We start from the raw sequence: 66,059 nt of genomic DNA, 5'->3' as shown, positions 1-66,059 counted from the left end.
GGGATCTCAAAGTCCCTCCTTGAGGGCCGCAATCCAGTCGGGTTTTCAGGATTTCCCCAATGAATATGCATTGAAAGCAGTGCATGCACATAGATCTCATGCATATTCATTGGGGAAAACCTGATTGGATTGCGGCCCTCAAGGAGGGACTTTGAGACCCCTGGTCTAGCCACAAACATCTAAATTATACCCTGGACATTTTCTAAAATGTCCAAATTATAAGCCTGCCCTAGTCCTGTCTAAACTACACCTCTAACACGCCCCCTTGAGATGTAGATGCACTGCGGTCAAACACCATAGAAATCCATTTCAAAAATAGCAAATTGGAAGGGTTTGGCAAGAAAAATGTTCATCTGTCCCTTTATGCCATATTTTGGACATTCTTCTTTTTTGAAAATGAGCCCCATAGTAACATAGTAGATGACAGGAGATAAAGACCCATCCAGTCCATCCTGTCTGACAAACAAGATAAATTCATAAAGTGTGAAGTGATATTACATATGCACACTTAATTTGTCTTTGCTATTTACAGGGCCCCACTGCTAAAGTTGCTATCAAAGCTAGCTTCAGCCCACCCTGATCTGTCTTGTTATATATGGGTCACAGACCGTAGAAGTTTAGAAACATAGAAACAAGAAGGCATATAAAAGCCACGTGGCCCATTCAGTTTGCCCAGCATTGGCCCATCTGTTCAGCCACAATTGGGGCACAGACCATAGAAATCTACCCAGCACTAGCTTTGCTTCTCATTTACTAGCATTACCATCGAATCGTTGCTAAGCTTGTTTGGTTCCATGGCTTGCATATGCAGTATGTAGCTGCAGGGAAACAATTTACTGCAGATCTGTGAAGCTGCTGTGGGGAATGACTACACATCTTAGCCACATCTACGAGGTGAAAGAAAACCATAATACGATGACTCAGCAGGAGCAGCCCAACCCTGATGCAGACAACCAAAACACTGGTTCTGTGCACTGGTGGCTGAGTGCGGCAATGCAGGACTCCAGGTAGGAATCCAATTGGCGGTCTGAGCTGAGATTGTGTGGACCTGGGCAGTTCGGCCTTGTGTGTAAGAGCAGTGAAATATCCGTCAAGATGTCTAAGATTGACTATCAACCATCTCAATCATGGACATTGGACAGTTTGTAGAATATGATTTGAAATGGTTCTGTTGTTCTGAAAGAAAATGCAGAAGGCAAAGCCGAATGTTGGAAACGTTCAGATTGCTTGAAACCGCAAATGAGCAGATTTTTGACTGGGCGGCCTTTGTGAATTTTTCGAGTTGTCTACTGTTTAAGTCCAAGGTCAGACAAAGCATCGATGAAACAGTATGGGACAAAAAAAATATGACACATCAAATTAAGTCATGTGCTGTCACAGATTAGGCAGGCAATGCTGATTGATTGGTTTGTGAGAAAGATTCCTGGTACAAATATTTCACCGGGGGAAGAGCTGCTGTGAAGAGTGCTGAACTGCATCTAGTTGTTGAGGCCGGACTATTGTTTTCTGTTGTTGAGAGTTCAGGTTTGAAATTGTATGCCCAGCATATGATTTTAATCGGCAGCAATTATGGAAACATGGGTGTTGATAATGTATTGTATGGACACCGAACAGTAAGAGAAGTGGTCTTCAAAAAAAAAAAATGAAGCAATGCTGCGAGGAGATCAGGAAACAAGTTATGACTAGTTCTGTCCATAAAGCTGTGTCATTCTGCACAGATATGATGACTTCACTGTGTTTTGGGTGAATAGCTGTGTCCTGCATCATGCAATGTATAAATGTGAGTATTTCCAGAGAAACACACAGCAAAGAACATAGAGAACTTCACTGATACTACTCTCATAGAACTTGGACTGAATGTGGATGATACACCATGCACAACCAACAAAGAATGAAATATTGTGGCTGCAACTGCTGTAAAAGCTCATGTAGACTGCTTGTGTCACTGGCTAAATACTTCCATTGACACAGCCTGGAAGAAAGTCATGTCCATGAATCCTGACGTATACCAGCAGGACAACTATTCCCACGAGTTGGTCAAATATGTAAACCAAGTATCGGGCACATAGTCCAACTTGCCAAAAAGCCTTAACATTCAGAGAGAAACGAGGCCATGGCGTGTCTTGCGCAACATATTTTCATCAGTTTTGGAATCCGTGATGTTCTGATTCTGCTGCCGAGAGACAGAAAAAAGGAACACTTGATTTCCCAAATTAGTATTGACCTTTTAAAGGATGTGGTGTGCCTCATGGACATTTCTCCACTGTTATTCGATATTCTTGAATATGCCAATATTCCCACTTTGCAAGATTCATTGCCAGCTTATTATACTCTTCACGCAGCTTGGCAACTGTTCTGACAATGACGTGATTAATCTGATGAAAGAAGATTTTTTTAGCAGCAATAACTGCTGCACTTTGTGGCAACATATCTTGATCCAGCTTTGCGAGGCTTTATTTTTGGGACAAACCTTAAGGATTGCCAAAGGTTCTTCGAAAAAGGGAAGTCCTCCCTTCACATGCTAGCCATTGAATCGAATGATTCAACTGCCAATTATGTTACTGAAGCAAACTGGTATAGGATGGGCTGGGGAGGACATCAATAGGAACTCCAATAACTTGGAATATGAGGATGTTACTGGCCAGACTTTATAGTAGGTGTCTTGCAAGTAACAAGATGATTAGATAGGCTGGAGTGAGCTTGGACAGCAACTCCAGCAGTTGAAACCTAGGACAGTACCAGAAATATCAAAGAAAAAAGACAAGGGAATTTAACCATGGATTTATAATGTGTATAACTAATGGGCAGACTGGATAAACTGTTCAGGTCTTTATCTGCTGTTATTTACTATGGGGCTCATAATTAAAAAAAAAAAAGTCTAAAAAGTGGCCTAAATAGATACTTGGACGATCAAAAAGCCTGATCGTCCAACTACCCATAACCAAAGATGGTTTTAGATGTATCTAAAATCAGCTTAGGCCTTTCCCCTGCCTCTAAACACATAGAGCGAAAAGAGGCATTTTTAGAGGAGGGTAAAGGGAGGGAGGTGGGCCAACCTAGACATAGGCGCACAGAAGGTATAACCAAAAGTTTAGGCAGGTTGCCTAGTCGGCACTTATATGTTTTGATTTAGACCAAGTGAAAACAGGTATAAGTGCCGAAAAAGGGGCCACTGCCGCAATCAGCTCAGCGGCCCGGCAACCTACCCACCCCCCACTGCAACCATCGCAGCAGGAGATATGTCTCATCTCCACTACCACAATAAGGATGCCACCAAGTGCTGCCAAACGTGGCACTTGGGATCGCTAAAGCAGCAGATGACCTATCTCTCCTGCAGCGATCCACCCCTCCCCCGACACGATACTGGCAGGAGGGAGCCCAAGCCCTCCTGCCCCAGCGACCCCCCGGTGCCCGACAGCGAATGTGCCAGGAGGGAGCCCATGCCCTCCTGGCCCAGAGACCCCCCAGTGCCCGACAGCGATCAGGCTAAGAGGCCTGGGCTCCTTCCTGACCCGATCGCTGTTGGGCACTGGGGGGGGTCACTGGGCCAGGAGGGCTAGGGCTCCTTCCTGGCCCAATCGCTGTCAGGCACCGGGGGGTCGCTGGGGCAGGAGGGCTTGGGCTCCCTCCTGCCCGGATCGTTGTTGGAGGTGGGGGGAGGAGTGGATCGCAGCAGGAGAGATGGCTCATCTCTCCTACTGCGATGATGATCGCCCCCCGAACCGCAGCACTTCGGGGTGAGGATCACCGGCAGGGGAGATGCCCTGCCACGATTCTCACCCCGAAGTGCCGTGGTTCGGGGGGTGGGCGATCACCATTGTGGCTGGGGAGATAAGCCACCTCTCTTGCCGTAATAGTTGCTGGGGGGGAGGGGGTGGATTCTGTAACGTGTTGTTTTTGACAGACACCAGTTACAGAATCCAGCTTTTAGGCGAAGAACTGTTTCCTCCTTCGCCTAAAAGGCCTGGCTTTGGGCGTTTGGAACTTAGGCTTTTTTGGGGTTCATTATATGTGGTAAGTGTAGACATAGTGGTGGTCTGGGCGTTTAAACAGCTGAACATAGAGGCAGGCCATTATTTTTTAAAAAACCTCCTTTTGGACGTTTTTTTTTTTTTTGTTACTTTATATTTATTGAGTTTAAGTTTTATGATAACAACAATCATAATGAAATAAAACAGTGTCCACCATACAGTAAATCACATAAAGCAATATAGGAAAATGAAACATTCTTTCTACTGTTAATTAGTCCACAATCATTGAGGGAGGAGTATCACAAATTGGAGACTATTTAATCCAACATTATTATAAGAAACATTTTAAGCAGGCTGAAATTGACCTAATTTACTAACTAGGAACATTATCTTGGTTACAAATGGGAGTACTTGCAGTTATCACCTCCTTATCCAATATAAACCTCGATAGCTGTGCAGATTCAAAAAAAGTATATTTAGCTCCCCTAAAATTAGCTAAACATTTACATGGGTAAAGCAATATAAATATAGCTCCAATTTTTAACACTTGTGGTCTCAAGAGCAAAAACTGCTTCCTTTTTTTCTGAGTTATCCTAGAAACATCTGGATACATTCTTATTTTTTTGATTCAGAAACAAAACATCTTTATATTTAAAAAAAAACCAACTTCAAAAGCCATTCTTTATCTGAATCTAATGCTAATTGAACAAAAAAGTGTAGCAACTGTTAATTCCTCTGATTCTGACTTCTCTAATAGATTTGTTAAGTCCAATACGTTTCAAGTTTATTAGGTTTTTATATACCGCCTATCAAGGTTATCTAAGCAGTTTTTACAATCAAGGTACTCAAGCATTTTCCTTATCTGTCCCGGTGGGCTCACAATCTATCTAACGTACCTGGGGCTATGGAGGATTAAGTGACTTGACCAGGGTCACAGGGAGAGCGCAGGGTTTAAACCCACAACCCCACGGTGCTGAGGCTGTAGCTCCAACCACTGCACCACACACTCCACCTCCTCCTCTATTACTGGTTCTTGATTATCCTCCGGGGTCTTCTTCTTTCCCCAGGAAATATAATAAATTTTTGAAATTGGTGGAAAAAGAACTTTGTGGGACTTTTAGAATCTCTGAAAGTTACTGTTTAAACATATCAAGAGCTGTAGTGGAAATTAATTTAGGAAAGTTGTTCAGTCTCAGATTTTGTCTCCTCGTTACATTCTCAAGAACCTCCATTTTAAAGTTAATATTATCATTATCCCTCATAAGGAGCTGATTTTGTGCTCCCAATATTTCCAATTTTTTTTCCTGCTCAACTGATTTTTTTTTCTCAACATTCACAATAGCTTCCAATTTCCAGAGGGAAAGTCTGTTAAATTTTAAAAAATGCATTCCTAGAGCTCACCTTGAGAAAGCCATGGGTTCCAATCAGCAGAATAAGAAGTATTGCAGCAAAACCGGCACCTTTTTAGAGTCAGGAAGTATATCCAAGCAGGGACAAAGATCAGAGCTGCAGCAAGCAGTTGACCTACTCCAGGAGACATCCGGGGATCTTCTGGCTGTTGCTAAACAACATCCAGGTGTATTTATAAGGTATGGGAGGGGCTTAAGGGATTATAACTACATACGTAGGTTATGTAAGTCACGTGACTGGAAGACCACTGTAATAGTAATTGTTGGGTTTGCAGGTTGTTCTAATGAATTTTCCTCCAATTTGCCCACTTTTTTTTGCAATATTAAAGTCTCAGAAAGTATCCCTGCACAGTGAGTAGAGAGAGTTTGCAATTGATTTCCCAGGGAAGACTGTAATATTGAAATTGCTTCCCAAATAGAGTTTAAATCCACCACTGAAGGTTTTTCTAGAGGAGCTAGGCATTTAGGCCCTGATTCTGAAAAGTGCCGTCCCGATTTTAGGCAGCCATAGGCTCCTACAACTGTCTAATCAACCAATCGGGATGCATGTTTTTTAAAAAAATGCTCCCCAGGCAGGCCGCCTATATTGAAGGTGCCTCCGGGAGCCTAGGGAGGCCCGCAAGACGCCTAAGCTCGCCTAAGGGCCTTAGGCGAACCTAGCGGCCCTAAACGTCTCCCTAGTAGAGGAAGAGACGCTTAAAATGTAGGCTAGCAAAATGCTGGCCTACATTGTAAGTAGACGCGGCTGCTATGCTTATTGAGGCAAGGGATCTCCCTGCTGCAATAAGTATAGCGGCTGCGGCTGCCTGTCCAATCAACAGCAGGAGGGTGCCGAACCCCTCCTGCCAGAACACCCGTCCCACCAAACTCCCAATCGCCGGCAGGAGGGTGCCGAACTCCTCCTGCCGGAAAGCTGGACCCCCTATGGACCCCCCATGCTAATGACCTCCCCCCATGAGTCCCCTAACCTCCCCCCTAACTAACATCTCCCCCCAACTAACCTTTAAATGTTGGTCGGCTGGACGGGTCTTGCTGACGTCCAGCCGACAGGCCCGCCTCATCGAAATGAGGTAGGCCCGCCCCTTCCCGGTCCAGCCCCGCTAAGTCATTTTGACTTTTCCTGCCATCATGTTCTGTTTAATTTTCAAAGGGAAACAATGTAAGTTGTTTCTCTTTAGAAATTTGCATAATATATTTTAGTTTAATGTAATTTATTAAATCTATTTATTGACCACTTATCTGTGTGTGTATGTTTGGGGGGGGGGGGGGTTAGTTAATTTTTTTAACATATTTGTATAGCACTGTTGAATGGTACCAGCAAATTTGGATTTGGATACCAGATTTAATTCCTCATGTTACGAAATCCAAGTTCAAAGTGAGTTATAAATTAAGGTACATAGCATAAGAGCCATCTCCAATATTGAGCAAGCTCCTCCACTGTGTCTAGGGAAGGATAATATTTACTGTGTTTAGCAGAACCAATCAGTTTGAAATGCGGGCTCCCTTGAGAGTTCAAGGCAAGGTACAGGTTCAGGTTAAAGGTAAGAGCTTATGGAAATAGATTCAGCCAACTGGATGAGATCTGCATTGTGATCCCATATTCCAGGAGACAGGAAGTGGGGTTTGACCAGGTTCTGTTCTCTCTAGTACAGGGGTGTCAAATTCTGGCCTGTGGACCCAATTTGGCCCGCGAGTGAATACACTAATTTGACCTGCGTTGGCCTGTGAGAGAATACCCTGCTGCTTGCTCTCTTTGCTTAGCAGTGTCAGAGGGAAGCAACCACCAGCTATTAGGTCAGAAACAGGAAAGAAAGGACCAGCCATGAGACACCGAGGAGAAGCACGCAAGAGGGCAAGGGGAAGGGGATGGTGAAATGGAGGCTCCGGGCTCAGGAAGAGCACCCCGTGAGCTGTACCTGTGGAGATGCAGTTAGCGTGTGACAGCTAAGAGGTGAATTTCCCTCTCACTGCGTCCTCAGATTCCAATACCGGCAAGGGCTGATCGTCAATACCTTCGGGCTTTCTAAAGTGACAACAGCAACGGCGGTATCTGGCAAGCAGAGGCAGCACTCTGAACAGGCTTCTCCTGGCCTGCCCCACTGGGGTTAGCGTACCTTAATAAAAGGCCCCCCTAAGTATCTTAATAAAAAATTTGGCCCGTGACTTAGCCTATGTTTTAGATTTCTGCACCTTATGTGATTGAGTTTGACACTCGAGTCTAATTGGTGTTGGTCAGGTTATCTTACGGCACCTTCCGAAAAGAAATTAAGACAGTATTATTTGATAAATTTATCTCTTAATTCGATGTTTTTATTCTTAATAATAATTTTACTGTTTTTTTTCAGTTCAAAGATTTTATTGATTTTAATATACAGCAAGAACATGAAATGTTAACAAGGCATGATCAGTTACTGTGCTAGTCTATAATTACCAATATTTGAACATATATATCATATTGTGGCTCATCTATCATTTCATTCCTATGGGGTAATTTTACTGTTTTGACTTATACTTTTATTGTCTTTTTAATTAATATGCTGCATTCTCTTTTTAATATTGTACTTCACTGATTGTCCAGTTTTACTCTCTTGTGTAAACCGCCTAGAATTCTCTTGATTGTGGCGGTTTACAAAAATAAAGTTATGTTATGTTATGCTTGCTTGCGTGCGAGAATGAAAAAATATCCCTTATAAGTTGCTATAGATTGGGGATCTGGATTAGGTATAATAAGGGTTTGCAGCTGCAGGATGTCATAACCACATTCAGGTATTACTTTCTCCAGAAACTCTTTGTCCAGGGACAAAGTGAAAAATTTTCTCTCGCCAAGCATATAATCAGTACAACCTAGTGCTCCCACCAATATCAAATAACCTCCTTGTTTCAGCATTGATGAGATATTATTCAAAGCACAGCAGAAAGTGTTCTTGTCCTTGCAAGCGAATTCCAAACACAGACATGTGATCAGGCAGTCTACTGCAGGCAGTACCAGCGGATCCAACGGGTTGTTCTGGGTGACATCGCTCTTGAGAACACACTTGACTTTTTTTCTCAGTTTGGCTTCTATCTCAGGTTCCGTGTCCCTATGAAGGAAAAGAATCTTTATCCAAAGCATCTTCACGTCATCGTAGTGGACCAATCAGAATAGCTAATACAGACAAATTGTAGGCAGGCAATGGGCAAATGCTAAAAATATTTTACTATATCCCTATAATAAAGGAAGTGGCCTTGGTAGTGTTTGTGCTGAGACATACTGCTGGTTGTTATTGTGGTGGGGCTTTGTACTGACGGTCATTGGAACTAGATCTGTGGATGCTTGAGCAAACTCATTGACTCTGTCTAGGGAAGGTAATTTCTATTGTGTTTAACACCCCTCCCCCCCCCAAACACTTTGGAAAGTTGGCTTCTATGGGGGGAGTATCTGCTGTGAGTGCGCTAATGCTGAGTTGTGATGCCTGTGGATGTGGTGATGGTGGTAGAATATTAAATTACTAGTAGGTGTGGTATGGAGAGAGAATGAATGTGTTGCCCTCCCAGTCTGCCCCGACCTCTTCCTAAATTGAAGGGTTGGCTACACCCCTGACTTGTATCCCTAGAGTCTTGAAATTTGTCTACATAACATTCTGATTTATTAACAGCGGCCTTGGGGCTCACTCAATGACCAATGCCAGTACTAATGCTATGGTCATAGATTATAATCCTTTATGATTATATGAGTATTCATAGAATCTATTATTATGAACAGTAATCCATTTACAATGAACAAAAGAAACCTTCCTATACTTCTCTTTTCCATATCTTTCCAATCTACACTTCTCTAAACACGTGCAAAGGCATAATAAAAAAAATACATCTAAGTCCGTTTTGGGCCTAGGGTACAAGTCACCCAAAGTCAGAAAAGTCCAAAGTCCATTCTCAAAAAATATGTCCCCCAATTTTTTTTTTTTTTTTTTTTTATTGTCTACTTCAATGTCCACCCGTTTGATCATTCAGGCTGCCAAGTTGTCTATCTTTATACCACATTCTCATCCAAAAAAATCATCCAAGTCTGAAACGCCTGCCCTAGAATAAGACTTTTTTGACTCAGGAGGGGTCAGCAAAGTGATGGACTGGCCACCCAGACATGGTAACAGATTAGTGGGGTACCTTACAGGGCACTGCTGTGAACTTCACAAAAAGGGTGCTACATGAACATCTCATCACAACTCCTGTTTGCCTGTTTTAATTAGACTGTAAGCTCTATTGAGCAGGGATTGTCTCTTACATGTTTAATGTACAGTACTGCGTATGTCTAGCAGTGCTCTAGAAATGATAAGTAGGAGTAGTATGTTTTGAAAATTATCCCAGGGAATTTATGTGCGCTCATGTATACCTGCTCTTTTGTAGGCAAAAATATTCTGAGCTGATTTATGTGTATACAGTACATATGTATTTGCAAAAACATGCAAATAAATGCAATTCCCTTACCAGTCCCAACAGCTGAAATGCTTCTGGATAAAGCTATACCTGAACAGTCAGTGCACACTTAACTTTATGTACATATTGTGGGTACAAGTATGTATGTGCTTATCTAATATAATAAAACAGTAAGCCGCGCATGCGCACTTCCTAAGCGTGCGTCCATTTTCCGTGAGCTGTAGCACACATAGGAAGTGCGCATGCGCGGCTTACGGTCTGGCCTCACAAGGAAAGACAAGTTGATGTTGGCCGCGGCGGCTGCTGGCCGCCCCAAGCTCTCTCTCTCTCTCTTCCTCCCCCCCCCCCCCAGGCGGATGTCGGCCACGGCGGCTACTGTCTGTGGCTGAAGGCCGTTAACATAAGTAGGCCATGGAGTTCAGCAGGAAGGTATGGGGGGAAGGAAAATACTGCACAGGGAAGTGGGATGGGAGGGAAATGATGCAACACACAGAAATGGAGGGGCAGAAAAGGGGTTGATGGACAGCGGAACAGGTGCTGAGGAACAGGGAGGGAGGCAGAAAAATGAAGACAGGGGGAACAGGAAGGAGGTAATGATGGACAGGGGGAGGTAAAACAAAGGGAGAAGGGCTTCTGCTGGATAATGTGCAGCAGTGATGGGGTGGTGGAGGACACAGGGGAGGTAAAAGGAAGGGAGAATGGACAGGGGGAGCAGGCAAGGGGTGGTAGTGGACAGCCAAGGAAAAAAAAAAAGACAGATAGAAATACAGAAAGCGGCTAAGGAGAGAGAGAAAAAAATAAAGACACACACACACACACACATATATTCTAGCACCCGTTAATGTAACGGGCTATAAGACTAGTTTCCAATATAAGATGAACAGGAGAGAGGGAGTCAGAAGCACAGGAAACCAAGCTAAGCAGAGAGCACAGTGGCCTCCAAGGATGGGTTTATTATAGGACCTGACATAGGCTGTGTTTTGGCAAAGTGCCTGCGTCGCTGTAAATATTTTGTTCCTTCAAAGATCAGTAAATTGTACCAACATAACAGTTAAAACAACATGGCAGCTTTTTTAGCTGTAAAGATTAGCCAAAACTGTCTAGCAAAAGACGGTTCATCTATCCTACTGAACAGTTCCCATACCTGTTGCCTTCCAGCTCACATATGAGCTTCATCGTTGCACTCCAGTCAAATGCCCCCTTCTCATTCTTCAGCCATAACTCTATCTCCTGCCGGTTCTGTTCCAGGAAATTTGTGGTGATGATTTCTTTGAAGGAATTACAGGCTGGGTATAGATGGTTCAGGATGGGAAAGATGCAAATATCTAGCAGGGTGTCCCCCTGTACACCATCTGGTTTAGAAAAATTAAAATACAAAGATCTGGAAAGAGTTCTTAATATGCTTCCTAAAGCCCTTTAGGTTCTGATCTCTGCAAGGTATTCTCCTGGAGGGAAGGAAAGTGATTTGAATTCTATCTCTCCTTAAAATGGATCCTATTTGCTTTGAAAATGAAAACCAAAGAGGATCGCAAAAGGATTGTGAAAAATTGCAAGAGGACCTTGAGAAACTGGGAGACTGAGCATCAAAATGGCAGACATTTAATGTAAGTGCAAAGTGGTGCATGTGGGAAAGAGGAACCCAAACTAAAGCTTTGTGATGCAGGGTTCCACATTAGGAGTACTGCCCAAGAAAAGGATGTAGATGTCATCGTTGAGGATTCATTGAAACCCTTAGTTCAGTGTGTGGTGGCGGCTAAGAAAGCAAATAGAATGTTAGGAATTATCAGGAAAGGAATGGAAAAAAAAGATGAAAATCTTATAATGCCCTTGTTTTGCTCTATGGTACAACCACACCTTGAATACTGTGTGCAATTCTGGTCCACCATATCTCAAAAAGATATAGCAGAATTCTAAAAAGGTACATAGAAGGGCAATGAAAATGTTAAAAGGGATGGAATGACTTCCCTATGAGAAAAGGCTATAGCGGCTAGGGCTTTTCAGCTTGGAGAAGAGATGACTCAGCGGTGATATGATAGAGGTCTATAAATTAATGAATGGCGTGGAAAGGGTAAATGTAAAGAATGACACGGAGACACAATTTTCCCCATCCCCGTGGGAACTCATATTCCCGTCTCGTCCCTGCAAGTTCTATTCTTGTCTATGCCCTATTGCTGCAAGCTCCAACCTCATCTGCATAAGCCTCAAAAACTTTAAAATCATAAGTGTTTGAGGCTTGTGTGGTTAAGGCAGAGCTTACTGGAATGGGGCAGGAATGGGGACAAATCTGTCCCCGTGTCATTCTCTAGGTAAATGTGAATCGCTTGTTTACTCTTTCCATAAATACTAGGACTAGGGTGCAAGCGAAGAAGCTACTAAATAGTAGATTTAAAACAAACCGGAGAAACGATTTCTTTACTCAATGTGTAATTAAAATTTATTTATTTGGTTTTGCATCCCGTCCTCCCAGGAGAACTCAGAATGGGTTACAAGTTTACATACATAACAAAGCCTGGTAAAATATAACATGACAAACATAGCACAATATGACACAGCATGACAAGTATTGCATGACAAACATAGGATGGCAGCTTAATATGGCAGTCATATGTACAAGCATAGCATAGTAACATAGTAGATGATGGCAGATAAAGACCCTAATGGTCCATTCAGTCTGCCCAACCTAATTCAATTTATTTTTTTTTCTTCTTAGCTATTTCTGAGCAAGAATCCAAAGCTCTGCCCGGTACCGTGCATAGGTTCCAACTACTGAAGTCTGTCAAAGCTCACTCCAGCCTATCTACACCCTCCTAGCCACTGAAGCCTTCCCCAGCCCATCCTCCATCAAACGGCCATATACAGACACAGACCATGCAAGTCTGCCCGGTACTGGCCTAAATATTTACTACTTACTTCAATATTTACTATTATTTTCTGATTCTAGATACCTCTGTATTCATCCTACGCTTTTTTGATTTCCATCACCATTTTTCTCTCCACTACCTCTCTCAGGAGTGCATTGAAGGTATCCACCACCCTCTCCATAAAGAAGAATTTCCTTACATTGCTCTTGAGTCTCCCACCCCTCAGCCTCAAATTATGCTCTCTGGTTTTACCTTTTTCCTTTCTCTTGAAAAGATTTTGTTCTACGTTAATACCTTTCAAGAACTTAAACATCTGGATCATATCTCCCCTGTCCCTGCTTTCCTCTAGGGCAGTGGTTCCCAAACCTGTCCTGGAGGACCCCAGGCCAGTCGGGTTTTCAAGCTAGCCCTAATGAATATGCATGGATCAGGTTTGCATGCCTGGCACCTCCATTATATGCAGATCTCTCTCATGCATATTCATTAGGGCTATCCTGAAAACTCGACTGGCCTCATTTGGAATACTGTGTGCAATTCTGGAGGCCACACTACCGAAAAGATGTGCTGAGAGTAGAGTGGGTGCAACGGATGGCCACCAGGATGGTCTCGGGGCTCAAGGATCTATCGTACGAGGAAAGGCTGAAAAATTTGCGGCTATACTCACTCGAGGAACATAGGGAGAGAGGAGACATGATCGAGACGTTTAAGTATATTACCGGCCGTATCGAGATGGAAGAAGAGATTCTCTTTCTCAAAGGACTCTCAGCCACAAGAGGGCATCCACTCAAACTCAGGGGCGGGAAATTTCATGGCAACACCAGGAAATATTTCTTCACCGAGAGAGTGGTTGATCCTTGGAACGAGCTCCCGGTGCAGGTGATCGAGGCAAATAGCGTGCAAGAATTTAAGAGTAAATGGGATGCCCATGTGGGATCCATTAGAGGGTTAAGCCAAGGGAACCTGTCACCAGGAGTGGGATCCCTAGGACAGTAGACTTGGGGGTGGGTCAGTAGAGTGGGCAGACCTGATGGGCTATGGCCCTTATCTGCCGTCATCTTCTATGTTTCTATGTTTCTATCATCCAACTCGCTCATTCATACATTTATTTGTTCAGTGGATCCCTGATGAAGCTGAGGAGAATGGATCCCTGACAAAGCTGAGGCGAAACATGTCGGGTCCAACCGCAAATCACCAAATCATGAAGAAGCGTGTACTATTATAAGACTGGGCCATCTCCTTAGACTTTTGGTTATACTTGCAGTACGACTAAGTCTAGGTCAATCCACCTCCCACCCTTTCCGCTCCTCTAAAAACGCCTCTTTTCGCTCTAGGTGTTTAGAGGCAGGGCAAAGGCCTACGGTGGTTTTAGATACATTTAAAACCAGCTTTGATTAACGGTACTTGGACGATCTGTCTTTTTGATCATCCAAGTACTGATTTAGGCCACTTTTGAACTTTTTTTTAATTATGAGCACCCTAGTATTAGAAATATTATGGCAATACTGAGACAGAACCAGAGTCAGATTTTTGTTCTGTACGATGAGTTCTCTGGGGTTATGTCCTTCTTCTGCTTGGAACTCATTGATAAGTGAAGAAGATTTCAGTGGATACAAAATATATGTTTGCTTTTATCACAGTTATGGTCCAGTGAGCGGAGTCAGGGGTCTCTATTTTTTTATATTGACTTGTGTAGCCTGGAAATCTAGCGGCAATATTTTATGCTGAAAATAACCAGCAATTGCATAGTTTTCATTTTTTCTAGTTTATAGTCTGGGAATAAATGTTACATTCTCTTTATCTTGGGGCAACTACCTGACCAGTGTTCTGAGTGAGGAAAGATCTACACCCTGCCCTCTGAACAAAGTTCTGAGGGAATCCTCCCTTTTAGGTGCTTTGGATGGGGAAAGGGATGCTTTCTCAATCCTTGCATCAGGCAGCAGACTACCTTGAGATACTTCTAAACAAGGGTAGAAGTTCTTGCATACAGTGGTATAATGCAAGAACCAACCTTTTGGGCAGAATTTGGAACTAGGTGACATCCCCAGCTAGATGTTCCTAAAAACCTTCCTGAATTCTTCAACCCTTGTCAGGAATTGGCAGAGGATGTTTTCATTAGCAAAACATTTCTCTAGGACCCACTTCAGCCCAGAATCTCTTACTAAATCAACAAGTCTAATTCTGCAAAGGGAAGAGAGAGTACCACCCACCTGAGGTGAATGCTTTATGCATATTCTCCATCACAAATTTAATGTAGCCATTGGTAAAGGCGATCCCATTTTCACAAAAGTAGGTGTTCAGAAAGAGTTTGGAGTCAAAACAATTCTGGTAAGTTTCATGGCTGGTGACTTCTGATTCCATTCTGTCCTTTCAGAGTCAGATTCCTTTCTGTCCTCTGCATCCCTCTGCTCTGCAGTCTACCTCTCTTTATAATGGGAAAATTTAAATATCCTTTAGCCCTTCAGTTATAGTTTAATCAAATCTGGAACATTCTGATATTTCAGGCTAATGCAAGCATGAATTGCAGGCATCTGACTTTCCTTGCGGGCTGTTGACTGAAGGCAATCATGAGACAGATGCCTCGGTTACCTCTGTCTCAGGTCAAAAATATAAGAACATAACAATAGTCATACTGAGTCAGACCCGTGGTCCATCTAGCCCAGTATCCTGTTTCCTCAATGAACAGTCCAGGTCACAAGTACCTGGCAAAAACCCAAATAATAACAACATTCCATGCAACTTATCCAAGGTAAGCAGAGGTTTCCCCCATATCTGTCTCAATAGCAGACTATAGATTTTTCCTTCAGGAACATGTCAAAATCTTTTTTAAATCCATTTATGTTAACTGCTGTTATAATACCCTCTGGCAACTAATTCCAGAGCTTAATTATTCTTTGAGTAAAACAATGCATTCTTCTATTGGTTTTAAAAGTATTTTCCTGACGACTCCCAGATCTACCTCTCTGTTCCAAATATCTCTATTGAAACCCAGACCAGAGTCTCAGCCTGCCTGTCCGACATTGCCACCTGGATGTCTCACCACCATCTAAAACTGAATATGGCTAAAACAGAGCTGCTCATCTTCCCACCTCTCCACTCCCCTCATTCTCCGTCTCTGTGGACAACACTCTCATCCTTCCTGTTTTGTATGCTTGTAATTTCAGGGTCATCTTTTTACTCCTCTTTCTCCTTCACCACCCAGATACAACATTTCGCTAAAATCTGCCGCTTCTTCCTCTATAATATTACCAAAATCCGACCCTTCCATCCTGAACACACTACCAAAACAATTATCCACGCCCTCATCACCTCACACTTAGACTACTGCAATTCGCTACTCTCAGGCCTTCCACTTTGTCACCTCGCTCCCCTCCAATCCATCCAGAATTCAGCTGCACGACTTATATTCTGGGAGAGCCGCCATACTCATGTTACCCCTCTCCTAAAGTCACTTCATTGGCTTCCCATCTGTTTCCAAATACAATTCAAACTCTTCTTTCTGACCTACAAATGCACTCACTTAGCTGCCCCTCACTATCTCTCTTCACATATCTCCTTCTATAATTCCCCCCCCCCCGTGAGCTTCGCTCAGCTCCCACATCTGTGCCCATAGAAAAAAAAATGAAAAAAACAGGCAGACCTGTCGTTAGCAGAGTCAGAGCATCAGTCGGATGACTAGTTTTAATATTAATGCCCTCATTTGGATGCCAGAATAGGAGAATGAGCGATCATATGGAAAACTGGTTTGCCGACTATCAATAAACAATCAGAGATTTTAGTGCATCAACCCCTGTGACACCTCATAGTGCACAACTGCAAGGGGAGCGTACATGGGAACAGAGCATGGATTGGTCCCACACTTATTTATGTAACTTATGGAATACTATAAGTTATGCGCCCAAGTGCAAATATATACTAATATTTACACTTGCTTTTTATATGGTGTAAGTCAGGGGTGCTCAAATAGTCGATTGCGATCGACCAGTAGATCGCAAAGACAACGCGAGTTGATCGTGTTGCCTTTGCGATCTTCTTCTTTCCTCCTCGAGCCAAGCCGGGCGCATATATGCGCGGACCCATAAGACTTTACCTCTGACGTCAATTTTACAACCATAACCAAATTCTGACGTCAGAGAGAAAGTTCTGGACCAGGCAATCGCTGCCTGGCTGGCCTGGAACTTTCCCTCTGACATCTGAATTGACGTCGGAGGTGAAGTCTTGTGGGCCCGGCGCTTGTACGCTCCAGGCCTGGCTCGGGGAGGAAGGAAGAAATCGGCATGGTGGCTTGGGGGGGTGGCAGGGAGAGAGAAAAAGAATTAGGGAAATGGAGAAATTGGCGTGATTAATTTGAGAACCATTGGCAGAGATGCAAATTTTCCAAAATTATGCAAATAAATACAATTGCAATCCTCTCCCCAGACCTTGTACTGGTAATCATCCTTTTCAAACTGCCTGAACAGGCCATACTATGTATTGAAGGCGCTAATTTATATGTCTTGATTTCTAACATAAAACACTGCTTCAGATGCAGCAAGGGCTTTTACAATTTTCTTTGTACTGGGTGTTCCTTGGGATATTAATGACTTATTTTGTACCTCATAATTATTCTTATGTGGTTATTCTTATTATTTTTATGTGCAGTGGTGTGGTCTTTCTGGAAGAATGTGGGCTGCGGTGAGAAGAGCGGATGTGTTTTTTTTGATTGAGGAGAGTGAGCCTTTGCCTGACCGTGCAGTTGGAGCCGATTGAAGAGTTGAGATACAGTGGGACTACTACCAGCTGGGATCGTGGCAGATCAGAGAGAGGTGTGATTCAGAAGACAAGATTGGACAGCTAAATATTTTGCTTATTTTTTGTAGAAAATTAATTTTGCATGGTGGTTATATTTTTGTATAATTTTTGGGGAGGGGGGTTTGCCTTATTCTTCTATTTTTCAACGATCTATGGGACCTGAACGTTAACAGCTGTGGATTATTTGTTTATCTTGGTCTGTACAGGACTCATCATTTTTCCACCATTATCGATAATATTTTGCCAAATGACTATATTGCCACACCATGTTATTTGAGAGTTGAGTTGACCATTTTTTTGCCTGTATTTGGATTGATATCACTGTCGTTTTGAAAACTGTTTGGGATAGTAGTGGAGTTTTTTTGGCCTGCGATTAAGCTGTGCTCGTTTGACTACTTCAGGCTTGCTTGGTTTGAAGAGAGCACTGTGGACACTGAGGCCTTTTTTTTCTCCACTTTTTCCATACACATGACAAGGTTGAATCCTTACAGAAGAGAGTATTGTTTTGTTTATTGAATTGATATTTTGCATCTCTACATGTTTCCATACCTGTCACCTTCCAGCTCACATGCAAGCTTCACCACTGCACTCCAGTCAAACGCCTCCGGCTCCTTAATCAGCCACAGTTTTAGTTCTTGCCGATTCCGGTCTGTATAGTCTGTGGCAATGATATCTGTGAAGGACTCACAGGCTGAGAGGAATGTGTATATGGCGGCGCCAGAGCCAATATCTATCAGGATGTCTCCCTTTATATCACCTGGTATAGCAAAATTAAAATAAAAAATTCTTTAACAGAGCTCTGAATACATTTCCTAAAATCACTTAAGGAGAATGACTTGAATTCACTGTCTCTAATATGGATCCTCTTTGTTTGAAAATTAAAAACATAGAGGCAGCCAAGGTGCTCTGCTTAGCAAACACTTTCTTTATCTAAAGCTTCTTACAAATACAGCTGCGAAGACAATTGAGTTCACTTCACAACAGGATAAGAAAACACATCTCTCAAACATAAAATGGCCTTGAGGCATATCAGCAAGAGAAAGAGAAACAAACAGGGTCTGGATTTACAGCTTCAAACACAGTTGAAAGAAAAACTACAAGACACATGAAACGTATCCCTTCACTTGGGTGCAGTGTGGGAGGGAATCCCTGTACTACTGATGCCTCAACCTGAGTTACCAGTATGGCTGTGTCAGACACCCAGAGTTTGTCCTTGTCCTGAGTCACTAAACCATTGGGAACATGGGAGGTGTACAGGATCCCTATTCTGTAATTGGGTGGATTATGTTCCCATACAGACTAGGAAAACAAAGAAATTGACCCTGGGAGATTCACAGAGAAGAAAATCCAACAGAAACCAAAAAACACTGTGGAGTGATGATGTTCCTGAAATGGACTTTATTGAAAATATAAAAGTCTACTTGAGCAATCCACATAAAAGTAAAATAATCCATATAAAAACCTTAAGGACCTAATCTGCTGAGAGCGTAGGACCCAACACGGTCCATATTTTGACAAGATAGTCTTCTTCAGGGGTTCATGAAAGTCCTATGGTAGTAGATACGTGGAATAACAAATACGTGAAGAATCGTGGAGAATGCGCTGCTTTGGTTTTAAGCACAGAGGTGACTTAAGTAGTCGGGGGGGGGGGGGGGGGGGGAATTAGTGAACCATAGAGAGGAGGACCCAGGTCCCATAACATAAAAGCCTTCTTCTATACTGCATAACAGTAAAGATCCATACAGTTTACAAAAGTACAGAGACATTCAAGAAGAATACATTCAGTTACCTAAAAATTTAGTGAACAAATAGGTTTTTAAGTGTTTCCTAAACTGTTGATAAGACCCAGCATTATAGATCAGGGAATTTAAATCTTTATCCCAAGAAGCTGCTTGATAAGCTAAAAGAAGTTGGTGGTATTTCATGCATTTACATCCTTTGATTGAAGAGAATGAGTAAAATGTGACTAAGGGGCTCATAATTGAAATGGAAATACCTCTACAAACCGGCCTAATTCGGCACTTAGACGATCAGTGAGAGAAGTCGTCCAATAATCGAACATCTAAAAACCAGTGAGATGTGTATGTGGCACCCTTTTTGTGAAGTTCACAGCAATGCCCTGTAAGATACCAGTCCATAACTTTGCTGACCCTTCCTACGTCCAAAAGGTCTCTTTCTAGGCGTTTTTGACTTGGACAAATTTTTGGTCGAAAATGGGGTATAAAGATAGACGACTCAGCAGTCTAGACAATCAGACGGCTGGACGTACAATTAGATGATTTTCGGGAAAAAAAAATATTTTGGATGTATTTTTCAAAAATGGACTTTTTCCATGTCCGACTTTGGGCGACTAGCGCCTTAGGCCCAAAAAAGGACTTAGACATATCTTTTGATTATGCCCCTCCACTTGTCTTTGAACACTTTATATTAACAAAAGTAAAGGAATCTACTAAATAGCTAGGAATAATAAGACTGAATAGTAATTTATAGCAGACGCAACTGAACTTAAACATCACCTGAGCCTCCACTGGTAGCCAATGCAACTCATATATAAAAGGAGTGATATGATCGTACTTTTTAAATTAAAAAGATCAGTCGTATAGCTGCGCTCTGAATTATGCTTAGTCTCTGGAAATTTTTTTAGGTACAGGCCAAATAATCTATGCTACAATAATCTAGACTCAGAATCAGATAGTGGACAATCTAAATGATGAAAAGTCAAAATATGATCTTATGGTACGCAATTTCCATAGAGTATGGAAACATTTGAGCACTACAGCGTCTATCTGATTCTTCATTGTTAAATTATAATCCAGAATAATACCTAAGATTTTAAAAATAGGGAGGACTTGATAAGTTACTGTATTCACTGTCAACGTTGTTTCAATGGTGGTTTGACATGGGGAAGTATAGACAAATTTTGTATTTTCTTGGTTAAGTTTTAGTTTAAATTTGGCCATCTACTGCTTAATTATTGAGAGTACTTCAAATATTATGGAATGGATTCTGTTTAGGGAGGTGCGTCTTATACAGAATCGGGCTTACACTAACCCCGATTCTGTAACCGACATCCATGTTACAGACGCCGGTTACAGAATTGGGTTAGAGTAGACGCGGCTGCTACACTTATCGCAGCAAGGGATCTCCCTGCTGCAATAGGTATAGCGGCCATGGTCACCTGTCCCCCCCCGTGGACCCCCCTAAACATCCCCCCACTAACCTTTAATTGTTGGCCAGCCAGATGGGTCTTGCTCCCGGCTGGCTGGCAGGCCCACCTCCAGCCCAACCCTACTAAGCCTAAGGCCTGATTGGCCTTATTGTTGTATAAAGATAGACGTACTAGCGGTCTGAATGATCAAACAGCTGGACGTAGAAGTAGATAATTTTCAAAAAATATATTTTTGGAATGTATTTTTTTGAGAATGGGCTTTGGACGCCGTCAACTTTGGGCAACTAGCACCCTAGACCCAAAATGGACCATAATAGGGATCTCTTGTCTTGGAATTCTAGGAGGTTCTGTGGTACAGAACTGTTTCTAGTCAGTATTCCTTTTTTTTTTGTTGTTAATCTTTATTCATTTTTAAAACTCACAATAAGTGTAACATATAATACAATCATTTATACTTTAACATCACTTAATATATCATCAAATTCTAACTTGCATTAAATATCCCTCCTCCCTTATACTCAACAGTTGTTATTCATAAGCAAAAGAAATCATAAAATATTCCCCCCCCCTCTCCCACCCCACCCTGGATGTGCATGAACAAAAGGGAAAAAAAATAATATTTATTCTATGCAGTAATTTCAATCTGTACAGTATCTTGTTAATGGCTCCCAAATAACCTGAAATTTCTTAAAATTTCCCTGCTGCATGGCAATTATCCTTTCCATTTTGAATATGTGGCATAGTAACATAGTAACATAGTAGATGACGGCAGATAAAGACCCGAATGGTCCATCCAGTCTGCCCAACCTGATTCAATTTAAATTTTTTTTTTTTTTTTCTTCTTAGCTATTTCTGGGCGAGAATCCAAAGCTTTACCCAGTACTGTGCTTGGGTTCCAACTGCCGAAATCTCTGTTAAGACTTACTCCAGCCCATCTACACCCTCCCAGCCATTGAAGCCCTCCCCTGCCCATCCTCCTCCAAACGGCCATGCACAGACACAGACCGTACAAGTCTGCCCAGTAACTGGCCTAGTTCAATCTTTAATATTATTTTCTGATTCTAAATCTTCTGTGTTCATCCCACGCTTCTTTGAACTCAGTCACAGTTTTACTCTCCACCACCTCTCTCGGGAGCGCATTCCAGGCATCCACCACCCTTTCCGTAAAGTAGAATTTCCTAACATTGCCCCTGAATCTACCACCCCTCAACCTCAAATTATGTCCTCTGGTTTTACCATTTTCCTTTCTCTGGAAAAGATTTTGTTCTACGTTAATACCCTTTAAGTATTTGAACGTCTGAATCATATCTCCCCTGTCTCTCCTTTCCTCTAGGGTATACATATTCAGGGCTTCCAGTCTCTCCTCATACGTCTTCTGGCGCAAGCCTCCTATCATTTTCGTCGCCCTCCTCTAGACTGCCTCAAGTCTTCTTACGTCTTTCGCCAGATACGGTCTCCAAAACTGAACACAATACTCCAAGTGGGGCCTCACCAATGACCTGTACAGGGGCATCAACACCTTCTTCCTTCTACTGACTACGCCTCTCTTTATACAGCCCAGAATCCTTCTGGCAGCAGCCACTGCCTTGTCACACTGTTTTTTCGCCTTTAGATCTTCGGACACTATCACCCCAAGGTCCCTCTCCCCGTCCGTGCATATCAGCTTCTCTCCTCCCAGCATATACGGTTCCTTCCTATTATTAATCCCCAAATGAATTACTCTGCATTTCTTTGCATTGAATTTTAGTTGCCAGGCATTAGACCATTCCTCTAACTTTTGCAGATCCTTTTTCATATTTTCCACTCCCTCTACGGTGTCTACTCTGTTACAAATCTTGGTATCATCTGCAAAAAGGCACACTTTTCCTTCTAACCCTTCAGCAATGTCACTTACATACATATTGAACAGGATTGGCCCCAGCACCGAACCCTGAGGGACTCCACTAGTCACCTTTCCTTCCTTCGAGCGACTTCCATTAACCACCACCCTCTGGCGTCTGTCCGACAGCCAGTTTCTGACCCAGTTCACCACTTCGGGTCCTAACTTCAGCCCTTCAAGTTTGTTCAACAGCCTCCTATGAGGAACTGTATCAAAGGCTTTGCTGAAATCCAAGTAAATTACATCTAGCATATGTCCTCGATCCAGCTCTCTGGTCACCCAATCAAAAAATTCAATCAGGTTCGTTTGGCACGATTTACCTTTTGTAAAGCCATGTTGCCTCGGATCCTGTAACCCATTAGATTCAAGAAAATATACTATCCTTTCTTTCAGCAACACTTCCATTATTTTTCCAACAACTGAAGTGAGGCTCACCGGCCTGTAGTTTCCTGCTTCATCCTTGTGACCACTTTTATGAATAGGGACCACATCCGCTCACCTCCAATCCCCAGGAATCACTCCCGTCTCCAGAGATTTGTTGAACAAGTCTTTAATAGGACTCGCCAGAACCTCTCTGAGTTCCCTTAGTATCCTGGGATGGATCCCGTCTGGTCCCATCGCTTTGTCCACCTTCAGTTTTTCAAGTTGCTCATAAACACCCTCCTCCGTGAACGGCGCAGAATCTACTCCATTTTCTCGTGTAACTTTGTCGGACAATCTCGGTCCTTCTCCAGGATTTTCTTCTGTGAACACAGAACAGAAGTATTTGTTTAGCACATTTGCTTTCTCCTCATCACTCTCCACATATTTGTTCCCAGCATCTTTTAGCCTAGCAATTCCATTTTTTATCTTCCTCCTTTCACTAATATATCTGAAAAAATTTTTATCTCCCTTTTTTACATTTTTAGCCATTTGTTCTTCCGCCTGTGCCTTCGCCAAATGTATTTCTCTCTTGGCTTCTTTCAATTTCACCCTGTAGTCCGTTCCACCAAAAGCTGTAATTCAGCCTTTCCCAATTTTTCGTAATCTGTTGTAAGGCAACCCCTGTCATAATGAGTAGAAGCTTATTGTTATTAGAGGATATTTGGCTTTTGCCCTCATTGACATGCCAAACAATACGGTGTCATAGGATAATGCCACCGGATTATCTAACAAATTATTTATTTGTCCCCATATTGATTTCCAAAAAGCAAGTATTAATGGACAATAGAATAACAAATGATCTAATGTCCCAGCTTGATGTATTATTAGGCTCTGTGTGAAGAAGCTGTGAGACTGTGAAGTAATTACTGAGGAGTTTCATTATTTCTGAATCAAAGATACTTGAATATAAGCTGAGATTTGCTCAGATATTGTTTGAATGTGTGTGTTGAAATTCTGTGAGCTTATTTTATATCAGAAGCATTTAGGATTTTTTTCCCCTGGGAGGGTCATCTTAGGGATGAAAGAATTATTTGTTCTTTTGCACATGTAGTTAGAGATACATTGCCTTAGCCTAAGAAGACACTGCATTCATCTAGGGAGATTAGGGTTTTGCTTCCTTTCATTTGTTTACAGGTAGGATAGTAGCAACCATTCGGATCTTTAGAGGAGCTGCTGGTTCTAGACAGCTGATGGGTGTCAGCCTAGCTGTCGCTACCATTCAGCATTTTTAGTTGGCATTACTTATGTCAGCGAGGCCTATGGGAAATTATATCAATCTGACTCTGGCATGGGAATGCAGATAGACTCTGTAAGGCAGGGAGACTGTGTTAAGTATCCCTGATATGTTTTAAGATGCCCTGATTGAATCATGACTAGCTAAAAGGTGTTAATGTCTGATTAAGAGGGTGCTTAGGACAATGGCCTGCTTGAATGGGACAAAGAAGCCAGAGACTAATCCCATCACCATGCTTGCAAGTATCACACCCTCCTTAGCAATTAAATTAACCATTGTTTCAAACAGTTTGCAAGTTCTAAACAGAAAGATACTGGGACATACAATAATTTCTTCTTTATTCAGAATAAGATTCCAAGGTATAAAAGCCTGCTCTCTGCTCTATCAATCTATCTCTTTTTCTATCGAGCTATCAATCTATCTATCTATCTCTGGGCTCTCTGGTTCTTTCTTTCTTTCTTTCTTTCTCTGGCTCTCCCTAGAACTGAAAGCTTCTTTCTGGACTCTGTAAGGCAGAGAAACTGCTTTGCTCTCTGCTTAAGTGTAATGCTTTCTACTTAATTGTAATGCTTCAGAATATTGCTTTTCTGTAAAACTATTTCTATAACATATTCTTTTGCAATCACCTCTGGCTGTGCTCGTTTATTCTACTTCCTGGTGAGTCATCTGTGAGGGAACTGACCCTGGGACCTGGCGTCTGTCAGTGCGCATTTCACTTAACCCCTACCACCATACAATGGGGGGGGGGGCACTAACAAAACTGACAATGGGATAACAACTCAACTTTATTTTTGTGTGTACACAGATATACACGTTTTGTATATTATTGATTTTGGGGACTGAGAAACACTCTCTGGTTTTAAAAGTCATCCAATCAAAAACTTACCTGTCATTTTGGATATCCTAGAACAAAGTTGTTATTACCAAGTTTATTTAAAATTTGATATTTCACTTATCAAATTTCTAAGTGGTTTACATCAATGTAAAATCAGGGATACATGATATAGGAAGCACAAACATACTGAGACAAAAGGGAGGAAGGGAAAGAAATACAGTAAAACCTTGGTTTGCGAGCATAATTCATTCCAGAAGCATGCTTGTAATCCAAATCACTTGTATAGCAAAGTGAATTTCCCCATAGGAAATAATGGAAACTCAGACGATTCGTTCCACAACCCAAAAACGTTAATACAAAATATTATACGTACTTGTATTGCAAGACCTCGCTCATTTAGAACAGTCACTACACTCCTGCAGCGTCAGAGAGAGAAGAACCATCGGCTCAGTTGTGATGATGTGACATGTGTATACTGTATGTGCTTGTATTACAAGACATTGCTTATATATCAAGTTAAGATTTAATAAAATGTTTTGCTTCTCTAACAAAACACTTGCAAACCAAGTTACTTGCAATCCAAGGTTTTACTGTACATCTTAACGTAGAATAGGAAAACATGTAGGGTTAATACAATAGGAAGGATCCATCTGTAATAAAGGATTAGAATAAGGAAAAAATTAAAGATCGAAAGTATCCTTAAATAGGAATGCTTTTGATTTTGATTTGAATCAATCTAAAATATTCTGGTAGTCCCATGTGCCTAAGGCCCCACCCATAGGATGGGCCTTAGGCATCTGGGCCAATCAGGCCTTAGGCCTCTCCCTGGTGCATTCCACAGTGCACTGGGAAGGGGCAGGCCCGCTTCAGTTTGATGACTCTACTAGGTTCACCTAAGGCAACTTCTGGGGCAAACAACACCCACGGTTAGCCTTAGACGAACTTAGGCGGACATGCGGGCCTCTCTAGGCTCCCGGAGGTGCCTCCAATGTAAGCGGCCTGCCTGGGGAGTATTTTTTTTTTTTTTTTTTTAAATGTGCATCCTGATTGGCTGATTAGACAGCTGTACGATGCCTACAGCTGCCTATAATCGGGACACAGTTTACAGAATCCGGGCCTCAGTGAAGAGGTTCAAGAAATTTTGAAAGTGAACGTAACATACTTAATCTATAAAAACTATTTAGTACGACGGCACCGCTTTGCTGTTGGTATGTTAATTTACTGTCAAGGATGACACCCAGAAGTTTTATGGATGAAACTATTTGAGATGGGACAAATGGGAGGGTTTAAAAGAGATTCCATCCTTGCAGGGGAAGAATATCATTTTGGATTTTGCAATATTAAATGCCAGCATATTTTCACTTAACCAGTTTCCTATTTTTTTCCCTTTTTTGATTGATATTATATATATATCATTTGGGTCATTGGGGTCTAAAGAATGAAGGAGTTGGATATCATCAGCATATGCATACATTGTGAAGCTAATCGATTGAGTGTCAGAAGTGGGGCCAATAAGATGTTGAGTAAAAGCAGGGTCAGACTATATTCCTATTGATCAGTCTTTGTAATAACAAGTCATGATCTATCGTATCAAAAGCTGCTGATATATCCAGTGATTAAATTGAAAGGCCTGACATGTTTGTTTCAGGTTTGAATATTATCACTGACCATAATGGTAATCAATGAAAATTTGATCACACATGAATGGTAAATTAGCTTTGCTATATTAATTTATGTTTAAATTTAATTTACCTTGTTTAAACAACTTTTGATAACAATTGTTGGACATACCTATTTATTTTCCTTTCAACTTCAATTGTTATTGGGGGGGGGGGAGGGCGGTTTAGTTGTAACAAATATTTAAATGTTTAACCTCTGTGTTGGCTTGAATTGAAGGGGAAACCTATTGAAATATCTGATTGTGATTAAAATATCTCATACATTGAATTGTAATAACTAAACTGTAATGTAATGTAATTGTACCATCTCACAACTAGAGGTGTTTACAAAATGCAGCTTAGGATCTCTAGAAATGAAAAAAAAAAAAAGCCACTGAAACAAAATGGTACCAAAATCTGCAGGCAGCCTGCTCTCAATGGCTGAGAACCCCAAACCCAGAACCCAAAAGACAATATAGGAATAGGTATAACATTGAAATAGAGAAAAATGAAGGCAGATAAAGATCATATGGTCTATCCAGTCTGTCCATCGATGCCATCTACTGGTACTATTCCTTCCTTTCTCTTAGAGATCCAATGTACTTGACTTAAAATCTCTTGAATTTAGATACAAAATTGGGAACAGCAGAGGTAAATTACTGGAGTGGCCCATGAATGTTGCATCAAGCAGAGGAAGCATAGTCAATTGGGAAAGAGGTTACAGTATACAATTTATACTTGGTCGCATTATGCATCTGAGGTTGAAGGATGATCAAGGCTGTAAAAGGGCCCCATAGACCTTTATTTTATTTATAAATATGCATGAAAATTAATAAATAAACAGCAGTAGCAAGTTCCAACCTCACCATAACATTCTAGTGTGTAAATTCAGACTTTAGAACAGCATTTCCAAAACTGGCTGTAGTTAATCTTTCTGTTCTTTGACCCTATGCCATCCAAGGATGTATCTTAAGAACTACTGGACATTGTGTAATCAAATTAAAATGTCTAATAATGCAGCATTATGGATAAAGCAAAAATTCATGAAATTATGATTTGAGTAAAATTACAAATCGAGAAACTTTTAAAAAGTAGCATAGAATGAAGGTCTGTAGATGCATGCCATTGATGGACTTTTGCCTAGCCTCTCTCCGAGAACTCTTATGCTTAAAGTTTCTACTTTTGTATTGGCAAACCAGCATCCATTTTGCTAAATTTCATCAATGAGTCGAGATTCTGTAGTAAGCGTATCATCTGTATGATCCCGTCTCCCCAGCACTCCGCGCTGAACACTGGCTCCCAATTAGCCAGCGCTGTGCTTTCAAGGCCCTAGCAGTAGCCCACAAGAGAATTTATGCCACCACCCCCTCCTACATAAAATCTAAGCTTCCCATCTACACCCCCACTCGCACCCTCCGCTCAAAATCGGAAATACGCCTATGCATTCCCCCTGGAAGGTCCCTCCTCTCAGAAACTGCCCGCAAACGATCCTACAGCCACTTCATCCCACATCTCTGGAATAAACTCCCCCCCCAACTCAGGCAACAGAACTCTTTATTGACATTCCGTAAAATGGTAAAGACCCTCCTCTTCAACTAAAGGTCTCCCTCAGTCTACACCCCCCCTTAAACCCCACCTCTCTCTTCTCTCCCCTATTTAACTTCTCCTAAATTTCAGTATAGTCCTCTCTTAGTCTGTACTCTGATAAATTGTCTGTACTCTGAAAAATTGTCTGTAGCCTGATAAATACTGCACAATCTTGTATGTCTAAGCATCTAAACCTATTGTACATCTTATTTGCCTAATTACTTCTACTGTGTATGTTTACTTGTAGACCGTTCTGAGCTACCGGGAGAACGGGATATAAATCTAAATAAATAAATAAAAATAAAATCTAGTGCTTTATTATTTCAATAGATCTTGTTGCATAAAGGTGTGATTCAAATTAATATACATAAATATAATGTAATGAAAAACATAGATTCTGAATGAAAAAACCTAGGATTGGCAACACTGCCTTGCTGGCAGTTTAATTCCACATAAAAGATTTCTATTAGTTATGGCCCCTGAAGTTCAGATGAAGGCTAAAATGCTGAAAAAGCAGAAGCAAAGCTACATGGTAAAAATGAAAGTGAAACTTTGTCATGTAGGAAGAATGGGGGAGAAGCAGAGTTTTAAATTAGTAATTAAAACTTTATAAAAATGTCTTAGAAAATTGAGGAGGTATCGAGGACAGGTCTTGACACATCCCATGGAGGAAGAAGATTAAACAGGGTGGGGCAACTGAGGCAACCCAGGAACCTCTGCACATCCTCAGAGAGGTCATCATGGAATGTGCCTCCATTTTCAAGCTTTTCTACAGAGGAAGACTGATTCTGAATCAAGAAAGCAACTTTAATTAAAATAAATTATAAAAAAAAGAAAATAAATGCATAACATAAGCACAGAGATTTCTTGGAGGGAGGGATTGTACACCCAGGCAGCGGGGTGGACTGAATAGGTCATTTTGACTTTTCCTGCCATCATGTTCTGTTTAATTTTCAAAGGGAAACAATGTAAGTTGTTTCTCTTTAGAAATTTGCATAATATATTTTAGTTTAATGTAATTTATTAAATCTATTTATTGACCACTTATCTGTGTGTGTATGTTTGGGGGGGGGGGTTAGTTAATTTTTTTAACATATTTGTATAGCACTGTTGAATGGTACCAGCAAATTTGGATTTGGATACCAGATTTAATTCCTCATGTTACGAAATCCAAGTTCAAAGTGAGTTATAAATTAAGGTACATAGCATAAGAGCCATCTCCAATATTGAGCAAGCTCCTCCACTGTGTCTAGGGAAGGATAATATTTACTGTGTTTAGCAGAACCAATCAGTTTGAAATGCGGGCTCCCTTGAGAGTTCAAGGCAAGGTACAGGTTCAGGTTAAAGGTAAGAGCTTATGAAAATAGATTCAGCCAACTGGATGAGGTCTGCATTGTGATCCCATATTCCAGGAGACAGGAAGTGGGGTTTGACCAGGTTCTGTTCTCTCTAGTACAGGGGTGTCAAATTCTGGCCTGTGGACCCAATTTGGCCCGCGAGTGAATACACTAATTTGACCTGCGTTGGCCTGTGAGAGAATACCCTGCTGCTTGCTCTCTTTGCTTAGCAGTGTCAGAGGGAAGCAACCACCAGCTATTAGGTCAGAAACAGGAAAGAAAGGACCAGCCATGAGACACCGAGGAGAAGCACGCAAGAGGGCAAGGGGAAGGGGATGGTGAAATGGAGGCTCCGGGCTCAGGAAGAGCACCCCGTGAGCTGTACCTGTGGAGATGCAGTTAGCGTGTGACAGCTAAGAGGTGAATTTCCCTCTCACTGCGTCCTCAGATTCCAATACCGGCAAGGGCTGATCGTCAATACCTTCGGGCTTTCTAAAGTGACAACAGCAACGGCGGTATCTGGCAAGCAGAGGCAGCACTCTGAACAGGCTTCTCCTGGCCTGCCCCACTGGGGTTAGCGTACCTTAATAAAAGGCCCCCCTAAGTATCTTAATAAAAAATTTGGCCCGTGACTTAGCCTATGTTTTAGATTTCTGCACCTTATGTGATTGAGTTTGACACTCGAGTCTAATTGGTGTTGGTCAGGTTATCTTACGGCACCTTCCGAAAAGAAATTAAGACAGTATTATTTGATAAATTTATCTCTTAATTCGATGTTTTTATTCTTAATAATAATTTTACTGTTTTTTTTCAGTTCAAAGATTTTATTGATTTTAATATACAGCAAGAACATGAAATGTTAACAAGGCATGATCAGTTACTGTGCTAGTCTATAATTACCAATATTTGAACATATATATCATATTGTGGCTCATCTATCATTTCATTCCTATGGGGTAATTTTACTGTTTTGACTTATACTTTTATTGTCTTTTTAATTAATATGCTGCATTCTCTTTTTAATATTGTACTTCACTGATTGTCCAGTTTTACTCTCTTGTGTAAACCGCCTAGAATTCTCTTGATTGTGGCGGTTTACAAAAATAAAGTTATGTTATGTTATGCTTGCTTGCGTGCGAGAATGAAAAAATATCCCTTATAAGTTGCTATAGATTGGGGATCTGGATTAGGTATAATAAGGGTTTGCAGCTGCAGGATGTCATAACCACATTCAGGTATTACTTTCTCCAGAAACTCTTTGTCCAGGGACAAAGTGAAAAATTTTCTCTCGCCAAGCATATAATCAGTACAACCTAGTGCTCCCACCAATATCAAATAACCTCCTTGTTTCAGCATTGATGAGATATTATTCAAAGCACAGCAGAAAGTGTCCTTGTCCTTGCAAGCGAATTCCAAACACAGACATGTGATCAGGCAGTCTACTGCAGGCTGTACCAGCGGATCCAACGGGTTGTTCTGGGTGACATCGCTCTTGAGAACACACTTGATTTTTTTTCTCAGTTTGGCTTCTAACTCAGGTTCCGTGTCCCTATGAAGGAAAAGAATCTTTATCCAAATCATCTTCACGTCATCGTAGTGGACCAATCGGAATAGCTAATACAGACAAATTGTAGGCAGGCAATGGGCAAATGCTAAAAATATTTTACTATATCCCTATAATAAAGGAAGTGGCCTTGGTAGTGTTTGTGCTGAGACATACTGCTGGTTGTTATTGTGGTGGGGCTTTGTACTGACGGTCATTGGAACTAGATCTGTGGATGCTTGAGCAAACTCATTGACTCTGTCCAGGGAAGGTAATTTCTATTGTGTTTAACACCCCCCCCCCCCCCAAACACTTTGGAAAGTTGGCTTCTATGGGGGGAGTATCTGCTGTGAGTGCGCTAATGCTGAGTTGTGATGCCTGTGGATGTGGTGATGGTGGTAGAATATTAAATTACTAGTAGGTGTGGTATGGAGAGAGAATGAATGTGTTGCCCTCCCAGTCTGCCCCGACCTCTTCCTAAATTGAAGGGTTGGCTACACCCCTGACTTGTATCCCTAGAGTCTTGAAATTTGTCTACATAACATTCTGATTTATTAACAGCGGCCTTGGGGCTCACTCAATGACCAATGCCAGTACTAATGCTATGGTCATAGATTATAATCCTTTATGATTATATGAGTATTCATAGAATCTATTATTATGAACAGTAATCCATTTACAATGAACAAAAGAAACCTTCCTACACTTCTCTTTTCCATATCTTTCCAATCTACACTTCTCTAAACACGTGCAAAGGCATAATAAAAAAAATACATCTAAGTCCGTTTTGGGCCTAGGGTGCAAGTCACCCAAAGTCAGAAAAGTCCAAAGTCCATTCTCAAAAAATATGTCCCCCAATTTTTTTTTATTTTTTTTTATTGTCTACTTCAATGTCCACCCGTTTGATCATTCAGGCTGCCAAGTTGTCTATCTTTATACCACATTCTCATCCAAAAAAATCATCCAAGTCTGAAACGCATGCCCTAGAATAAGACTTTTTTGACTCAGGAGGGGTCAGCAAAGTGATGGACTGGCCACCCAGACATGGTAACAGATTAGTGGGGCACCTTACAGGGCACTGCTGTGAACTTCACAAAAAGGGTGCTACATGAACATCTCATCACAACTCCTGTTTGCCTGTTTTAATTAGACTGTAAGCTCTATTGAGCAGGGATTGTCTCTTACATGTTTAATGTACAGTACTGCGTATGTCTAGCAGTGCTCTAGAAATGATAAGTAGGAGTAGTATGTTTTGAAAATTATCCCAGGGAATTTATGTGCGCTCATGTATACCTGCTCTTTTGTAGGCAAAAATATTCTGAGCTGATTTATGTGTATACAGTACATATGTATTTGCAAAAACATGCAAATAAATGCAATTCCCTTACCAGTCCCAACAGCTGAAATGCTTCTGGATAAAGCTATACCTGAACAGTCAGTGCACACTTAACTTTATGTACATATTGTGGGTACAAGTATGTATGTGCTTATCTAATATAATAAAACGGTAAGCCGCACATGCGCACTTCATAAGCGTGCGTCCGTTTTCCGTGAACTGTAGCACACATAGGAAGTGCGCATGCGCGGCTTACGGTCTGGCCTCACAAGGAAAGACAAGTTGATGTTGGCTGCGGCGGCTGCTGGCCGCCCCAAGCTCTCTCTCTCTCTCTTCCTCCCCCCCCCCCCAGGCGGATGTCGGCCACGGCGGCTGCTGTCTGTGGCTGCAGGCCGTTAACATAAGTAGGCCATGGAGTTCAGCAGGAAGGTATGGGGGGGAGGAAAATACTGCACAGGGAAGTGGGGTGGGAGGGAAATGATGCAACACACAGAAATGGAGGGGCAGAAAAGGGGTTGATGGACAGCGAAACAGGTGCTGAGGAACAGGGAGGGAGGCAGAAAAATGAAGACAGGGGGAACAGGAAGGAGGTAATGATGGACAGGGGGAGGTAAAACAAAGGGAGAAGGGCTTCTGCTGGATAATGTGCAGCAGTGATGGGGTGGTGGAGGACACAGGGGAGGTAAAAGGAAGGGAGAATGGACAGGGGGAGCAGGCAAGGGGTGGTAGTGGACAGCCAAGGAAAAAAAAAAAAAGACAGAGAAATACAGAAAGCGGCTAAGGAGAAAGAGAAAAAAATAAAGACACACACACACACACACATATATTCTAGCACCCGTTAATGTAACGGGCTATAAGACTAGTTTCCAGTATAAGATGAACAGGAGAGAGGGAGGCAGAAGCACAGGAAACCAAACTAAGCAGAGAGCACAGTGGCCTCCAAGGATGGGTTTATTATAGGACCTGACATAGGCTGTGTTTTGGCAAAGTGCCTGCGTCGCTGTAAATATTTTGTTCCTTCAAAGATCAGTAAATTGTACCAACATAACAGTTAAAACAACATGGCAGCTTTTTTAGCTGTAAAGATTAGCCAAAACTGTCTAGCAACAGACGGTTCATCTATCCTACTGAACAGTTCCCATACCTGTTGCCTTCCAGCTCACATATGAGCTTCATCGTTGCACTCCAGTCAAATGCCCCCTTCTCATTCTTCAGCCATGACTCTATCTCCTGCCGGTTCTGTTCCAGGAAATTTGTGGTGATGATTTCTTTGAAGGAATTACAGGCTGGGTATAGATGGCTCAGGATGGGAAAGATGCAAATATCTAGCAGGGTGTCCCCCTGTACACCATCTGGTTTAGAAAAATTAAAATACAAAGATCTGGAAAGAGTTCTTAATATGCTTCCTAAAGCCCTTTAGGTTCTGATCTCTGCAAGGTATTCTCCTGGAGGGAAGGAAAGTGATTTGAATTCTATCTCTCCTTAAAATGGATCCTATTTGCTTTGAAAATGAAAACCAAAGAGGATCGCTAAAGGATTGTGAAAAATTGCAAGAGGACCTTGAGAAACTGGGAGACTGAGCATCAAAATGGCAGACATTTAATGTAAGTGCAAAGTGGTGCATGTGGGAAAGAGGAACCCAAACTATAGTTTTGTGATGCAGGGTTCCACATTAGGAGTACTGCCCAAGAAAAGGATGTAGATGTCATCGTTGAGGATTCATTGAAACCCTTAGTTCAGTGTGTGGTGGCGGCTAAGAAAGCAAATAGAATGTTAGGAATTATCAGGAAAGGAATGGAAAAAAAAGATGAAAATCTTATAATGCCCTTGTTTTGCTCTATGGTACAACCACACCTTGAATACTGTGTGCAATTCTGGTCCACCATATCTCAAAAAGATATAGCAGAATTCTAAAAAGGTACATAGAAGGGCAACGAAAATGTTAAAAGGGATGGAATGACTTCCCTATGAGAAAAGGCTATAGCGGCTAGGGCTTTTCAGCTTGGAGAAGAGATGACTCAGCGGTGATATGATAGAGGTCTATAAATTAATGAATGGCGTGGAAAGGGTAAATGTAAAGAATGACACGGAGACACAATTTTCCCCATCCCTGTGGGAACTCATATTCCCGTCTCGTCCCTGCAATTTCTTTTCTTGTCTATGCCCCATTGCTGCAAGCTCCAACCTCATCTGCATAAGCCTCAAAAACTTTAAAATCATAAGTGTTTGAGGCTTGTGTGGTTAAGGCAGAGCTTACTGGAATGGGGCAGGGATGGGGACAAATCTGTCCCTGTGTCATTCTCTAGGTAAATGTGAATCGCTTGTTTACTCTTTCCATAAATACTAGGACTAGGGTGCAAGCGAAGAAGCTACTAAATAGTAGATTTAAAACAAACCGGAGAAACGATTTCTTTACTCAATGTGTAATTAAAATTTATTTATTTGGTTTTGCATCCCGTCCTCCCAGGAGAACTCAGAATGGGTTACAAGTTTACATACATAACAAAGCCTGGTAAAATATAACATGACAAACATAGCACAATATGACACAGCATGACAAGTATTGCATGACAAACATAGGATGGCAGCTTAATATGGCAGTCATATGTACAAGCATAGCATAGTAACATAGTAGATGATGGCAGATAAAGACCCTAATGGTCCATTCAGTCTGCCCAACCTAATTCAATTTATTTTTTTTTCTTCTTAGCTATTTCTGAGCAAGAATCCAAAGCTCTGCCCGGTACCGTGCATAGGTTCCAACTACTGAAGTCTGTCAAAGCTCACTCCAGCCTATCTACACCCTCCTAGCCACTGAAGCCTTCCCCAGCCCATTCTCCATCAAACGGCCATATACAGACACAGACCATGCAAGTCTGCCCGGTACTGGCCTAAATATTTACTACTTACTTCAATATTTACTATTATTTTCTGATTCTAGATACCTCTGTATTCATCCTACGCTTTTTTGATCTCCATCACCATTTTTCTCTCCACTACCTCTCTCAGGAGTGCATTGAAGGTATCCACCACCCTCTCCATAAAGAAGAATTTCCTTACATTGCTCTTGAGTCTCCCACCCCTCAGCCTCAAATTATGCCCTCTGGTTTTACCTTTTTCCTTTCTCTTGAAAAGATTTTGTTCTACGTTAATACCTTTCAAGAACTTAAACATCTGGATCATATCTCCCCTGTCCCTGCTTTCCTCTAGGGCAGTGGTTCCCAAACCTGTCCTGGAGGACCCCAGGCCAGTCGGGTTTTCAAGCTAGCCCTAATGAATATGCATGGATCAGGTTTGCATGCCTGGCACCTCCATTATATGCAGATCTCTCTCATGCATATTCATTAGGGTTATCCTGAAAACTCGACTGGCCTCATTTGGAATACTGTGTGCAATTCTGGAGGCCACACTACCGAAAAGATGTGCTGAGAGTAGAGTCGGTGCAACGGATGGCCACCAGGATGGTCTCGGGGCTCAAGGATCTATCGTACGAGGAAAGGATGAAAAATTTGCGGCTATACTCACTCGAGGAACATAGGGAGAGAGGAGACATGATCGAGACGTTTAAGTATATTACCGGCCGTATCGAGATGGAAGAAGAGATTCTCTTTCTCAAAGGACCCTCAGCCACAAGAGGGCATCCACTCAAACTCAGGGGCGGGAAATTTCATGGCGACACCAGGAAATATTTCTTCACCGAGAGAGTGGTTGATCCTTGGAACGGGCTCCCGGTGCAGGTGATCGAGGCAAACAGCGTGCAAGAATTTAAGAGTAAATGGGATGCCCATGTGGGATCCATTAGAGGGTTAAGCCAAGGGAACCTGTCACCAGGAGTGGGATCCCTAGGACAGTAGACTTGGGGGTGGGTCAGTAGAGTGGGCAGACCTGATGGGCTATGGCCCTTATCTGCCGTCATCTTCTATGTTTCTATGATCCAACTCGCTCATTCATACATTTATTTGTTCAGTGGATCCCTGATGAAGCTGAGGCGAAACATGTCGGGTCCAACCGCAAATCACCAAATCATGAAGAAGCGTGTACTATTATAAGACTGGGCCATCTCCTTAGACTTTTGGTTATACTTGCAGTACGACTAAGTCTAGATCAATCCACCTCCCACCCTTTCCGCTCCTCTAAAAACGCCTCTTTTCGCTCTAGGTGTTTAGAGGCAGGGCAAAGGCCTACGGTGGTTTTAGATACATTTAAAACCAGCTTTGATTAACGGTACTTGGACGATCTGTCTTTTTGATCATCCAAGTACTGATTTAGGCCACTTTTGAACTTTTTTTTAATTATGAGCACCCTAGTATTAGAAATATTATGGCAATACTGAGACAGAACCAGAGTCAGACTTTTGTTCTGTACGATGAGTTCTCTGGGGTTATGTCCTTCTTCTGCTTGGAACTCATTGATAAGTGAAGAAGATTTCAGTGGATACAAAATATATGTTTGCTTTTATCACAATTATGGTCCAGTGAGCGGAGTCAGGGGTCTCTATTTTTTAATATTGACTTGTGTAGCCTGGAAATCTAGCGGCAATATTTTATGCTGAAAATAACCAGCAATTGCATAGTTTTCATTTTTTCTAGTTTATAGTCTGGGAATAAATGTTGCATTCTCTTTACCTTGGGGCAACTACCTGACCAGTGTTCTGAGTGAGGAAAGATCTACACCCTGCCCTCTGAACAAAGTTCTGAGGGAATCCTCCCTTTTAGGTGCTTTGGATGGGGAAAGGGATGCTTTCTCAATCCTTGCATCAGGCAGCAGACTACCTTGAGATACTCCTAAACAAGGGTAGAAGTTCTTGCATACAGTGGTATAATGCAAGAACCAACCTTTTGGGCAGAATCTGGAACTAGGTGACATCTCCAGCTAGATGTTCCTAAAAACCTTCCTGAATTCTTCAACCCTTGTCAGGAATTGGCAGAGGATGTTTTCATTAGCAAAACATTTCTCTAGGACCCACTTTAGCCCAGAATCTCTTACTAAATCAACAAGTCTAATTCTGCAAAGGGAAGAGAGAGTACCACCCACCTGAGGTGAATGCTTTATGCATATTCTCCATCACAAATTTAATGTAGCCATTGGTAAAGGCGATCCCATTTTCACAAAAGTAGGTGTTCAGAAAGAGTTTGGAGTTAAAACACTTCTGGTAAGTTTCATGGCTGGTGACTTCTGATTCCATTCTGTCCTTTCAGAGTCTGATTCCTTTTTGTCCTCTGCATCCCTCTGCTCTGCAGTCTACCTCTCTTTATAATGGGAAAATTTAAATATCCCTTAGCCCTTCAGTTATAGTTTAATCAAATCTGGAACATTCTGATATTTCAGGATAATGCAAGCATGAATTGCAGGCATCTGACTTTCCTTGCGGGCTGTTGACTGAAAGCAGTCATGAGACAGATGCCTCTGTTACCTCTGTCTCAGGTCAAAAATATAAGAACATAACAATAGTCATACTGAGTCAGACCCGTGGTCTATCTAACCCAGTATCCTGTTTTCTCAATGAACAGTCCAGGTCACAAGTACCTGGCAAAAAACCAAATAATAGCAACATTCCATGCAACTTATCCAAGGTAAGCAGTGGTTTCCCCCATATCTGTCTCAATAGCAGACTATAGATTTTTCCTCCAGGAACATGTCAAAATCTTTTTTAAATCCATTTATGTTAACTGCTGTTATAATACCCTCTGGCAACTAATTCCAGAGCTTAATTATTCTTTGAGTAAAACAATGCATTCTTCTATTGGTTTTAAAAGTATTTTCCTGACGACTCCCAGATCTACCTCTCTGTTCCAAATATCTCTATTGAAACCCAGACCAGAGTCTCAGCCTGCCTGTCCGACATTGCCACCTGGATGTCTCACCACCATCTAAAACTGAATATGGCTAAAACAGAGCTGTTCATCTTCCCGCCTCAACCCACCTCTCCACTTCCCTCATTCTCCGTCTCTGTGGACAACACTCTCATCCTTCCTGTTTTGTATGCTTGTAATTTCAGGGTCATCTTTTTACTCCTCTTTCTCCTTCACCACCCAAATACAACATTTCGCTAAAATCTGCCGCTTCTTCCTCTATAATATTACCAAAATCCAACCCTTCCTTCCTGAGCACACTACCAAAACAATTATCCACGCCCTCATCACCTCACACTTAGACTACTGCAATTCGCTACTGTCAGGCCTTCCACTTTGTCACCTCGCTCCCCTCCAATCCATCCAGAATTCAGCTGCACGACTTATATTCCGGGAGAGCCGCTATACTCATGTTACCCCTCTCCTAAAGTCACTTCATTGGCTTCCCATCTGTTTCCAATTACAATTCAACTCTTCTTTCTGACCTACAAATGCACTCACTTAGCTGCCCCTCACTATATCTCTTCACATATCTCCCTCTATGATTCCCCCCCTCCGTGAGCTTCGCTCAGCTCCCACATCTGTGCCCATAGAAAAAAAAATGAAAAAAACAGGCAGACCTGTCGTTAGCAGAGTCAGAGCATCAGTCGGATGACTAGTTTTAATATTAATGCCCTCATTTGCATGCCAGAATAGGAGAATGAGCGATCATATGGAAAACTGGTTTGCCGACTATCAATAAACAATCAGAGATTTTAGTGCATCAACCCCTGTGACACCTCATAGTGCACAACTGCAAGGGGAGCGTACATGGGAACAGAGCATGGATTGGTCCCACACTTATTTATGTAACTTATGGAATACTATAAGTTATGCGCTCAAGTGCAAATATATACTAATATTTACACTTGCTTTTTATATGGTGTAAGTCAGGGGTGCTCAAATAGTCGATTGCGATCGACCAGTAGATCGCAAAGACAACGCGAGTTGATCGTGTTGCCTTTGCGATCTTCTTCTTTCCTCCTCGAGCCAAGCCGGGCGCATATAAGCGCGGACCCATAAGACTTTACCTCTGACGTCAATTTTACAACCACAACCAAATTCTGACGTCAGAGAGAAAGTTCTGGACCAGGCAATCGCTGCCTGGCTGGCCTGGAACTTTCCCTCTGACATCTGAATTGACGTCGGAGGTGAAGTCTTGTGGGCCCGGCGCTTGTACGCGCCAGGCCTGGCTCGGGGAGGATGGAAGAAATCGGCATGGTGGCTTGGGGGGGCGGCAGGAAGAGAGAAAAAGAATTAGGGAAATGGAGAAATTGGCGTGATTAATTTGAGAACCATTGGCAGAGATGCAAATTTTCCAAAATTATGCAAATAAATACAATTGCAATCCTCTCCCCAGACCTTGTACTGGTAATTATCCTTTTCAAACTGCCTGAACAGGCCATACTATGTATTGAAGGCGCTAATTTATATGTCTTGATTTCTAACATAAAACACTGCTTCAGATGCAGCAAGGGCTTTTACAATTTTCTTTGTACTGGGTGTTCCTTGGGATATTAATGACTTATTTTGTACCTCATAATTATTCTTATGTGGTTATTCTTATTATTTTTATGTGCAGTGGTGTGGTCTTTCTGGAAGATTGTGGGCTGCGGTGAGAAGAGCGGATGTGTTTTTTTTGATTGAGGAGAGTGAGCGTTTGCCTGACCGTGCAGTTGGAGCCGATTGAAGAGTTGAGATACAGTGGGACTACTACCAGCTGGGATCGTGGCAGATCAGAGAGAGGTGCGATTCAGAAGACAAGATTGGACAGCTAAATATTTTGCTTATTTTTTGTAGAAAATTAATTTTGCATGGTGGTTATATTTTTGTATAATTTTTGGGGAGGGGGGTTTGCCTTATTCTTCTATTTTTCAACGATCTATGGGACCTGAACGTTAACAGCTGTGGATTATTTGTTTATCTTGGTCTGTACAGGACTCATCATTTTTCCACCATTATCGATAATATTTTGCCAAATGACTATATTGCCACACCATGTTATTTGAGAGTTGAGTTGACCATTTTTTTGCCTGTATTTGGATTGATATCACTGTCATTTTGAAAACTGTTTGGGATAGTAGTGGAGTTTTTTTTGGCCTGCGATTAAGCTGTGCTCGTTTGACTACTTCAGGCTTGCTTGGTTTGAAGAGAGCACTGTGGACACTGAGGCCTTTTTTTTCTCCACTTTTTCCATACACATGACAAGGTTGAATCCTTACAGAAGAGAGTATTGTTTTGTTTATTGAATTGATATTTTGCATCTCTACATGTTTCCATACCTGTCACCTTCCAGCTCACATGCAAGCTTCACCACTGCACCCCAGTCAAACGCCTCCGGCTCCTTAATCAGCCACAGTTTTAGTTCTTGCCGATTCCGGTCTGTATAGTCTGTGGCAATGATATCTGTGAAGGACTCACAGGCTGAGAGGAATGTGTATATGGCGGCGCCAGAGCCAATATCTATCAGGATGTCTCCCTTTATATCACCTGGTATAGCAAAATTAAAATAAAAAATTCTTTAACAGAGCTCTGAATACATTTCCTAAAATCACTTAAGGAGAATGACTTGAATTCACTGTCTCTAATATGGATCCTCTTTGTTTGAAAATTAAAAACATAGAGGCAGCCAAGGTGCTCTGCTTAGCAAACACTTTCTTTATCTAAAGCTTCTTACAAATACAGCTGCGAAGACAATTGAGTTCACTTCACAACAGGATAAGAAAACACATCTCTCAAACATAAAATGGCCTTGAGGCATATCAGCAAGAGAAAGAGAAACAAACAGGGTCTGGATTTACAGCTTCAAACACAGTTGAAAGAAAAACTACAAGACACATGAAACGTATCCCTTCACTTGGGTGCAGTGTGGGAGGGAATCCCTGTACTACTGATGCCTCAACCTGAGTTACCAGTATGGCTGTGTCAGACACCCAGAGTTTGTCCTTGTCCTGAGTCACTAAACCATTGGGAACATGGGAGGTGTACAGGATCCCTATTCTGTAATTGGGTGGATTATGTTCCCATACAGACTAGGAAAACAAAGAAATTGACCCTGGGAGATTCACAGAGAAGAAAATCCAACAGAAATCAAAAAACACTGTGGAGTGATGATGTTCCTGAAATGGACTTTATTGAAAATATAAAAGTCTACTTGAGCAATCCACATAAAAGTAAAATAATCCATATAAAAACCTTAAGGACCTAATTTGCTGAGAGCGTAGGACCCAACACGGTCCATATTTTGACAAGATAGTCTTCTTCAGGGGTTCATGAAAGTCCTATGGTAGTAGATACGTGGAATAACAAATACGTGAAGAATCGTGGAGAATGCGCTGCTTTGGTTTTAAGCACAGAGGTGACTTAAGTAGTCGGGGGGGGGGGGGGGGGGGGGGGGGTGGAATTAGTGAACCATAGAGAGGAGGACCCAGGTCCCATAACATAAAAGCCTTCTTCTATACTGCATAACAGTAAAGATCCATACAGTTTACAAAAGTACAGAGACATTCAAGAAGAATACATTCAGTTACCTAAAAATTTAGTGAACAAATAGGTTTTTAAGTGTTTCCTAAACTGTTGATAAGACCCAGCATTATAGATCAGGGAATTTAAATCTTTATCCCAAGAAGCTGCTTGATAAGCTAAAAGAAGTTGGTGGTATTTCATGCATTTACATCCTTTGATTGAAGAGAATGAGTAAAATGTGACTAAGGGGCTCATAATTGAAATGGAAATACCTCTACAAACCGGCCTAATTCGGCACTTAGACGATCAGTGAGAGAAGTCGTCCAATAATCGAACATCTAAAAACCAGTGAGATGTGTATGTGGCACCCTTTTTGTGAAGTTCACAGCAATGCCCTGTAAGATACCAGTCCATAACTTTGCTGACCCTTCCTACGTCCAAAAGGTCTCTTTCTAGGCGTTTTTGACTTGGACAAATTTTTGGTCGAAAATGGGGTATAAAGATAGACGACTCAGCAGTCTAGACAATCAGACGGCTGGATGTACAATTAGATGATTTTCGGAAAAAAAAAATATTTTGGATGTATTTTTCAAAAATGGACTTTTTCCATGTCCGACTTTGGGCGACTAGCGCCTTAGGCCCAAAAAAGGACTTAGACATATCTTTTGATTATGCCCCTCCACTTGTCTTTGAACACTTTACATTAACAAAAGTAAAGGAATCTACTAAATAGCTAGGAATAATAAGACTGAATAGTAATTTATAGCAGACGCAACTGAACTTAAACATCACCTGAGCCTCCACTGGTAGCCAATGCAACTCATATATAAAAGGAGTGATATGATCGTACTTTTTAAATCAAAAGATCAGTCGTATAGCTGCGTTCTGAATTATGCTTAGTCTCTGGAAATTTTTTTAGGTACAGGCCAAATAATCTATGCTACAATAATCTAGACTCAGAATCAGATAGTGGACAATCTAAATGATGAAAAGTCAAAATATGATCTTATGGTACGCAATTTCCATAGAGTATGGAAACATTTGAGCACCACAGCGTCTATCTGATTCTTCATTGTTAAATTATAATCCAGAATAATACCTAAGATTTTAAAAATAGGGAGGACTTGATAAGTTACTGTATTCACTGTCAACGTTGTTTCAATGGTGGTTTGACATGGGGAAGTATAGACAAATTTTGTATTTTCTTGGTTAAGTTTTAGTTTAAATTTGGCCATCTACTGCTCAATTATTGAGAGTACTTGAAATATTATGGCCTGGATTCTGTTTAGGGAGGTGCGTCTTATACAGAATCGGGTTTACACTAACCCCGATTCTGTAACCGACGTCCATGTTACAGACGCCGGTTACAGAATTGGGTTAGAATAGACGCGGCTGCTACACTTATCGCAGCAAGGGATCTCCCTGCTGCAATAGGTATAGCGGCCATGGTCACCTGTCCCCCTCCGTGGACCCCCCTAAACTTCCCCCCACTAACCTTTAATTGTTGGCCAGCCAGATGGGTCTTGCTCCCGGCTGGCTGGCAGGCCCACCTCCAGCCCAACCCTGCTAAGCCTAAGGCCTGATTGGCCTTATTGTTGTATAAAGATAGACGTACTAGCGGTCTGAATGATCAAACAGCTGGACGTAGAAGTAGATGATTTTCAAAAAATATATTTTTGGAATGTATTTTTTTGAGAATGGGCTTTGGACGCCGTCAACTTTGGGCAACTAGCACCCTAGACCCAAAATGGACCATAATAGGGATCTCTTGCCTTGGAATTCTAGGAGGTTCTGTGGTACAGAACTGTTTCTAGTCAGTATTCCTTTTTTTTTGTTGTTAATCTTTATTCATTTTTAAAACTCACAATAAGAGTAACATATAATACAATCATTTATACTTTAACATCACTTAATATATCATCAAATTCTAACTTGCATTAAATATCCCTCCTCCCTTATACTCAACAGTTGTTATTCATAAGCAAAAGAAATCATAAAATATTCCCCCCCCTCTCCCACCCCACCCTGGATGTGCATGAACAAAAGGGGAAAAAAATAATATTTATTATATGCAGTAATTTCAATCTGTACAGTATCTTGTTAATGGCTCCCAAATAACCTGAAATTTCTTAAAATTTCCCTGCTGCATGGCAATTATCCTTTCCATTTTGAATATGTGGCACAAAGAGTTCCATCAAAAGCTGTAATTCAGCCTATCCCAATTTTTCCAATTATTCGTAATCTGTTGTAAGGCAACCCCTGTCATAATGAGTAGAAGCTTATTGTTATTAGAGGATATTTGGCTTTTGCTCTCATTGACATGCCAAACAATACGGTGTCATAGGATAATGCCACCGGATTATCTAACAAATTATTTATTTGTCCCCATATTGATTTCCAAAAAGCAAGTATTAATGGACAATAGAATAACAAATGATCTAATGTCCCAGCTTGATGTATTATTAGGCTCTGTGTGAAGAAGCTGTGAGACTGTGAAGTAATTACTAAGGAGTTTCATTATTTCTGAATCAAAGATACTTGAATATAAGCTGAGATTTGCTCAGATATTGTTTGAATATGTGTGTTGAAATTCTGTGAGCTTATTTCATATCAGAAGCATTTAGGATTTTTTTCCCCTGGGAGGGTCATCTTAGGGATGAAAGAATTATTTGTTCTTTTGCACATGTAGTTAGAGATACATTGCCTTAGCCTAAGAAGACACTGCAATCATCTAGGGAGATTAGGGTTTTGCTTCCTTTCATTTGTTTACAGGTAGGATAGTAGCAACCATTCGGATCTTTAGAGGAGCTGCTGGTTCTAGACAGCTGATGGGTGTCAGCCTAGCTGTCGCTACCATTCAGCATTTTAGTTGGCATTACTTATGTCAGCGAGGCCTATGGGAAATTATATCAATCTGACTCTGGCATGGGAATGCAGATAGACTCTGTAAGGCAGGGAGACTGTGTTAAGTATCCCTGATATGTTTTAAGATGCCCTGATTGAATCATGACTAGCTAAAAGGTGTTAATGTCTGATTAAGAGGGTGCTTAGGACAATGGCCTGCTTGAATGGGACAAAGAAGCCAGAGACTAATCCCATCACCATGCTTGCAAGTATCACACCCTCCTTAGCAATTAAATTAACCATTGTTTCAAACAGTTTGCAAGTTCTAAACAGAAAGATACTGGGACATACAATAATTTCTTCTTTATTCAGAATAAGATTCCAAGGTATAAAAGCCTGCTCTCTGCTCTATCAATCTATCTCTTTTTCTATCGAGCTATCAATCTATCTATCTATCTCTGGGCTCTCTGGTTCTTTCTTTCTTTCTTTCTTTCTTTCTCTGGCTCTCCCTAGAACTGCAAGCTTCTTTCTGGACTCTGTAAGGCAGAGAAACTGCTTTGCTCTCTGCTTAAGTGTAATGCTCTCTACTTAATTGTAATGCTTCAGAATATTGCTTTTCTGTAAAACTATTTCTATAATATATTCTTTTGCAATCACCTCTGGCTGTGCTCGTTTATTCTACTTCCTGGTGAGTCATCTGTGAGGGAACTGACCCTGGGACCTGGCGTCTGTCAGTGCGCATTTCACTTAACCCCTACCACCATACAATGGGGGGGGGGGCACTAACAAAACTGACAATGGGATAACAACTCAACTTTATTTTTGTGTGTACACAAATATACACGTTTTGTATATTATTAATTTTGGGGACTGAGAAACACTCACTGGTTTTAAAAGTCATCCAATCAAAAACTTACCTGTCATTTTGGATATCCTAGAACAAAGTTGTTATTACCAAGTTTATTTAAAATTTGATATTTCACTTATCAAATTTCTAAGTGGTTTACATCAATGTAAAATCAGGGATACATGATATAGGAAGCACAAACATACTGAGACAAAAGGGAGGAAGGGAAAGAAATACAGTAAAACCTTGGTTTGCGAGCATAATTCATTCCAGAAGCATGCTTGTAATCCAAATCACTTGTATATCAAAGTGAATTTCCCCATAGGAAATAATGGAAACTCAGACGATTCGTTCCACAACCCAAAAACGTTAATACAAAATATTATACGTACTTGTATTGCAAGACCTCGCTCATTTAGAACAGTCACTACACTCCTGCAGCGTCAGAGAGAGAAGAACCATCGGCTCAGTTGTGATGATGTGACATGTGTATACTGTATGTGCTCGTATTAGAAGACTTTTCTTGTTTAGAACAGTCATGACACTCTTGCAGCATCAGAGAGAGAAGAACCATCGGCTCAGTTGTGATGTGTGTATACTGTATGTACTTGTATTGCAAGACATTGCTTATATATCAAGTTAAGATTTAATAAAATGTTTTGCTTCTCTAACAAAACACTTGCAAACCAAGTTACTTGCAATCCAAGGTTTTACTGTACATCTTAACGTAGAATAGGAAAACATGTAGGGTTAATACAATAGGAAGGATCCATCTGTAATAAAGGATTAGAATAAGGGAAAAATTAAAGATCGAAAGTATCCTTAAATAGGAATGCTTTTGATTTTGATTTGAATCAATCTAAAATATTCTGGTAGTCCCATGTGCCTAAGGCCCCACCCATAGGATGGGCCTTAGGCATCTGGGCCAATCAGGCCTTAGGCCTCTCCCTGGTGCATTCCACAGTGCACTGGGAAGGGGCAGGCCCGCTTCAGTTTGATGACTCTACTAGGTTCACCTAAGGCAACTTCTGGGGCAAACAACACCCACGGTTAGCCTTAGACGAACTTAGGCGGACATGCGGGCCTCTCTAGGCTCCCGGAGGTGCCTCCAATGTAAGCGGCCTGCCTGGGGAGCATTTTTTTTTTTTTTTTAATGTGCATCCTGATTGGCTGATTAGACAGCTGTACGACGCCTACAGCTGCCTATAATCGGGACCAGTGCTCCCTCTAAGCGGGCAGGTGTTGTGAGCAAACCTTTTTTCGCTGTGAGCTAGCGCCAGCAAGTTATGAGCCAACTCGCCCGATTCTCCTCTCGCCGCCCTGCCATCTGCTGTACGCCGTGCGCTGTGACGAGAAACTTGTGCGCTGCGATGTATATTTTGTGCGCCAGCGCACGCCAGCGCAGCTTAGCGGGAACACTGATCGGGACACAGTTTACAGAATCCGGGCCTCAGTGAAGAGGTTCAAGAAATTTTGAAAGTGAACGTAACATACTTAATCTATAAAAACTATTTAGTACGACGGCACCGCTTTGCTGTTGGTATGTTAATTTACTGTCAAGGATGACACCCAGAAGTTTTATGGATGAAACTATTTGAGATGGGACAAATGGGAGGGTTTAAAAGAGATTCCATCCTTGCAGGGGAAGAATATCATTTTGGATTTTGCAATATTTATTGCCAGCATATTTTCACTTAACCAGTTTCCTATTTTTTTCCCTTTTTTGATTGATATTATATATATATCATTTGGGTCATTGGGGTCTAAAGAATGAAGGAGTTGGATATCATCAGCATATGCATACATTGTGAAGCTAATCGATTGAGTGTCAGAAGTGGGGCCAATAAGATGTTGAGTAAAAGCAGGGTCAGACTATATTCCTATTGATCAGTCTTTGTAATAACAAGTCATGATCTATCGTATCAAAAGCTGCTGATATATCCAGTGATTAAATTGAAAGGCCTGACATGTTTGTTTCAGGTTTGAATATTATCACTGACCATAATGGTAATCAATGAAAATTTGATCACACATGAATGGTAAATTAGCTTTGCTATATTAATTTATGTTTAAATTTAATTTACCTTGTTTAAACAACTTTTGATAACAATTGTTGGACATACCTATTTAGTTTCCTTTCAACTTCAATTGTTATTGGGTGGGGGAGGGTGGTTTAGTTGTAACAAATATTTAAATGTTTAACCTCTGTGTTGGCTTGAATTGAAGGGGAAACCTATTGAAATATCTGATTGTGATTAAAATATCTCATACATTGAATTGTAATAACTAAACTGTAATGTAATGTAATTGTACCATCTCACAACTAGAGGTGTTTACAAAATGCAGCTTAGGATCTCTAGAAATGAAAAAAAAAAAAAGCCACTGAAACAAAATGGTACCAAAATCTGCAGGCAGCCTGCTCTCAATGGCTGAGAACCCCAAACCCAGAACCCAAAAGACAATATAGGAATAGGTATAACATTGAAATAGAGAAAAATGAAGGCAGATAAAGATCATATGGTCTATCCAGTCTGTCCATCGATGCCATCTACTGGTACTATTCCTTCCTTTCTCTTAGAGATCCAATGTACTTGTCTTAAAATCTCTTGAATTTAGATACAAAATTGGGAACAGCAGAGGTAAATTACTGGAGTGGCCCATGAATGTTGCATCAAGCAGAGGAAGCATAGTCAATTGGGAAAGAGGTTACAGTATACAATTTATACTTGGTCGCATGATGCATCTGAGGTTGAAGGATGATCAAGGCTGTAAAAGGGCCCCATAGACCTTTATTTTATTTATAAATATGCATGAAAATTAATAAATAAACAGCAGTAGCAAGTTCCAACCTCACCATAACATTCTAGTGTGTAAATTCAGACTTTAGAACAGCATTTCCAAAACTGGCTGTAGTTAATCTTTCTGTTCTTTGACCCTATGCCATCCAAGGATGTATCTTAAGAACTACTGGACATTGTGTAATCAAATTAAAATGTCTAATAATGCAGCATTATGGATAAAGCAAAAATTCATGAAATTATGATTTGAGTAAAATTACAAATCGAGAAACTTTTAAAAAGTAGCATAGAATGAAGGTCTGTAGATGCATGCCATTGATGGACTTTTGCCTAGCCTCTCTCCGAGAACTCTTATGCTTAAAGTTTCTACTTTTGTATTGGCAAACCAGCATCAATTTTGCTAAATTTCATCAATGAGTCGAGATTCTGTAGTAAGCGTATCATCTAGTGCTTTATTATTTCAATAGATCTTGTTGCATAAAGGTGTGATTCAAATTAATATACATAAATATAATGTAATGAAAAACATAGATTCTGAATGAAAAAACCTAGGATTGGCAACACTGCCTTGCTGGCAGTTTAATTCCACATAAAAGATTTCTATTAGTTTTGGCCCCTGAAGTTCAGATGAAGGCTAAAATGCTGAAAAAGCAGAAGCAAAGCTACATGGTAAAAATGAAAGTGAAACTTTGTCATGTTGGAAGAATGGGGGAGAAGCAGAGTCTTAAATTAGTAATTAAAACTTTATAAAAATGTCTTAGAAAATTGAGGAGGTATCGAGGACAGGTCTTGACACATCCCATGGAGGAAGAAGATTAAACAGGGTGGGGCAACTGAGGCAACCCAGGAACCCCTGCACATCCTCAGAGAGGTCATCATGGAATGTGCCTCCATTTTCCTGCTTTTCTACAGAGGAAGACTAATTCTGAATCAAGAAAGCAACTTTAATTAAAATAAATTATAAAAAAAAGAAAATAAATGCATAACATAAGCACAGAGATTTCTTGGAGGGAGGGATTGTACACCCAGGCAGCGGGGTGGACTGAATAGGTCATTTTGACTTTTCCTGCCATCATGTTCTGTTTAATTTTCAAAGGGAAACAATGTAAGTTGTTTCTCTTTAGAAATTTGCATAATATATTTTAGTTTAATGTAGTTTATTAAATCTATTTATTGACCACTTATCTGTGTGTGTATGTTTGGGGGGGGGGGGTTAGTTAATTTTTTTAACATATTTGTATAGCACTGTTGAATGGTACCAGCAAATTTGGATTTGGATACCAGATTTAATTCCTCATGTTACGAAATCCAAGTTCAAAGTGAGTTATAAATTAAGGTACATAGCATAAGAGCCATCTCCAATATTGAGCAAGCTCCTCCACTGTGTCTAGGGAAGGATAATATTTACTGTGTTTAGCAGAACCAATCAGTTTGAAATGTGAGCTCCTATAGTATACAGTGAGAGTTCAAGGCAAGGTACAGGTTCAGGTTAAAGGTAAGAGCTTATGGAAATAGATTCAGCCAACTGGATGAGGTCTGCATTGTGATCCCATATTCCAGGAGACAGGAAGTGGGGTTTGACCAGGTTCTGGTCTCTCTAGTACAGGGGTGTCAAATTCTGGCCTGTGGACCCAATTTGGCCCACAGGGTAATTAAATTTGGCCCGCGAGTGAATACTCTAATTTGACCTGCGTTGGCCTGTGAGAGAATACCCTGCTGCTTGCTCTCTTTGCTTAGCAGTGTCAGAGGGAAGCAACCACCAGCTATTAGGTCAGAAACAGTAAAGAAAGTATCAGCCATGAGACACCGAGGAGAAGCACGCAAGAGGGCAAGGGGAAGGGGATGGTGAAATGGAGGCTCCGGGCTCAGGAAGAGCACCCCGTGAGCTGTACCTGTGGAGATGCAGTTAGCGTGTGACAGCTAAGAGGTGAATTTCCCTCTCACTGCGTCCTCAGATTCCAATACCGGCAAGGGCTGATCGTCAATACCTTCGGGCTTTCTAAAGTGACAACAGCAACGGCGGTATCTGGCAAGCAGAGGCAGCACTCTGAACAGGCTTCTCCTGGCCTGCCCCACTGGGGTTAGCGTACCTTAATAAAAGGCCCCCCTAAGTATCTTAATAAAAAATTTGGCCCGTGACTTAGCCTATGTTTTAGATTTCAGCACCTTATGTGATTGAGTTTGACACTCGAGTCTAATTGGTGTTGGTCAGGTTATCATACGGCACCTTCCGAAAAGAAATTAAGACAGTATTATTTGATAAATTTATCTCTTAATTCGATGTTTTTATTCTTAATAATAATTTTACAGTTTTTTTTCAGTTCAAAGATTTTATTGATTTTAATATACAGCAAGAACATGAAATGTTAACAAGGCATGATCAGTTACTGTGCTAGTCTATAATTACCAATATTTGAACATATATATCATATTGTGGCTCATCTATCATTTCATTCCTATGGGGTAATTTTACTGTTTTGACTTATACTTTTATTGTCTTTTTAATTAATATGCTGCATTCTCTTTTTAATATTGTACTTCACTGATTGTCCAGTTTTACTCTCTTGTGTAAACCGCCTAGAATTCTCTTGATTGTGGTGGTTTACAAAAATAAAGTTATGTTATGTTATGCTTGCTTGCGTGCGAGAACGAAAAAATTTCCCATATAAGTTGCTATAGATTGGGGATCTGGATTAGGTAGAATATGGGTTTGCAGCTGCAGGATGTCATAACCACATTCAGGTATTACTTTCTCCAGAAACTCTTTGTCCAGGGACAAAGTGAAAAATTTTCTCTCACCAAGCATATAATCAGTACAACCTAGTGCTCCCACTAATATCAAATAACCTCCTTGTTTCAGCATTGATGAGATATTATTCAAAGCACAGCAGAAAGTGTTCTTGTCCTTGCAAGCGAATTCCAAACACAGACATGTGATCAGGCAGTCTACTGCAGGCAGTACCAGCGGATCCAACGGGTTGTTCTGGGTGACATCGCTCTTGAGAACACACTTGACTTTTTTTCTCAGTTTGGCTTCTATCTCAGTTTCCTTGTCCCTATGAAGGAAAAGAATCTTTATCCAAAGCATCTTCACGTCATCGTAGTGGACCAATCAGAATAGCTAATACAGACAAATTGTAGACAGGCAATGGGCAAATGCTAAAAATATTTTACTATATCCCTATAATAAAGGAAGTGGCCTTGGTAGTGTTTGTGCTGAGACATACTGCTGGTTGTTATTGTGGCGGGGCTTTGTACTGACGGTCATTGGAACTAAATCTGTGGATGCTTGAGCAAACTCATTGACTCTGTCTAGGGAAGGTAATTTCTATTGTGTTTAACACCCCCCCCAAACACTTTGGAAAGTTGGCTTCTATGGGGGGAGTATCTGCTGTGAGTGCGCTAATGCTGAGTTGTGATGCCTGTGGATGTGGTGATGATGGTAGAATATTAAATTTCTAGTAGGTGTGGTATGGAGGTTTGTTGTACCACTAGTTTGTAGTATCTGCTGCTAATGTGCTGCTAGTGGTTTGTGATGCCAGTAGGTGGAGCAATGGTGTTTTATGGTGATGGGGGTTTATGAGGGACTGCTGAAAATTTCTCATCTCAACCAACAAAGTTGGGGAGTCTCCATTTAGGGCTATACATTTAGTCCAGTGCTATTATCTTTCCATTGGAAAATTACAGAACAAAAAATGTAGAAAATTGCTGGACTAAGTGTATAGCCCTCGAAAAGAGACTGCCCCAACTTTGTTGATTGGGCTTAGGACTTTTCAGTGGCCCCTTGTATATTGATGGCTGTACGATGGGGTGCTGAAATGTTCTCATCCCAACCAAGATAAGAATGACATGGATATGGTTCAATCAATGATCTCAAACAATGTCAAAATATAGAATTTTGTTTCTGCAAATTGGCACTGAGCAAAATAAGGTAACACTCTTTTCAGCTACAGTGGCAAAATAATGCTCAGAATTTATCGATGTTATTAAAGTGGGTTTTGAAGACCAGGCTTGCTCTGCTCTTTTCCATTGGATTTTACATTATATAAAATACATAATGAAACAAAACACAACACAACCAATAAACTGTAAAAAAAATTATAGTCAGAGAAAGCCAATGTAAACAACTCCAAAATAACAAGAAGATCCCGTTGTTCAAAGCATAAAGTGACATGGCAGAGGGAAGGCCGCGAAGCAGCCTGTTCAGAACACTGTCACTATTTTTGGATGCATCAGAGATATATAGGTGGGAGGGTTGATGGGGTTCTGCTGCACAGGGGGATGGGAGGGAGGGAGAGAAAGATGCTGCAGAAGGAAGGCCCGTTCAAATGTTGCACAAGGGGATGGGTGAGAGGGAATGGAAACCCAGAAATAGTGGAAGCCTGGATTTTTTAAAGTAGGGATGAGTTGGAGAGTGTCAGGGACATTCGGGGGGGGGGGGGGAGGGCTGCGGGGTCAATCTTAACTAGGCCTTATTTTGGGGGTAGGGCTTATATGAGGGAGCATTTTAAAAAATCATGCTAGGGCTTATTTTGGGGGAAACATGATAGGTGTGTACAGGTGATCTTTGGATGGAACTGTTGCAAACATCTAAGGCTGCAATTTGGCCATGATTGCAACAGGTTTTGTGAGGCTCTTTTATAGACATATACGGGTAGAGGGGCATAATAAAAAAAACGTATAAGTCCCCTTTTGGCCTAAGGCCATAAACGTTGAAAGTAGAAGCAGGAAAAATGTCCATTATTAAAAAAAACATCCAAAAGGAGGTTGTTTTTTTTATAATAGCCTGCCTCTACGTTCAGCTGTTTAAATGCCCAGACCACCACTACGTCTAAACTTACACCATATAATCAACCTAAGAAAAGCCTAAGTCCCAAAAGGGCTTTTAGGCGAAGGAGGGGCCAGTCCTTTGCCTAAAAGCTGGATTATGTAAGCAGTGTTTGTCAAAAATAACACCGGTTACAAAATCGCCCCCACCCCAGCAATGATCGGGCCAGGAGTTAGCCCAAGCCCTCCTGACCTGGTGACTCCCTGATGCCCGACAGCGATCGGGCCAGGAGGGTGCCTAAGCCCTCCTGGCTCGGCGACTGCCCACCCCGCTGAAACGATCCGGGCAGGAAGGAGCCCAACCCCTCCTGGCCCAGCGACCCCCCCCCCTACACACTCGATCAAGGCAGGTTGGAGCTAAAACCCTTCTGCCCAGGCGACCCCCCCTACCCCCCACCCCTACTATGAGATGGGCAGGAGGGATTACAGACCCTCCTGCCCTAGACTCACCTCCTCCCATGATCGCCTCCCCCCCCCGAATCCCCGATCGGCCCCCCACCCACCGACCCGCAAGACCCCCCGCCGACCCCTCGACCCCTTGAGCCCCCCAATCCCCCTCTCCGTACCTGTAAAATTCATTGGCCGGACGGATGGGTTCTAAGCCTGGCCGGCCGGCAGGCCCACCATCCCTCGAATGGCGGGTCTTAGGGCCTGAATGCCCAGGTGGCTCAAACCCCACCCACAGTTGGGGCCTGAGGCACCTGGGCTAACCGGAATTGGCCCCATAGCCTAGCAGTCTGGATTATCTAACAGCTGGACGTAGAAGTAGACCATTTCCTCCCCTCAAAAAATTTGGACATATTTTTTGAGAATGGATTTTGGATGCTATTAACTTTGGGTGACTAGTGACCTAGGCCCAAAATGGACTTAGGTATCTATTTAGATTATGCCTCTCCACGTGTCTTTATAAAATAGCCTCAAGAGAGGCGCTTATTTGGATTCTCAATCAAGGTGACCTGTTATAAAATTATCTTTAGTGACAGCAATTCCCAACAGCCATTTATCTGGTAAAAGGTTTATGTAAAAATGGCTTGTGGGCAAAGATACATAGTGATGGATCCAAAGCCAGTTCGAGAGATATTGGCACTCTATGGCTACTTGCTTTGGCATTGCCCAGTCCCTCCCACCTTGGGTTTGGCATCTATTCCCCTCAAGTCCAGTCTCTCTTTCCCCCTTCTTTGTCCCTCCTCCTGTAATTCTAGCACCACCCCTCTCCTCTCTCACTTTCTTGTGGCCCCTTAAAATTTATGTCAGAAGGTGTTTGACAAGGTTCTGCATGAACGACTACTTTGGAAAATTGCGAGCCACGGAATTGAGGGTGAAATACTCACGTGGATTAAAAACTGGCTGGAGTGGGGGTAAATGGACAATACTCGGACTGGAAGAGCGTCACCAGTGGGATGCTTGGACCCGTGCTCTTCAACATCTTTATAAACAATCTGGACATTGGTACGATGAGTGAGGTGATTAAATTTGCAGATGATGCAAAGTTATTCAGAGTAGTGAAGACACAGGGGTATTGCGAAGATCTGCAACGTGACATAATCAGGCTCGAGGAATGGGCATCGACATGATAGATGAGGTTCAACATTGATAAGTGTAAAGTGATGCATGTAGGTAACAAAAATCTCATGCATGAATACAGGATGTCCGGGGCGGTACTTGGAGAGACTTCCCAGGAAAGAGACTTTGGAGTGATTGACAAAATGATGAATGTCCACGCAATGTGATGTGACGGCAAAAATGGCGCACAGAATGCTAGGAATGATAAAGAAGGGGATCAAGAACAGATCGGAGAAGGTTATCATGCCGCTGTACTGGGCCATGGTGCGCCCTCACCTGGAGTACTGCGTCCAGCACTGGTCGCCATACATGAAGAAGGACACGGTACTTGAAAGGGTCCAGAGAAGAGTGACTAAAATGGTTAAGGGGCTGGAGGAGTTGCCGTACAGTGAAAGATTAGAGAAACTGGGGCTTTTCTCCCTCGAACAGAGGAGATTGAGAGGGGACATGATCGAAACATTCTAGGTACTGAAGGGAATAAATAGACTTAGTAGATAAGGATAGGTTGTTCACCCTCTCCAAGGTAGGGAGAACGAGAGGGCACTCTCTAAAATTGAAAGGGGATAGATTTTGTATGAACGTAAGGAAGTTTTTCTTCATCCAGAGAGTGGTAGAAAACTGGAACGCTCTTCCAGAGTCTGTCATAAGGGAAAACACCCTCCAGGGATTCAAGACAAAGTTAGACAAGTTCCTGCTGAACCGGAACATGCTCAGGTAGGGCTAGTCTCAGTTAGGGCACTGAGCGGACTGCTGGGCACGATGGACCACTGGTCTGACCCAGCTGCGGCAATTCTTATGTTCATATGTTTAAAACTTGATATACTGCTTAATCTTACGACAGAGCCCTCAGCAAACTGCATCAGAGAGAGACCCAGGGGCTGGCCGAAGGCAGGCTGTCATGCTGCTGTTGCTGCCCCCAGTGACTGATATAAACTTTACAGGACTGCAGATGGAGTTAGAGGTGAGAGAGCAATGCTGGGTCTGCAGAGAGAGGGGGTAGGAGAGAGAAAAGCAGAGCCTGAACCTGGGGAGGGAGGAAGAAAAGGCTGGAAGACTGGGTGAGGTCAGAAGCTGGGTTTTTTATTGCCTATAAATGCCAGTGCATGGGCCAGAGCTTCACCTGGCCCATTGTTTAAGTCGGCACTGAATGGATATTTGTGTGTTTTATTCTCAAAATCTTTTGTTCAACTTTACTGCAGCCACATTTTGGTGTTTCTTAGTAATCCCCACTCCACCACCGCCCCCCTCCTCCAAAGCTGCTGCTGTAGATAAACATATGATCTTTTTATGAATGGTCAAACCATCCCTATGTGGAATGCTGCACTGATGATCAATGAGAACTTGGGGTAGGTGTTCACTGAATGTGCTATTTTAGTGTTATATCCGGAGCATAGTCATAGGGGGCCCTCAGGGGCCCATCCCCGCCCCCCTCCCCAGGGCAGTGCATATACAGTTTGGCATTCCCTACCCCACAAACTATACAGTTAGGTGTCTTTCTCTCTTCCCTCCCCCCATAGTCTGTTTTCTTTTCACTTTCCCCCCCCCCCTTTCCACCACCACTGTCATTCTCTCTTATCAACTCTTTCAAGGCAGCTTTGCCTCTTTCCAAACCAAAAGCTTTCTTTCTGCAGCATCCCACCCGCCAGGAAGTTGTGCAGAGAGAAAGCTTCCAGGTCATCAAGAATCAAGGCTGCCTTGAGAGAGCTGACACCAGAGAACTAAGTGTTTATCGGTTTCATAATCAAACCAGGGTAGGGCATAAGGTAAGGAGAAAGTGAAAGAGATGCCAGACCATGGGGAGGAGAAAAAGGAGAGAGACATCGGACCATTAGAGGTGGGAGAGGGAAACAAATGCATGACTACTTGAGGGGAGGATAGAGAGAGAATGAATGTGTTGCCCTCCCAGTCTGCCCCGGCCTCTTCCTAAATTGAAGGGTTGGCTACACCCCTGACTTGTATCCCTAGAGTCTTGAAATTTGTCTACATAACATTCTGATTTATTAACAGCGGCCTTGGGGCTCACTCAATGACCAATGCCAGTACTAATGCTATGGTCATAGATTATAATCCTTTATGATTATATGAGTATTCATAGAATCTATTATTATGAACAGTAATCCATTTACAATGAACAAAAGAAACCTTCCTACACTTCTCTTTTCCATATCTTTCCAATCTACACTTCTCTAAACACGTGCAAAGGCATAATAAAAAAAATACATCTAAGTCCGTTTTGGGCCTAGGGTACAAGTCATCCAAAGTCAGAAAAGTCCAAAGTCCATTCTCAAAAAATATGTCCCCAAATTTTTTTTTTTTTTTTATATTGTCTACTTCAATGTCCACCCATTTGATCATTCAGGCTGCCAAGTTGTCTATCTTTCTACCACATTCTCATCCAAAAAAATCATCCAAGTCTGAAACGCCTGCCCTAGAATAAGACTTTTTTTTACTCGGGAGGGGTCAGCAAAATGATGGACTGGCCACCCAGACATGGTAACAGATTAGTGGGGCACCTTACAGGGCACTGCTGTGAACTTCACAAAAAGGGTGCTACATGAACATCTCATCACAACTCCTGTTTGTCTGTTTTAATTAGACTGTAAGCTCTATTGAGCAGGGTTTGTCTCTTACATGTTTAATGTACAGTACTATGTATGTCTAGCAGTGCTCTAGAAATGATAAGTAGTAGTAGTATGTTTTGAAAATTATCCCAGGGAATTTATATGCACTCATGTATACCTGCTCTTTTGTAGGCAAAAATATTCTGAGCTGATTTATGTGTATACATAGTACATATGTATTTGCAAAAACATGCAAATAAATGCAATTCCCTTACCAGTCCCAACAGCTGAAATGCTTCTGGATAAAGCTATACCTGAACAGTCAGTGCACACTTAACTTTATGTACATATTGTGGGTACAAGTATGTATGTGCTTATTTCCAGTATAAGATAAACAGGAGAGAGGGAGTCAGAAGCACAGGAAACCAAGCTAAGCAGAGAGCACAGTGGCCTCCAAGGATGGGTTTATTATAGGACCTGACATAGGCTGTGTTTTGGCAAAGTGCCTGCGTCGCTGTAAATATTTTGTTCCTTCAAAGATCAGTAAATTGTACCAACATAACAGTTAAAACAACATGGCAGCTTTTTTAGCTGTAAAGATTAGCCAAAACTGTCTAGCAATAGACTGTTCATCTATCCTACTGAACAGTTCTCATACCTGTTGCCTTCCAGCTCACATATGTGCTTTATCGTTGCACTCCAGTCAAATGCCCCCTTCTCATTCTTCAGCCATGACTCTATCTCCTGCCGGTTCTGTTCCAGGACATTTGTGATGATGATTTCTTTGAAGGAATTACAGGCTGGGAATAGATGGTTCAGGATGGGAAAGATGCCAAAGTCTAGCAGGGTGTCCCCCTGTACACCATCTGATTTAGAAAAATTAAAATACAAAGTTCTGGAAAGAGTTCTTAATATGCTTCCTAAAGCCCTTTAGGTTCTGATCTCTGCAAGGTATTCTCCTGGAGGGAAGGAAAATGATTTGAATTCTATCTCTCCCTAAAATGGATCCTATTTGCTTTGAAAATGAAAACCAAAGAGGATCGCTAAAGGATTGTAAAAAATTGCAAGAGGACCTTGAGAAACTGGGAGACTGAGCATCAAAATGGCAGACATTTAATGTAAGTGCAAAGTGGTGCATGTGGGAAAGAGGAACCCAAACTATAGTTTTGTGATGCAGGGTTCCACATTAGGAGTACTGCCCAAGAAAAGGATGTAGATGTCATCGTTGAGGATTCATTGAAACCCTCAGTTCAGTGTGTGGTGGCGGCTAAGAAAGCAAATAGAATGTTAGGAATTATCAGGAAAGGAATGGAAAAAAAAGATGAAAATGTTATAATGCCCTTGTTTTGCTCTATGGTACAACCACACCTTGAATACTGTGTGCAATTCTGGTCCACCATATCTCAAAAAGATATAGCAGAATTCTAAAAAGGTACATAGAAGGGCAACGAAAATGTTAAAAGGGATGGAATGACTTCCCTATGAGAAAAGGCTATAGCGGCTAGGGCTTTTCAGCTTGGAGAAGAGATGACTCAGCGGTGATATGATAGAGGTCTATAAACTAATGAATGGCGTGGAAAGGGTAAATGTAAAGAATGACACGGAGACACAATTTTCCCTATCCCTGTGGGAACTCATATTCCCGTCTCGTCCCTGCAAGTTCTTTTCTTGTCTATGCCCCATTGCTGCAAGCTCCAACCTCATCTGCATAAGCCTCAAAAACTTTAAAATCATAAGTGTTTGAGGCTTGTGTGGTTAAGGCAGAGCTTACTGGAATGGGGCAGGGATGGGGACAAATCTGTCCCCGTGTCATTCTCTAGGTAAATGTGAATCGCTTGTTCACTCTTTCCATAAATACTAGGACTAGGGTGCAAGCGAAGAAACTACTAAATAGTAGATTTAAAACAAACCGGAGAAACGATTTCTTTACTCAATGTGTAATTAAAATTTATTTATTTGGTTTTGCATCCCGTCCTCCCAGGAGAACTCAGAATGGGTTACAAGTTTACATACATAACAAAGCCTGGTAAAATATAACATGACAAACATAGCACAATATGACACAGCATGACAAGTATTGCACGACAAACATAGGATGGCAGCTTAATATGGCAATCATATATACAAGCATAGCATAGTAACATAGTAGATGATGGCAGATAAAGACCCTAATGGTCCATTCAGTCTGCCCAACCTAATTCAATTTATTTTTTTTTCTTCTTAGCTATTTCTGAGCAAGAATCCAAAGCTCTGCCCGGTACCGTGCTTAGGTTCCAACTAGAGAATGACACGGTGAAAAAATTGGTCCCCGTCACCGCCCCGTCCCCGTCTCACCATCCCCGTCACCGCCCCGTCCCCGTCTCACCAACCCCGTCACCGCCCCGTCCCCGTCTCACCATCCTCTTCACCGCCCCGTCACCGCCACTGCCACCCCATTCACCGCCCCGTCACCGCCACTGCAATCCCATTCACTTTTCTTTATTTACGTATAAAGGAAACATTCTTTAAAACTTTAAAACTTTAAAACTTAGTTAAATATTAGTTAATAACTATACAAAAACAAAACACGCAGAGAAAAAATTAATTAATAAAAATTCTCAAAACTGACACATTTTGATCACTAAATTTAAAATAGTTATTTTTCATACAGTTTTTCAATCACTAATCTTCCACCACCCCTGGGGCTAGCAATGCAAAAACAAACACGACATGTACTTTAAATGCTGCTACGGCTGCAAGTCTCCCCTCCCCCCAGCGATCACGGCAGGAGGGCACCCAACCCCTCATGTAGACCCCCCCAACGGCCCTCCAGACAATCGCAGCAGAAGGGTACCCAACCCCTCCTGCCGGTCCTCCCAATGGCCTCCCCTAAGATCGCCGGCAGGAGGGTACCCAACCCCTCCTGCTGGACCCCCCCCCCCACGAACCCTCCCACCCCGGAACCCCCTTAGTCTTACTTTTCAAGTTGGACCGGACAGCTCCTCGCTCGTCTGGCCAGCAGGCCTGCCTCCGTCCAAATGAGGCGGGCCCGCCCCTCCCCTCCCCTCCCCTGCCTCCCAATGGCCTCCCCTAAGATCGCCGGCAGGAGGGTACCCAACCCCTCCTGCTGGACCCCCCCCAACGAACCCTCCCACCCCGGAATCCCCTTAGTCTTACTTTCAAAGTTGGACCGGACAGCTCCTCGCTCGTCTGGCCAGCAGGCCTGCCTCCGTCCAAATGAGGCGGGCCCGCCCCTACCCTGCCCAACCCACAGGATCCTAGGGCCTGATTGGTCTAGGCACCTAAAGCCACTCCCGCTATAGGAGGGGCCTTAGGTGCTTGGGCCAATCAGGCCCTAGGATCCTGTGGGTTAGGCAGGGGAGGGGAGGGGCGGGCCCGCCTCATTTGGACGGAGGCAGGCCTGCTGGCCAGACGAGCGAGGAGCTGTCCGGTCCAACTTGAAAAGTAAGACTAAGGGGGTTCCGGGGTGGGAGGGTTCGTTGGGGGGGGGGGTCCAGCAGGAGGGGTTGGGTACCCTCCTGCCGGCGATCTTAGGGGAGGCCATTGGGAGGACCGGCAGGAGGGGTTGGGTACCCTTCTGCTGCGATTGGCAGGAAGGGTTGAAATGACAAATGAGGAGCACGGTGAAATAGCGGTTCCTAGAAGGGGGTACATTGGCCCGCGGGGACAAACCTGTTCACCGTTTCCGCGGTCGGTGAATGGCCTTGTCCCCGTCACCGCAGCGACTGCTAGTTTTCTTCCCCGTTTTCGGCGGTGACCCGCGGCTTAAATGCGGTGGCCGCGGGTAAACCGTCACCGTGTCATTCTCTAGTTCCAACTACTTAAGTCTGTCAAAGCTCACTCCAGCCTATCTACACCCTACTAGCCACTGAAGCCTTCCCTAGCCCATCCTCCCTCAAACGGCCATATACAGACACAGACCATGCAAGTCTGCCCGGTACTGGCCTAAATATTTACTACTTACTTCAATATTTACTATTATTTTCTGATTCTAGATACCTCTGTATTCATCCTACGCTTTTTTGATCTCCATCACCATTTTTCTCTCCACTACCTCTCTCAGGAGCGCATTGAAGGTATCCACCACCCTCTCCATAAAGAAGAATTTCCTTACATTGCTCTTGAGTCTCCCACCCCTCAGCCTAAAAGTATGCCCTCTGGTTTTACCTTTTTCCTTTCTCTTGAAAAGATTTTGTTCTACGTTAATACCTTTCAAGAACTTAAACATCTGGATCATATCTCCCCTGTCCCTCCTTTCCTCTAGGGCAGTGGTTCCCAAACCTGTCCTGGAGGACCCCCAGGCCAGTCGGGTTTTCAGGCTAGCCCTAATGAATATGCATGGAGCAGGTTTGCATACCTGGCACCTCCATTATATGCAGATCTCTCTCATACATATTCATTAGGGCTATCCTGAAAGCCCGACTGGCCTCATTTGGAATACTGTGTGCAATTCTGGAGGCCACATTACCGAAAAGATGTGCTAAGAGTAGAGTCGGTGCAACGGATGGCCACCAGGATGGTCTCGGAGCTCAAGGATCTATCGTACGAGGAAAGGCTGAAAAATTTGTGACTGTACTCACTCGAGGAACGTAGGGAGAGAGGAGACATGATCAAGACGTTTAAGTATATTACCGGCCGTATCGAGATGGAAGAAGAGATTCTCTTTCTCAAAGGACCCTCAGCCACAAGAGGGCATCCGCTCAAACTCAGGGGCGGGAAATTTCATGTCGACACCAGGAAATATTTCTTCACCGAGAGAGTGGTTGATCCTTGGAACGAGCTCCCAGTGCAGGTGATCGAGGCAAACAGCATACAAGAATTTAAGAGTAAATGGGATGCCCATGTGGGATCTAATAGAGGGTTAAGCCAAGGGAAAGTGTCACCAGGAGTGGGATCCCTAGGACAGTAGACTTGGGGGTGGGTCAGTAGAGTGGGCAGACCTGATGGGCTATGGCCCTTATCTGCCGTCATCTTCTATGTTTCTATGTTTCTATCATCCAACTCGCTCATTCATACATTTATTTGTTCAGTGGATCCCTGATGAAGCTGAGGAGAATGGATCCCTGACAAAGCTGAGGCGAAGCGTGTACTATTATAAGACTTGGCCATCTCCTTAGACTTTTGGTTATACTCCCACCCTTTCCGCTCCTCTAAAAACGCCTCTTTTCGCTCTAGGCGTTCAGAGGCAGGGCAAAGGCCTACGGTGGTTTTAGATACATTTAAAACCAGCTTTGATTAACGGTACTTGGACGATCTGTCTTTTTGATCATCCAAGTACTGATTTAGGCTACTTTTGAACTTTTTTTTAATTATGAGCACCCTAGTATTAGAAATATTATGGCAATACTGAGACAGAACAAGAGTCAGGTTTTTGTTCTGTACGATGAGTTCTCTGGGGATATGTCCTTCTTCTGCTTGGAACTCATTGTTAAGTGAAGAAGATTTCTGTGGATACAAAATATATGTTTGCTTTTATCACAGTTATGGTCCAGTGAGCGGAGTCAGGGGTCTCTATTTTTTTATATTGACTTGTGTAGCCTGGATATCTAGTGGCAATATTTTATGCTGAAAATAACCAGCAATTGCATAGTTTTCATTTTTTCTAGTTTATAGTCTGGGAATAAATGTTGCATTCTCTTTATCTTGGGGCAACTTCCTCACCAGTGTTCTGAGTGAGGAAAGATCTACACCCTGCCCTCTGAACAAAGTTCTGAGGGAATCCTCCCTTTTAGGTGCTTTGGATGGGGAAAGGGATGTTTTCTCAATCCTTGCATCAGGCAGCAGACTATCTTGAGATACTCCTAAACAAGGGTAGAAGTTCTTGCATACAGTGGTATAATGCAAGAACCAACCTTTTGGGCAGAATCTGGAACTAGGTGACATCCCCAGCTAGATGTTCCTAAAAACCTTCCTGAATTCTTCAACCCTAGTCAGGAATTGGCAGAGGATGTTTTCATTAGCAAAGCATTTCTCTAGGACACACTTCAGCCCAGAATCTCTTACTAAATCAACAAGTCTAATCCTGCAAAGGGAAGAGAGAGTACCACCCACCTGAGATGAATGCTTTATGCATATTCTCTATCACAAATTGAATGTAGCCATTGGCAAAGGCGATCCCATTTTCACTAAAGTAGGTGTTCAGAAAGAGGTTGGGGGCAAAACACTTCTGGTAAGTTTCATGGCTGGTGACTTCTGATTCCATTCTGTCCTTTCAGAGTCTGATTCCTTTCTGTCCTCTGCATCCCTCTGCTCTGCAGTCTACCTCTCTTTATAATGGGAAAATTTAAATATCCTTTAGCCCTTCAGTTATAGTTTAATCAAATCTGGAACATTCTGATATTTCAGGCTAATGCAAGCATGAATTGCAGGCATCTGACTTTCCTTGTGGGCTGTTGACTGAAGGCAGTCATGAGACAGATGCCTCTGTTACCTCTGTTTCAGGTCAAAAATATAAGAACATAACAATAGTCATACTGAGTCAGACCAGTGGTCCATCTAGCCCAGAATCCTGTTTCCTCAATGGACAGTCCAGGTCACAAGTACCTGGCAAAAACCCAAATAATAGCAACATTCCATGCAACTTATCCAAGGTAAGCAGTGGTTTCCCCCATATCTGTCTCAATAGCAGACTATAGATTTTTCCTCCAGGAACATGTCAAAATCTTTTTTAAATCCATTTATGTTAACTGCTGTTATAATACCCTCTGGCAACTAATTCCAGAGCTTAATTATTCTTTGAGTAAAACAATGCATTCTTCTAATGGTTTTAAAAGTATTTTCTTGACGACTCCCAGATCTACCTCTCTGTTCCAAATATCTCTATTGAAACCCAGACCAGAGTCTCAGCCTGCCTGTCCGACATTGCCACCTGGATGTCTCACCACCATCTAAAACTGAATATGGCTAAAACAGAGCTGCTCATCTTCCCGCCTCAACCCACCTCTCCACTTCCCTCATTCTCCGTCTCTGTGGACAACACTCTCATCCTTCCTGTTTTGTATGCTTGTAATTTCAGGGTCATATTTTTACTCCTCTTTCTCCTTCACCACCCAGATACAACATTTCGCTAAAATCTGCCGCTTCTTCCTCTATAATATTACCAAAATCCGACCCTTCCTTCCTGAGCACACTACCAAAACACTTATCCACGCCCTCATCACCTCACACTTAGACTACTGCAACTCGCTACTCTCAGGCCTTCCACTTTGTCACCTTGCTACCCTCCAATCCATGCAGAATTCAGCTGCACGACTTATATTCCGGGACAGCCGCTATACTCATGTTACCCCTCTCCTAAAGTCACTTCATTGGCTTCCCATCTGTTTCCAAATACAATTCAAACTCTTCTTTCTGATCTACAAATGCACTCACTTAGCTGCCCCTCACCATCTCTCTTCACATATCTCCCTTTATGATTCCCCCCCCCATGAGCTCCGCTCAGCTCCCACATCTGTGCCCATAGAAAAAAAAATGAAAAAAACAGGCAGACCTGTCGTTAGCAGAGTCAGAGCATCAGTCGGATGACTAGTTTTAATATTAATGCCCTCATTTGGATGCCAGAATAGGAGAATGAGCGATCATATGGAAAACTGGTTTGCCGACTATCAATAAACAATCAGAGATTTTAGTGCATCAACCCCTGTGACACCTCATAGTGCACAACTGCAAGGGGAGCGTACATGGGGACAGAGCATGGATCGGTCCCACACTTATTTGTGTAACTTATGGAATACTATAAATTATGCGCTCAAGTGCAAATATATACTAATATTTACACTTTCTTTTTATATGGTGTAAGTCAGGGGTGCTCAAATAGTCGATTGCGATCGACCAGTAGATCGCAAAGACAACGCGAGTCGATCGTGTTGCCTTTGCGATCTTCTTCTTTCCTCCCCGAGCCAGGCCAGGCGCATACAAGCGCGGACCCATAAGACTTTACCTCTGATGTCAATTTTACAACCACAACCAAATTCTGACGTCAGAGAGAAAGTTCTGGGCCAGGCAATCGCTGCCTGGCTGGCCTGGAACTTTCCATCCGACGTCTGAATTGACGTCGGAGGTGAAGTCTTGTGGGCCCGGCACTTGTACGCGCCAGTACAAGTGGCTCGGGGAGGAAGGAAGAAATTGGAATGGTGGCTTGGGGGGGGCGGCAGGGAGAGAAAAAAAGAATTGGGGAAATGGAGAAATTGGCGTGATTAATTTGGGGGGGCAGGGGGAGAGAGAAAGAAAGACAGAAATAAAGAGGGGGCAGGGGAAGAGAGAAAAAAAGAGAGACAGAAAGAAAAGGGGAGGGGCAGAAAGAAAGAAAGACAAAAAGAAAGAAATATTGGATTTTCAGAAGAATGAAGTGCATCTAGACACTCATGAAATCACTACACAAAAAAGTAGGAAAAATGGTTTTATTTTCAATTTAGTGATCAAAATGTGTCCGTTTTGAGAATTTATATCTACTGTCTATATTATGCACTATGGCCCCCATTTACTAAACCGCAATAGTGGTTTTTAGCATCGGGAGCTGCAAGGGGCATTCAGCGCAGTTCTCTGTGCTAAACACTGCTATCACGGTTTAGTAAAAGGGGAGGGGTATATTTGTCTATTTTTGTATAGTTGTTATTGAGGTGACATTGCATATTTTAAAGTCATCTGCCTTGACCTCTGAAAAACTTCCCGAATACAAATGATAATTAACATTTTCCCTGCGTACAGTGTGCTTTGTGTTTTTTAAAATTTTATTGTTGGTAGATCATTTTGACTTGGTCATTTTAAAAGTAGCTCGCAAGCCAAAAAAGTGTGGGCACCCCTGGTGTAAGTGATAGTACC

The 66,059-nt window shown here is 42.2% G+C and overlaps 3 protein-coding genes across 3 annotated transcripts; all 3 read right to left on the bottom strand.

The window, feature by feature from the left end:
• Positions 1 to 7,720: 7,720 nt before the first annotated feature.
• On the bottom strand, positions 7,721 to 15,071 carry LOC117347336 (nicotinamide N-methyltransferase-like). The gene is made up of 3 exons (XM_033918131.1): positions 14,862 to 15,071; positions 10,938 to 11,145; positions 7,721 to 8,460 (listed from the first exon to the last, which is right to left on the bottom strand). Exons 1-3 carry the CDS (start codon positions 15,010 to 15,012, stop codon positions 8,031 to 8,033), a joined length of 789 nt encoding a protein of 262 aa, XP_033774022.1. The 5' UTR covers positions 15,013 to 15,071; the 3' UTR covers positions 7,721 to 8,030.
• Positions 15,072 to 30,373: 15,302 nt separating this feature from the next.
• On the bottom strand, positions 30,374 to 37,652 carry LOC117347335 (nicotinamide N-methyltransferase-like). Its single transcript, XM_033918130.1, has 3 exons — positions 37,478 to 37,652; positions 33,588 to 33,795; positions 30,374 to 31,113 (listed from the first exon to the last, which is right to left on the bottom strand). Exons 1-3 carry the CDS (start codon positions 37,626 to 37,628, stop codon positions 30,684 to 30,686), a joined length of 789 nt encoding a protein of 262 aa, XP_033774021.1. The 5' UTR covers positions 37,629 to 37,652; the 3' UTR covers positions 30,374 to 30,683.
• An 11,049-nt stretch (positions 37,653 to 48,701) lies between these two features.
• Positions 48,702 to 63,505, bottom strand: LOC117347698 (nicotinamide N-methyltransferase-like). The gene is made up of 3 exons (XM_033918952.1): positions 63,291 to 63,505; positions 57,898 to 58,105; positions 48,702 to 51,344 (listed from the first exon to the last, which is right to left on the bottom strand). The coding sequence occupies exons 1-3, from the start codon at positions 63,439 to 63,441 to the stop codon at positions 50,915 to 50,917; spliced, it is 789 nt and encodes a 262-aa protein (XP_033774843.1). The 5' UTR covers positions 63,442 to 63,505; the 3' UTR covers positions 48,702 to 50,914.
• Positions 63,506 to 66,059: the final 2,554 nt, after the last annotated feature.

This window comes from Geotrypetes seraphini, chromosome 13, assembly GCF_902459505.1.
Source record: "Geotrypetes seraphini chromosome 13, aGeoSer1.1, whole genome shotgun sequence".
NCBI classification, from domain to species: Eukaryota; Metazoa; Chordata; class Amphibia; order Gymnophiona; family Dermophiidae; genus Geotrypetes; species Geotrypetes seraphini.
The sequence above is the reverse complement of the archived record's forward strand: the minus strand, read 5'-3'. Positions and strand labels throughout refer to the sequence as shown.

Coding starts and splice junctions, on each gene's coding strand:
- LOC117347336 (XM_033918131.1), bottom strand. CDS start 15,012: ATGGAATCAGAAGTCACCAGCCATGAAACTTACCAGAATTGTTTTGAC. Junction 11,146..14,861: donor GCATAAAGCATTCACCTCAG/GTGGGTGGTACT, acceptor TTTCTAAACCAG/ATGGTGTACAGGGGGACACC. Junction 8,461..10,937: donor TGTGAGCTGGAAGGCAACAG/GTATGGGAACTG, acceptor TTTCCTTCATAG/GGACACGGAACCTGAGATAG.
- LOC117347335 (XM_033918130.1), bottom strand. CDS start 37,628: ATGGAATCAGAAGTCACCAGCCATGAAACTTACCAGAAGTGTTTTAAC. Junction 33,796..37,477: donor GCATAAAGCATTCACCTCAG/GTGGGTGGTACT, acceptor TTTCTAAACCAG/ATGGTGTACAGGGGGACACC. Junction 31,114..33,587: donor TGTGAGCTGGAAGGCAACAG/GTATGGGAACTG, acceptor TTTCCTTCATAG/GGACACGGAACCTGAGTTAG.
- LOC117347698 (XM_033918952.1), bottom strand. CDS start 63,441: ATGGAATCAGAAGTCACCAGCCATGAAACTTACCAGAAGTGTTTTGCC. Junction 58,106..63,290: donor GCATAAAGCATTCATCTCAG/GTGGGTGGTACT, acceptor TTTCTAAATCAG/ATGGTGTACAGGGGGACACC. Junction 51,345..57,897: donor TGTGAGCTGGAAGGCAACAG/GTATGAGAACTG, acceptor TTTCCTTCATAG/GGACAAGGAAACTGAGATAG.